At 38.1% G+C, this 72,089-nt stretch overlaps 3 protein-coding genes and 2 long non-coding RNA genes across 8 annotated transcripts; 2 read left to right on the forward strand and 3 right to left on the reverse strand.

Annotated features, from left to right (window-relative positions):
- The first annotated feature begins 16,410 nt into the window (after nucleotides 1–16,410).
- Nucleotides 16,411–23,118, forward strand: LOC122300107. Its single transcript, XM_043110516.1, has 7 exons — nucleotides 16,411–16,636; nucleotides 16,747–16,922; nucleotides 17,602–17,654; nucleotides 20,801–20,915; nucleotides 21,142–21,264; nucleotides 22,257–22,416; nucleotides 22,602–23,118. The coding sequence occupies exons 1-7, from the start codon at nucleotides 16,508–16,510 to the stop codon at nucleotides 22,785–22,787; spliced, it is 942 nt and encodes a 313-aa protein (XP_042966450.1). The 5' UTR covers nucleotides 16,411–16,507; the 3' UTR covers nucleotides 22,788–23,118.
- Nucleotides 23,119–36,635: 13,517 nt separating this feature from the next.
- On the reverse strand, nucleotides 36,636–38,029 carry LOC122300108. Its single transcript, XR_006239909.1, has 3 exons — nucleotides 38,004–38,029; nucleotides 37,576–37,611; nucleotides 36,636–36,768 (listed from the first exon to the last, which is right to left on the reverse strand). It is a non-coding gene; the product is annotated as an uncharacterized LOC122300108 (long non-coding RNA).
- A 3,815-nt stretch (nucleotides 38,030–41,844) lies between these two features.
- Nucleotides 41,845–43,027, reverse strand: LOC122301703. The gene is made up of 2 exons (XM_043113095.1): nucleotides 41,968–43,027; nucleotides 41,845–41,876 (listed from the first exon to the last, which is right to left on the reverse strand). Exons 1-2 carry the CDS (start codon nucleotides 43,025–43,027, stop codon nucleotides 41,845–41,847), a joined length of 1,092 nt encoding a protein of 363 aa, XP_042969029.1.
- Nucleotides 43,028–43,530: 503 nt separating this feature from the next.
- Nucleotides 43,531–44,965, reverse strand: LOC122294404. Its single transcript, XR_006237598.1, has 3 exons — nucleotides 44,940–44,965; nucleotides 44,512–44,547; nucleotides 43,531–43,704 (listed from the first exon to the last, which is right to left on the reverse strand). It is a non-coding gene; the product is annotated as an uncharacterized LOC122294404 (long non-coding RNA).
- Nucleotides 44,966–51,101: 6,136 nt separating this feature from the next.
- On the forward strand, nucleotides 51,102–56,911 carry LOC122300109 (RNA polymerase sigma factor sigB). Of its 4 annotated transcripts, none has more exons than XM_043110519.1 (8): nucleotides 51,102–51,456; nucleotides 53,459–53,649; nucleotides 54,270–54,420; nucleotides 54,517–54,878; nucleotides 55,209–55,439; nucleotides 55,759–55,899; nucleotides 56,094–56,294; nucleotides 56,440–56,911. In XM_043110519.1, exons 1-8 carry the CDS (start codon nucleotides 51,351–51,353, stop codon nucleotides 56,719–56,721), a joined length of 1,665 nt encoding a protein of 554 aa, XP_042966453.1. In that variant the 5' UTR covers nucleotides 51,102–51,350; the 3' UTR covers nucleotides 56,722–56,911. The 4 variants fall into 4 exon arrangements, with proteins under 4 accessions (XP_042966453.1, XP_042966454.1, XP_042966451.1 ...); XM_043110520.1 differs by adding an exon at nucleotides 52,964–53,062 and having other exon boundaries at nucleotides 51,103–51,456; nucleotides 54,270–54,878; XM_043110517.1 differs by having other exon boundaries at nucleotides 51,103–51,456; nucleotides 54,270–54,878.
- The last annotated feature ends 15,178 nt before the right edge of the window (nucleotides 56,912–72,089 follow it).

A 72,089-nucleotide genomic window follows, 5' to 3' on the forward strand; every position in this document is an offset into this window, starting at 1 on the left:
TTCTCTTCTTATTTTGGGGGTGTTTTGAGAAGAAAGAAAAGAAGCAAGTGTTCTGCACAAGTGTAACACCCCCCTCCCCAATAAAGTCATTTTTAAAATTTTCGAAAAACCGGTGTGGTTCTGAACTTGAACTTAAAAACTTCTTTTTCTTAACTCTTCTTAACGAAGTGCAAGATACGAAAGCCCATAAATAGATAAATTTAATCTTTATTAAATACTTAAAATCCAAAAGAGAGTTTACGGAAGCACTTATTTAAATTCAATAAAGTTTCATGTGCTTTTCAAAATAACTTATTAAACTTTAAATCATAAAACTGAGCATGACATAAGCTATCTAGGCCTCTACCTTGCTTCCCTAGGCCAAATCCTGTCTTACAGTCCCATCCACATAAATGTCATCACCTAGGGTGGTTTAAAAACATAAAAACATACAAAAATGAGTCGAATACTCAATAAAAAACAAATCATATAGTAAACATAATAAACATAAAGTTTCTTAAAAAATATGCATATTCATAAATACATATATAAATAACATGAATATGAACTTATCTTTCACTTGTTATATGTTGGTACCCACTGTTGACCCCCGTGAGTTAGGGTTAGCGAATTTAAGTAGATTCCAATTCTGCCTATGATCTCGGTTTATAGAATCCATACATAAGGAAGACACATTGGGGTGTACTGCCAGCATGTATAACCTTACAATGCAATATGCCCATAACATATGGTACCATTTTCATATCATAACATAGGCCATTACATATCTTATCAATCATACTTTATCATAAAATCATGACTTTTTGTAAATCTTTTGAAGTATAACTCCTTTCATAAATTCATGAATTTTCATAGTTAATTTAATGCATAATTCTTCACGTAAAATTGTGAATTTTCATAATTTTATCATAACTTAAGTACGTTAAAAGGGCATCCAATAGAGGGCACATGCATAATATTTTTATAAAAGGCATGTTGTTTACCATACATACATGTAAAGGTATGATCATGCTACTTATCTTGTAGTGTTGCTTCCTCAAATTTTCAACATAATCGATCACAGTGTTGGATTGGGAGGTTTATGTTTTTTTTTTTTTTTTGACATGGGGTAGGAAAATATTTATAGAGAGATTTATGAGATGGTGACGACTAGTTTGAGTTGGACTCAATTAAATAGTTTTAACTTGAAGATGACTTGTAAAGTTATATCTTTGTTGGAATAGGATGCTGACAAGTTTGAGTTAGACTCGATCACGATCATTCAAGAAAAGAGTTTAAACTTAAAAACATGATCTAGTAGTTCATTCAATCTAGAATTGGTAGTGACTGAAACTTTATAGGGAACTTCAATCAGTGAAGATTTTAAATTGAAATAAAGCTCATCTTTAAATTATAAAAGGAGTCTAACTCGTTTAATAACTAATAAATAGGATTTAACCTAGTTATTAAGCTTAATTAAAACTACTAATTAACCTCAATAATTTATCACTCATGGGCTTATTCAATATGTCCTATTAAATATAATTTAAGCCCAATAAAAATTATTAATATCTCGACCTTAGAATTATTGGACTGGGTCGTTACAACAAGTTTCAACATGAGATGCATACATTAAAGGCAAGAGGTAGTTTTTGTTTTTTCATATTAACGAACAAAGCAGCAGTTTTTGCTTTAATTCCACACATGGAAAGATGCAACAAAAGAAAAGAAAATGAGCAGCACACTCAGTTGGAGGGAATTGAGTTTATTCCTTTTTAAGCAAGCTAGAATAATTCTTTTTTTGGAGACAGCATGGGATAAAGCAATACTCTCTCAGTTTTATACAAAAGATAAAGAAAAAGTCTGACTTGGTTGTAGATACACAGGAAGACAGCAAGACACGGAGGAGCAAGACATGACTCTATTTTACAAAGAAAACAGCAACGAGATCGACGAGCTGGAATGCATTTTCTCTTGCTTTTGGATGCACAAAATGCCTACAAAAGGGAGAGGTTTTCTATGCCTTCGGGTGATTAGAATAGGAGTAGGAGTAGAGTAATTTAGTTTTACTCTCATTTTCTTCTTCTTTAATTTTTGGAGAGAACTTAGGCGAGGAGAGGGACCACGGCTGTGTAGTTACAGTGCCTGTGGCGCAGCTGTTGCTACCTAGCTTTCATCCTCCTCCTGCAACCTCCCTCTCCTGCTTCTTTTTATTCAATTGAAGTTTATGATGTATTATTGTGATTTTTGGCTTTTTAATTCATGCTTGTTTAATTTAATGTCATTTACTTTTTTTGCTCCTTTAAGCTTTCATTTTAACTCCTGCTTGTTTAAATTGATGTCATTTACTTTTCTTGCTACTTCAAGCTTCATTGAACATGTATTAATTTCGGTTAATTTCAGTAAATTTAGTTTACTATTTTGTATCTCAGTCTTATACTTTTCCTCGCTATACTAAAAAAAATCCAAAAATCTGAATATAGTTCAAGATCAATGCTCTTTTCATTTCTGTTACACTCTTTCATTCATTGTATATATCCCCGCTTTTTATTTTCTCTTTGTAATTATCTTCACCATTTTTTATGAGTTTGATTTTAAAACAACTTTCCTCGAGGAGACAATTTAGGAATTTTATTCTTAATTATTACGCGATACCCTCTTATGCTTAGGATAGTTTTTGTGTTGCTCATTTTTGAGTGGGTCAGTAAGGTGCGAGTACGTAGTTAAGCTTGGTGATATAAGTAGGATATAGTTTTGAATGCATAAGGTGCAAGCAAGAAGTTCCAAGGTAGGTGATTGGCTCGACTGCGTAAGGCTCGAGCGTGAAGCTTTGCTGCCGGGAGATAGGCTCGACCGCTTAAGGTGCAAGCGCAAAGCTCCTCTAAGGTGGGAGATGGGCTCGACCGTATAGGGTGCTTACAAAGATGGTCAAACAGTCAAGTGACTTGCCTGCCTATTTGGGCACCTAGGAGGTCGGGCGGTCCTTGACATTTCCCGTGTAGGGTGCGAGCATGAAACTCAGCTACAGCAAGAGCTGTACTCTACCAAGCAAGGTGCTAGTCGGATATGGCGGGAGAAGTACTCTATTGTGTAAAGTGCATATGAAGATGGCTGAGTAGTCAAGTGACTTGCGTGCCTATTTGGGCACCTGGGTGGTCAAGCAGTCCCTGACCTTTCCTAACCAGGGTGCAAGCGTGAAACTTGGCTATAGTAGGAGGTGGACTCTACTACACAAGGTGTGAGCGTGAAGCTCATATACAGTGGGAGATGTACTCTACTGCGTAAAGTGAGTACAAAGATGGCCGAACAATCAAGTGACTTGCCCACATATTCAGGCACCTAGGAGGTAGGGCGATCCTTGATCTTTCCCGCCTATTGACTTCTTCAGAGGAGGTTGAATAGTGCGTTCAAGCTAGACTCGCCTCATTGGCCCTTGTGCTTGGCAAGAGAGGCCGAGTTGCATGTTAAGGCTGAACTCACCTTGAGTCTTCATAGGAGGTCAAGCAATGCGTTAAGGCTAGGCTTGCCTTGTTGACCTTCACACTTGGCCAGATGGGTCGAGCAGCATGTAAAGGGCTAGCCCTAATGCTTTGGTGAAGGTCAAGCAGCACGTTAAAGTTAAACTCACCTCGTTGACCTTCGCGCTTAGCTACAGGGGTCAAGTGGCAAGTAAAAACCGAGCTCACCTTGATATTTTGTTGAGAGGTTGGGTAGTACGTTAAGGCTTAACTCGCCTCATTGACCATTTGGTTTGGCAAGAAAGGCCAAGCTGCATGTAAAGGCTAAGCTCACCCTAATGCTTTGGCAGAGGTCGAGCAGCACGTTAAGGTTGAACTTACATTGTTGACCCTCTCACTTGGCGAGAGGGGCCGAGCAACATGTAAAGGCTGGGTAAGCCTTGATATTTGGCAAAGGTTGAATAGTACGTTAAGACTGAACTTGCCTCGTTAACCATCGCATTTGGTGAGAGGGACCAAGCAGCATGTAAAGGTCGGGCTCGCCCTAATTCTTTGGCAGAAGTTGAGTAGCATGTTAAAGCTGAACTAGCCTCGTTGACCCTCAATGGGAAGGCATGTAGAAGATGTTTGTCCATGCTACAAAAGTCAAACTAGTTAGTGTAAATAATCACTGAAATTTGCAAACCTGAGCTATTTGGCTAATGTGTGGTGAAGGTTTGAGGTAGGGCTGAGCACCGATGTAACCGGAGTCGGATTTGGCCTCCTCTGACTCTGACTCAGACTTTGTCGGAGGCTGAATCCGACCTCTGACTCTGACTCTGCTTGCACCCCACTCCGCTCCGACTCCGATTCCAACTTGTCGGAGTAGAGTTGGAGCGGAGTTGGAGTTGGGTTTTTTGTTGGGTTTTTTTATTGGGCTTTTTTTAGACTTTTTTCCTTGACTCAATTAACATTTCAATTTTACAATTTGCAACTCTAATCGGATTTGGGCTTCTATATCAATTTTTTTTTGAAAATATAATTTGAGATTTCTAATTTATCTAACCAAAATTATCACATTAGAAAATGAAACTAAATTCAAAACCCATCACTATAAAAAATAAAACTAAATTCAAATGTGCAACCAAAATTAAAAACTAAATTAAAACTAAATACACAAATTAAAATTACATAACCAAAATTACAACCTAAAATTAAAAATACATAACCAAAATTAAAACCTAAAATTAAAAATACATAACCAAAGGTCCAAAATTACAACCTAAAATCATTCATTCAAAATTACAAGTTAAAAAAACACAACCAAATCTAGCATCCCCGTGTTATTGTCATTTCAACAACAACAACAACAACAAACAAAATAACATAGAGCCAAAAACACCAATCATCTAACCCATCCAGATTCCATCATCTATCCTCCCAAATTATCCAATCAACTCATGTCTCATCATCCAACAACAAGTTCTAATTCCAACATCAATAAGTTACAATTTACAACTTGCAATAATAGAACCAATACAAATTACAAAAAATGTTATTTTTCAACTTGTGCCTAAAAAAGAAGAACAAAATTAGTAAGGAAATAAGATACCATATAAATTTATAAAAATAAAGAAAGAAAAATTGAAATAAGATACCAGAAATAAGATTGTCAATCCTCTTCACGAAGTATGTTGGCCATAGAACTGGATTAAGATGTTAAAGTATAAGAAATTAGTATTAGAAAATGTTAAAATCAACTCATATAACAACTTAAAAAAATCTCTAAATAAATTACCTGAGTCTAGCTTATAGCTCTCTGCATCATCAATGGCTTCCAATCACCAATTCATTATTAAAGTGACTATTTTTTTAACTGGATTTAGACTTTTAACCTAATTTATGGTTATTAAAATAGCATCATAAGAGGCAAATTAGATCATGATGGAAAATGAATTTCATCACATTGTGTTGAAAACATTAAGAGGTAGAGAGTACTGTCATGCTATGTTTTCAAAAAAATGTGATGCTTTTCTTGAGTTTTCTCTAATTCTAGTATTGTTTAATTATGTGGTTGAGAGTTTGGTTAAGTAAAAGATGTTTAAAGGGATGAATGTGCTTAGGGCCTAAGGCTACAAACTATCTATAGGGGTGCCGAAAAAAGAGTAATGCCCTGTTTTGAAGCTTAAAACAATTCGCTATATTTCCTTTAATCCCTTGCATCATTTCCTCAACTTTGATTGTTTGTATGAAAAACCATTGAAAACAAGGGATAAAAAGAAACCATTTTTTAGCCTAAGCCCTTTGTTTAAAATGGCTCCCCATATGATTTAAAATCTATCAAATACTTTCTTTATTAAAATTTCCAGATTTGTAGTATTTCTTTGTTATCTTCCATACTTCAATAAATTCCTACCATTTGTACACTTAAACCCATGATCCCCATCCATCTCTCATGAAGAAAACCCGTATCTCACCATTTGCAAAGGGACCCGTATCTCACCATATAACACAACCACCATACAACAATCCTAAAATCCACAACTATCTAGCGATTCCAGCACATAAACAAGCATAATATCCACAACTATCAAGAAAATGAACAAAAATAATGCAAAAATAATTAAGATATAAAAATTATAGAGAGAGAAAAAGAGAGAGAGGCACCTCGATTTTGCAAATAATGCGCTTTCAAAGGGGCGACGGAGGTCGGAGGGGCAACGGCACGGAAATGGTTCACGGGTTCAGATGAGAGGTGAGGGTTCTGAAGAGTGAAGACTCAGATGAGAGATGAGGGAGAAAGTGATTCAGCGACGGGGGAGGGGAGGGAATCGGGGGGGAGGGGGGGAATCTAATAAGATGCACTGAAAAGGCGCCGTTTGGGATGAAAAGGCGCCATTAAATCCCAAACGGCGCCTTTTCAGTGACAGATATTGGGAAAAAAAAAGACCGTTTGGGGTTTTTTCTTCTTCTACATTTTACTAATCTACTTCTAAACAATAAAAATAAATTAATAAACAAGTAAAAATATATTTAAGTTAGTAAAAATATATTTAAGTAAGTAAAGATATATTTAAGTTAGTAAAAATATATTTAAATTAGTAAAAATATATCCTATTATATATATTATATATTAGTAATACACTAATACTAATACTATTAGTCTATTAATATATAGTAAATTAGTAATATTTATTAACTTAATACATATAACTAATAGTATACTATTAAATATATTATATATTAGTAATACACTAATACTAATACTATTGGTCTATTAATATATAGTAAATTAGTAATATTTATTAACTTATTTACTATAGTCTAATAACTAGATAGTCTAGATGTAATAACTAGTAACTAATAATATGTCTATAACACTAGTTACACTAGTACTAATAGATAATAACTTAAAGATATATATTTAATATATATGTAACTAATAGTATACTATTGAACTATATTAGTAATTTACTATATACTAATAGTCTAATACTATTAGTCTATTAATAATTTAGTATATAGTATAATAGTAAATTAGTAATATTTATTAACTTATTTACTATAGTCTATAACAAATATTAAATAACTAGATGTAATAACTATTAACTAGTAACTAATTATATGTAATAACACTAGTTACACTAGTACTAATAGATAATAACTTAAAAGATATTAATTTAATATATATTAACTAATAGTATACTATTATATATATATATATTATATTAGTAATACACTAATACTAATACTATTAGTCTATTAATATATAGTAATATTTACTAACTTATTTACTATAGTCTAATAACTTATAACTAGATAGTCTAGATGTAATAACCAGTAACTAATAATATGTGATAACACTACACTAGTACTAAATTACTAATAGATAATAATTTAAAGATATTAATTTAATATATATATAACTAATAGTATACTATTATATATATTAGTAATTTACTATATACTAATAGTCTAATACTATTAGTCTATTAGTATATAGTAAATTAGTAATATTTATTAACTTATTTACTATAAGTTTATAACTAATAACTAGTGCTAATTGCTAGTATATTATTGAATTTAACTAATGATGTTACTATATAAGATATAGTTATATAAAATCTATATAATCAATTTTAATTTTTATGCATTAGTATTACAATGTTACATGTTATTAAGCATTTTAGTATTTATACATTAATATTACATGTTATTATATTTATATTTATATGATTACTATATAGAAAAACACATATATTTTTTATAAAATTTGTACATTAGCGGAGCGGAGTCGAATGCAGAGTCGGAGTCGGAGGCGGATGATTGGAGTCGAATCGGAGCGGAGTCGGAGTTGGATCCGCCTGGACTCCGACTCCGACTCTAACTCTGACTTTCCACCAGAAAAAAAAAACTCCAACAAGTCGGAGTCGGAGCAGAGCAGGAGCGGAGTTGGGGCTGGAGTCGGATTTTCAGATTTCTGCTCAGCCCTAGTTTGAGGCATTATCCATTACAGAAGATGGCGTCCTCTGAGTAGGGCTGGACCCGCACTCTACTGAGGGAGGGGTAGGGGTGCCTCAAACCTCGCCCTCCCCTTTGGGTCTCACAGGGAGGTAATTAGCCCTTTGCCATAACGGGGGATGTGGTAAGTTGTTCGGGCAACCGTAGGGCTGGACCTGCTCTTCTCCGCTGGAGAGGTCGGGTTAGCGCAAGGGCTAGTCCCACCCTCTTAAGACTTTTTTGCATCACACATTCATCATTTTAAAATTCAGTATTTAAAATGCTTGTTGAAATTCTGTGGTGTATTTTCATGTGTCAATATTTTGCATAATACGTGTATTATTTTCATATATGTACTCATGTGTCAATATTTTGCATAATACGTGTATTATTTTCATATATGTACTCATTCTCATTCACAACCATTTTTGTGAATTCACCAAACCCACCTCATTTTTTGCTAAAACATTCACAGAGCCCTTAATGCATTCATCCAAGTTTTGTAGTAATATGATAGTTTGACACATGTAGTTAGGGAACTCTTTTTATTCTTTGATTACGCCCAACGAATAACGCGGTAGTTGTAGTACAGCTTTGAGATGTCGATTCCACAGAGAGAGAAATTAAAAAAAATAGCAGAAGGAACAAAGAAACTAAAATTTAAGAAAACAAAAATCAAAATAGCAATGTAAGACAAATCCTTTTTGGAAAGAAATAAACTGAAGAGCCAAAATGTAATAATGAAAAGGTTTGACCAAAATTAATAGCAATGAAGCATCAGGAATCCCTTACGTAAACTTGATAATTCTATCCATTTCATATTCATTAGATACTCAATTAGAGATCATAGCACCAGACTCTCTAATTGAAAAATATATCTTTATAACCAATCTAATTGGTTTTCCACCAAGATAAAGATAATTTTCTCTTGGCCATCCCAATTAGTTTTGTAGCCTCATAGTCGACCTCTAGCACTAAATGGCACATGTTGAATCCATTCCAGAGTTCATTGTCTCAGCCACTGTGAATGAATTGATTTGCACACAAAATTGGATCAAAAGGATGCTAATTCATATCTAGATGTGGGATACTTTGTGATGGTAGACAAGGAGGAGGGTGGTGATCAACCTGAATACGATAATCACTCTTAATTCATTGATTTTTTTAATTTATTTTTTATATTCATTTAACTGGTATTAATTTCAAATTTAATTATTGTAAGGTCAACTGTGATCCATAAGGGTAGTTCTACATATGGGTGTAACCAGTCTGATTTGATCTAGTTTTGGACAAATTTTGGAACCAAACCGATATATATATATATATATCGATTTTAGAAATTTAAGAACCGATGCAAAACTAATTCATCATCAAAACCAAAACTTATGGTTTTAGTCCGATTTATCGATTCATAATACTACCATAGAATTAATTAAATAAAAAATATTGAGAAATATATATAATCAAATGTGTAAAAATGTATTTATAAAAATGAATATATATAATAAGTTATTATGTCAAAAATGTATTTATCCTTGATATATATATATATATAAAGTAAGCTTATATTAATAACTTAATATTAATTATATTAGTTTTATGTTATAAGATTGAAATTGAAATGTTATATCAAAGTAGAGCTCTCTTAAAAGGAGAGGAGAAGAACAAATTATGCTTTCATTTCCTCCGTATGGAGCACAAAGTTATGTACATTATAGTCTTCAACAAGCCAGCTGCACTCTAGGTAGTATCAGACCGGACCGGTTATGAACCAAACCTAACTGGTCTGGTCAGGTTTGACCAAATTATCAATGTTTTTTTTTTTTTTAACACCCTTAGTTTTAAGTTAGTTGCTATATGACTCCATGTGTTTGGACCCACCATTTCCATTTGTTTGTATAGTTTCTTTGTTAATTATTTTTTGTATTTATATAATGTTTGTAACTCTAATTCACTTTCCTAATAATCTTTCAAGTTTTATAATCTCTTATCACATCTCACACACTTTTCAATTCCCACCACTGTGACCACCCCAAATGACAAGAAAATAGTCAACTATAATCTTGTTACAATTTGTCATTTAATTTTGTTGTTATTATTCATTTAAATTATATGAAAACTTGTAATATTATTTAGATTAATTTGTATTATTGTAATAGTCTAGGATGATTAATTACAACTTAGTAGTTAGTAGTATACAAGTTTTTAACGTGTATTATTGTAATATCTTATATTAATTTTTTTAAAGTTTAATCATGAATGCATGAGTGTAAGAAATTAACAATGATATTTTTGGGCCAGTGGGTTGGACCAATATTTTGTGGTAGGGTAGGGATGGATGGATAAGCTGTTTGCCCCCAGGTCCTCGCCCTTGGCACTCGAACTGTTAGGGACCCCGGTTTTGTCCCTAACACTAAAGACCACGAGCTTGCCTTGGTGAGGATGATGACCAAGTGACCTTGCCAACTTGCTTGGCCTTCCACAAAGGATTGGTGTTTGGGTGATGAAATGATGAAGATGATGATGATGAAATAGTAGGGTAATCTAAGTGGTGATTTGGTGCATTTGATGCAATGTGGAATGACTTGATGGTTGCTCTTGATGTTGGCACCACTTGGATGATGCTTAGGTTTGGTATGGTGAAGTGTAGCTAGGGTTTTGGATTGTGGCTAAGGGGGATTACGAAATTGGGAAGTGATGAATTAGGGTTGAAGTGTAGGATAGATTGTTCCTTGACATTAGGGATTGGCTTAGGTAAGATGAAGAATGTAGGATTTGGATATGGTAAGAGGATGAGATTGGATGGTATTTGAATGAGTCTAGAGTTGTTCCTAGAGTTTAGGGATTTGGAGATGATAGGATTTGAATATGGCAAGCGGATGAGGATCTTTGGTAGGATTTGAAAAGATGGAGATGATTGAGGGAGAATTCCTAAGTTGTAGGAATCTATCAAGGAAAGATAGGGTTTCGATTTTGGCAAGTGGCAAGGGTTTTGGTCGACTTGAGTAATTTTAGGAATTGAGTGAGTTTAGAGATTGGATTTCCTAAAATGTTGGGATTGGAATTTGAGTTTGAATTTGGGAAAGTGGTTGGCTGAAGATGGAGATGAAGGGATAGGATGGGATTTGGAAGATGAGATGATGATTTCTAAAATGTAGGAATTACGTTGTGGGAATTAAGGTGGTTTCGGCTAGGGTTTGTCAGACTAGATGAATGGTGGTTAGAGTTGCCAACTAAGGTAAGAGATGTGCATGGAATGATGGGAAGAATTTATAGAAAGTAGCAAACACTTTAATGGTCGAGAATGAGGATATGGAAGGATCAAATGAGCAATGGAAGAATGAACACCAAGAACAAAATGATGAATACTCAAGAACAAAGTAAAATACTTAAGAACTTGAATGGACAAACGGTAACAAATCAACTAATGATTCACGGATTGCACAATAATTGAAATAAATCTTATGAATTGATAACTTGATCAAAACAAGGATAACAACTTGGATTCACGAATTGCACTAAGTTGTAAGATCAAGATAAATGAATCACACCTATTTACGAATTGCAAGGTATGATTTTCAATTTGGGATTCATGAGTTGCATCCAAAAAGCCCAAGTGCCTAGCACCGATTGTTGATTTCCTAAACAAAATAATCCTCCTCTAGGGAATTTGTCAAAAGATGTAAATGCAAAGACTAAAGGTCCTATTTATAAGGATTACAACTTGAAAATCTCAATAGGTCCATTGGAAAATAAATAATTAAATTAAAATAAACAATAAACAATAACATAGTTGGCATGGGCCAAGTTGACCCATAGCATGCATGAGCCCATGGGTTGGCTAGGTTGGCCCTTCTCTTCATGGGGTCCTACCATTCCCCCTCTCTTCAAGAACATCCTTGCGCCAAGAATTAAATTTCAGAATGTCCATGCCCTCTCCTCATTCTCTTCCGTAGCCATCTACATGGCAACTCCTTTGCCCAACTTTTCTAATATTGAGACCTCACCCGACTTGGCCTCCTTGGATGCAAAAGTTACCCATATATTCTTCTTGGACCCTAACTTGAATTCAATGGTCCTTTTGTTGTAGTCAAGCACTACCCTTCCAAAGCCCTTGAGCCATGGATTGCCCAATACAATCTCAAGCTCTACCAAAGGAAGTATATGTAAATTCGCCACTACTCTCACTCATTGCACATTCATTTTTACTTCTTTTACTAGCCCTTCACATTTCATCTTGTCCCCACTAGCTATCTTTATCTCGAATGGCTCTATAGCAATCGAATTCAACCCAACTTTGGCAACAAGGATGGAGTTGATGAAGTTGTGTGTGGAGCCACAATCTACCAACAAAGAAACTTCAATTTTTCCTATCCATGTCATTACCCTCATGGAAGTATGTTTTTGGGTCCCCATCAAGGTATTAAGGGACAACTCAGCCTCCTCATAATTTTTTTATTCACTTTGGTCTCATCTTGGTTGTACTCTTGGCTAGAGGATTCCACAAAATAACCATCATCTTCTTCCTCACTTCTTTCATCAACCAACATGTACACTTGTCTTGTTCTACATTTGTGCCCTATACCCCATTTTTCTCCACACCTAAAACAAAGACCATTTTTTATTCTATCTTAGACCTTTTCTTTTGAAAGCTTCTTCACTTCAAGTAGCTTAGATTTAGAAGCACTCCCCCTTTCCTCCTTACCTTTCCAAAGAACATTGGTTTGCAAGGGTGTAGTAACCTCACTCCCTATTTCCTTAGATTGACATTTCTCCATATTAGTGCTCTCTTCTAGGATCTCCTCCATCCTCATAGCTTCTTGAATCTTAGAGGGTTATTTCAACTTAATTTCCTTGGCTATCCCAGGCTTCAACCCATCCACAAACGTGCCCACAAAGGCCTCCTCAGACTACCCTCTCACAAGAGTTTATAGTTGCCTAAATTCTTCAATGTAACTATGCACTTTGCCTTCTTGCCTTAACTTGGCAAGTTGGCCATGGTGGTTAATAATAGGGATGACCCAAATTGCATGAGGAACTCTTTATCAAAAGTCGTCCAACCCAATCTTCTTCTTTCCTTCTCATATTGGTTTCGGATCCACCTCCACCACTTACTTGCTTTCCCTTAAAAAAGAAAAACACGTCGTCGACACCCTCTCATGTCTAGGCACCTCATACGCATGAAAGTAGTGGTCAACCTTGTCAAACCATTAATTTGGTCTCTTATTTCCCCGGTCATAAGCTTGGTTTCCCCTTTTATCTTTATGGTGGTCAACATCATACCCTCTCTCATGATGGTATCTTTTTCTCTCATAATGGCCTCCACGACCATAAGGCCTCTCATAACCATGCTCTCAAACTTGCCCTCAAAAACGTCTTCTGTTGGTGGCCTCTCAAGCCTTACATCTTGATACTCTTCTCTCATACTATGAGTTCTAGTTGGTTGGTCAACATTGGGGATCCATCTCTCAACAACAACTCGATTGTTTTCAATTCTAACACCCCTTCTAAACTTATTTTGTGGTAGCTCATGAAAGGACCCTGTGACAGTTGTCTCGGCCCCATCCACAAGGACCTCATGCCCTTGCCTATTCAGACTTGGTGGTGGTCTTTGCCCATTAGTTTCTACCATTCTCCTCTCAAGGCTTGCATTGGTCTCCCTCTTTAAGGTCTCCATGTTCCTTCTACTCTCCTCAATCGCACGGTTGGTAGCATTCAAGGACATTGTAAATTCAGCCAAGGTAGTCTTGACCTCATTGATGAGGTTGTCAAGCCTTAAGCCTTGCCTTTCTATGGCCTCTCTTTGTTCCCAGTTGGAACCACATGACTCATGGCTAGCAATTTGGTGGGTGGGGTTTGCTCTTAGTTCACAAGTCCAACCTTGGGTCCTCCACCTTCAATGGTGGTCGACCCCTCTTGCACAAAAGGTCCAACACTGGGTTAATACAATCAACTTGTGTGGTTGACTCCTACAATCACACTATTCCTTTCTCCTCTGCAATCCCCAAACTTTGTGCAATTAACAATTCAATCAATAAAAATTTTGAGATCTACGAAGGTCTCCCTCCACCAATTCACAAAGTTTGGGTTAATACGTCGTTTACCTCTTTAGAGAAATGTGAGCTTCTCAAAATCTCCAAGCAAGGTAGCCCTCTCAATGAAAGCACCAATGAATGTTAGGGACCCCGGTCTTGTTCTTAACACTAAGGATCATGAGCTTGCCTTTGTGAGGATGATGACCGAGCCAACTTGCTTGGCCTTCCACAAAGGGTTGGTGTTTGGGTGATGAAATGACGAAGATGATGATGATGAAATAGTAGGGTAATCTAAGTGATGATTTGGTGCATTTGATGCAATGTGGAACAACTTGATGGTTGCCCTTGATATTTGCGCCACTTGGATGATGCTTAGGGTGGATATGGTGAAGTGTAACTAGGGTTTTGGGTGGTGGCTAAGGGGGATTACGAAATTGGGAAGTGATGGATTAGGGTTAGAGTGTAGGATAGATTGCTCCTTGACTTTAGGGATTGGCTAAGGTAAAATGAGGAATGTAGGATTTGGATATGGTAAGAGAATAAAGTTGGATGGTGTTTGAATGAGTCTAGAGTTGTTCCTAGAGTTTAGGAATTTGGAGATGATAGGATTTGAATATGGCAAGCGGATGAGGATCTTTGGTAGGATTTGAAAAGATGGAGATGATTGATGGAGAATTTCTAAGTTGTAGGAATCTATTAAGAAAAGATAGGGTTTTGGTTTTAGCAAGTGGAAAGGGTCTTGGTCGACTTGAGCGGTTTCGGTTTTAGCAAGTGGAAAGGGTCTTGGCCGACTTGAGCAATTCTAGGAATTGAGTGAGCTTAGAGATTAGATTTCTTAAAATGTTGGGATTGGAATTTGAATTTGGGAAAGTGGTTGGTCGAAGATGGAGATGAAGGGATATGATGAGATTTGGAAGATGAGATGAGGATTCTTAAATGTAGGAATTACTTTGTGAGAATCTAGGCAGTTTTAGCTAGAGTTTGTGAGACTAGATGAAGGGTGACTAGAGTTGCCAACTAAGGCAAAAGATGTGTATGGAATGATGGGAAGAATTTAGGAAAAGTGGAAAACACTTTAATGGTCGAGAATGAGGATATGAAAGGATCAAATGAGTAATAGAAGAATGACACCAAGAATAAAATGATGAACACTCAAGAATAAATCTCATGAATTGATAGCTTAATAAAAACAAGGATAACAACTTAGATTTACGAATTGTACCAAGTTGGAAGATCAAGATAAATGAATCACACTTATTTACGAATTGTAAGGTGTGATCCTCTCTTTGGGATTTACGAGTTGCACCCAAAAAGCCCAAGTGCCTAGCACTGATTGTTGATCTCGTAAACAAAATAATCATCCTCTAGAAAATTTGTCAAAAGATGTAAATGCAAAAACTAAGGGTCCTATTTATAGGGATTACAACTTGGAAACCTCCAATAGGTCCCTTGAAAAATAAACAATTAAATTAAAATAATCAATAAACAATAACATAGTTGGCATAGGTCAAGTTGACCTATAGCATGCATGAGCTCATGAGTGGGCTAGGTTGACCATTCTCTTCATGGAGTCCTACCAAGGGGTTCCAGGTCTCGTTGTGCTAGGATGGGTCCGGGAAGATGATCTCCCTCCTTATGGATGTATGTAGCACTCCTAATTTGAATAATGATTAGATAAAATAAAAAAATTAAAAATTGAAATAGAAATTTATTTATTTTTAAGTAATGTTGGAAAAATGAAGTTATTAGAAATTTTGGAAATATTGAAAATTTTGTGCTTTGCCAAACATACCCTGATTTTAATGCGATGAAAATTGATGTAAACTTTTACAAACGAGTGAAAGCCCTGGTAATATTTTGTAATTTACCTGTGTAATAGCTATACGGAGGTGGTAAATATTAAAGTGGGCTTATGGTGGGCACAATCTAGGCCATTAGGATCTCTTGGGACGAGCAATTTCTAGGAATTTTTGAAATAAGAGAATTTTTTCTTGAATCAGTCACAGAAGATAAAATAAAAAGTTTTTTTTGTTATACAATTAAGAAGTTATGTTACGTATAATTATTTATATATATACTTTTTACATATTATATTAATATAATTGATTAAATTAATTATTTTATACTAAAAAAAAATATCATAATGATATAAATAAATATATATATAAAAATAACTCCACGTATATATTTACCCTTAAAGTGTGACAAAAATAAAAGAATTTTACTATTCATAAGCCCCTCTATCACACTTCATATAATTTTTATTATTTTTATTTTTTTAAATTTTTTTAATTTTAAAATAATTAAATTATTTTACTAATCATCTATTATCACACATTTGATAATAAAAACAATTTAAAATAATTTTTCAAAACAAAATCGTGGAACACTTTCTCCCACAAATCCTCCATCGAAACACACGGTTATGAGTTTTATATAATTTAATATAAAGTTTTGGACCCTCCTGGCCTCCTCCCGCCATTGACACTGTCACCGTATGAAAGAATCTCTCATCCTTTTTTCTGTGGGCTCTGTGTTTGTGGTGTGAAATTAGTAATGGCTTGGGCTCTGCCATTGCCGCCCTTGAAATTAGCAGCAGCATCATCATCTCAAGAGTCATCCTCTTCCTCTTCCTCTTCCTCTTCTCCTTCTTCCTTTAGCTACAGACCTGCTGTTATTCTTCCAGTTTAGTTTCCCTCTCTCTCTCTCTCTCTCTCTCTCTCTCTTGTCTCCTTGAATACTTATATATAGCGCCAAAAGGAAGGGTGGTTTTGAGTGTCTCTGTGTCCATGCAGGGCTTGGGGAACAACTCTAGTGACTACAACAAGTTGGAGGTTACTTTGAAAGAGCAGTACGGCGTGCCCACCCTGGTTGCCAAGGTCTCAAGGCTTGATTGGCTCAGGAATGCCGCCGGTTTGGTAGACCCCAACTACTGGCGTGGAACTCTCCGTCCTCGCCCTGTCCTGGATTGGTACGTTGTTAATTCCCTTTTCCTTTCTGGTTTTCTGCACAGAGCCGGAGCAATCCGGTGGTTCAACCGGAAATACTCTAAAAACGGCAGGGTTTTTTTAGTTCAGTATTGTCCGCCTTACACATTACAACTCCCGTCACCGTTGAGCCAGAAACACCCAAACTGAGCTTTAAGAACTATTTTGATTAGTCATGCTGTTTTTATTATACTTGATTATTTTATTATTCTTTACATATATTGATGATAATCTATTAAAAAAGAGCAACCGGTGCAATGCTGATTAAAACAATGAAAAAGGAGCAATCGGTTCAATCGGTGCTGGTTTTTCCCTGTTGATGTTTGGTGGGATTCTCTTATCAAAAATGTTTGGTGGGATTCTTTCTGTTAACTGTTGTTTAGTACTAGAATAAGCAAACACCAATTCGACTAAGTATGGTAGCAGGTACTTACACTAACACAAAAACACCAAATGTTTTGTATGAATACTACGACTACTCGACTTTTGCAAGTCATTATCTCGACAAAATATTTATTTCAAATGAAATCTAGAGGGACAATCGGTTCAATCAGTTTCATACTGAGAAGCGACTTTTCTCTATGTTCATGTTGGGCGGGATTCTGATAAATGTGATTTGGTACTAAAATAAGCATACATTAATACGACTAAATATGGTAGCAGGTACCTGAAGAGGATTGAAGAGGCTGTTCTGGAGGCTAAGGAGTTGGCTCAAGGTTTATTCGTATCTATCCTATAGTTTGTACCTGTAAATGTTTTGCATCGATATCCATCTATCTTATTCTTCTCAGTTTTAGATGAACAATGTCAATATATGAATTTGTGTAGGACGTGAATCACTCATTTCATTCTGCATTCTTTCTATTTCAGAATTTTTCATGTGCTTTGCCATAGGAATTAGGTTAAAATAAAACGAAAGGATCTCTGGAACTGTTACTAGATTTGGGACATGTGAGAGACCAATAGAGAATGTCAGTTAGGTGTGTCCCCTCTTGGCAGAGATTGGCACATCCTCATTTGCCATCTGCAACACCACTTTCCTTTTTCTCTCTCAGGGCTCTCTCCCTCCCTCTCATTTGCTAGATGCTTCGCATTGGTTTCGTTGCCAACTCATTGCAGGAACCGGCTCTTCTTCTCTCACAGGTTTCTTTATTTCTCTCACCTACGCACACCCTTACTCCTAGATGCGTAATTATAATATTATTTTCTAGCTTGTAAGCCTAAGGACAACTGATCTTAGCAGCAATATTTGTTTAGCGCCCCAGAATCCATGCACATCATCCTCCATTAGCTATCATGGATTTTCACTAACAAAAGGCACACACTCCAACTGTTGGCTAAAAAAAATAAAAAATAAAAAATTGTTCCTCTCATATTATTCATTTGATAAACTCAGATACATTTATTACTGTACATTGTTTTTCAACAACAGATTTCATGTTTGAAACTAAACTGCTACAGATTTAAGATAACAAATTCCAAAATCTAAAATTCTTGGTTATTGGTTTGGCTTGGATAGTATCTCATCCTTGTCTACACTTGGCTTCTTATCCTGTAGGCTTTGAGTTTGAACTTATACATTTTTTTTTTTTTTTTTTTTTGATGAGTTTGAACTTATACATTGTCCCTTTATTTTGAAACTTCTGTATTATTTGCCTCAATATGCCCCCAAAAACCTAGCTGTAAATTATGGATGTTGAGTTGGTCCCGCAGAAGGTGAAATATGAAGGAGCTAAGTGTTACAGTTAAGACATCGGCCAGTTGATACTTGGTAAAAATGAAGTAGACATCCAAAGTATGTCTGGCAACCTGGTCTCAAGCAAAATGAAAATGTATATCGATATGCATGAAGGGCTAGGTTGGAGGTGAGATAGTGACCCCAATATTATCATCCCATGTGATTGGTGGCCGCGAAAGAAAACTACCAAGCCAACAAAAAAAAAAAAAAAACACATACACAAAAATAAATGATGGTTTTATATGCATGGTACATTTGTTATCTTCTTTCTAGTTTGGCATATCCTTTTGTATACTTCCTGTGTACTAGGGTTGTACCCCTCTGCACATTTTAATAATATTGCACTACTTATATAAAAAAAAAAAAAAAAAAAAAAAAAAATCTAAAAACCTCTAATACTCCTATCCCACCCAATTTTTATTTGTTCACTTCGATCCTGACCCAAACAGATAACAACAACAGCTCTCTACTTAGCAATAGCTGTTGGAAACAATAAACGGCTGGAATTAGTAAACAACTAACTAACTTGTTACTTCTAACCCGAATATGATTGTAAAACCAACTCATTGGTGCTTATGGGGTGGCTGGACAGCCAAACTTGAGAGTTTGCTTATCGGATTATTGAATGACTAGCAGCAGCTGAAAAAGTTGGCTTTATTTCTCTCGAAAAGTAAACCCAGAGGTCCTCATTATCTATGTGAATTGGCAACAAGAAACCCGTCTTTTATTTCATTCTTCCAATTGAAGCCCACATACACCATACCATTGGTTTCCCTCAAGCCCAAGAAGTCCCACACGCCCCTAAGGTTTCCCATCTAGCCATGGCTAAGCTTTTAGCTTGAGTTAGGGCACTAATCGACTTACACATGATAAGTCATCTCCCATGTTTTGAGCTTAATTTCCTTTTTAATTCTTTCTAACCTTTTTGATATGGACCTTATTACTTTTATTGTTGTTTTTATCATTCTTAGATTGAATTAGAAGATTAGGCTTTATCCAACACTTATCAATAGAAGCAAAGCCTTGTCAATGCCCAAATCAGTTTATTTTGGGATGTCCAAGTGTCTGGGAAGGTCTAGGTTGAATCTTTCTTTTGAGCTAAATACCTTTGAATGGGAGAGTGACATTTTGATGTATTTGGGAGTGATCCATTTGTACCAAAACTGAATATAAGTGTGGTATATTGATAAAGTTTCGTCTCCATTTATTTTTTGATCCAATACCTTTTTCCGACCCAAATACCTTAAAGGAGCACCCTTTTAACTTCTTTTATTGATTCTTTCTGCCCAAGATCAAGAAAATGCTCTAAAAAAGAAAACACGGTTGATAGAATCAAACATGTGAGGATTATAAGATATGATTTGTTGGCCAACAAGATGACTAGTTTCAGTTTCATCTCCATTTTATTCATCATGCTTTCAAGTTGTATTAATTAACTTTATTTCAACTTTGGCTCTTGCTCTCATTTTGGCTGAAGCTTTGCCCCATCCTTTGTCATGTATTTGCTTTAAGAATCTGTTTAGTATTGTTGAATGTTCGTTTACTTTCAGTTGTTGCATAAGGGTGTCCATGGTATAGGTTACAGAAATATTTCCTCGCACTAGAGATAATCTGATGTTGTATACTGGCATACTGCAACCTTTTATGTTCCTTTTTTTGTTCTGTTAGGGAACGCTCTTTGGATGAACTTAGATATTTTTTTTCGACACCTTATTTCTATCGGCTTATGCAATTGTACTCAATGGGGCTAGTTTTCATTATTTTCTTGTATCCTTTTCTAGCTCCTAACTTGTAACTAGGTGTTCTCTTTCATATACTTCCTGCCAATTTGGGCTATGCCTATTTACTTGATTTGATTAAACTTCACTACTTATAGAAAATGTTCATTTTTTTGTGAAAAAGAAGTCTGTCGGTATAATGTGTGTGTGTGTGTGTGATATGATTGCCTACACTCTTTAGGACGAGAATAAATAACTGAAAAATTGGAGATGTGGGCCAAGAGGCCACTGGAAATTGTTTTCTAGCCTTTAGATATAATTCTGTCATGAAGACACAACCAATGCACCATAAAAAGATGTGCTTACAATGGCCGTTTCTGAATTTCTGGAAAATATCTTATTCTAGGTGGGACTTTATCCTTGATTGGACACTCAGCTGGAGGATGGCTTGCTCGTGTTTACATGCAGGAATTTGGACTGTCTGATATCTCCTTGTTATTGACTCTTGGAACCCCCCACCTGTAGGTTACCAAATTTTAATTGTGCTTTCTTGCTGATAACTATTTAATCTTTTCAATTTTAGCTATACAATGTCCATTTTTCTGCCTTTTAGAATTGGGTTTATGGAACGTGCAAGTAATTATAGTTGCTCTATCTGATGAGCATAGTTTAACTTTAATCATGAAAACGACCATCAGCTATGTTTTCATTATTTTTTTCTTTTTCTTTCCATTGCTGTTTTCCCAGTCCACCTCCCAAAGGTCTGCCAGGGGTTATTGATCAAACAAGGGGTCTTCTGGACTATGTTGACAAACATTGCTCTAAAGCCGTGTACAATCATCATTTGAAATATGTATGTATTGCTGGGAGGTAAACTCAATACAGGACCCTGCTTTTGTTTTTGCATCTAATTTGCTTTTGGTTTGTTTATCCGGCAATCATCTTGCTATTTCATATTATTCAATTCTTTAGGCGCTTCATGTCTACCAATTTATTTGACCTAAGAGAGCCATTGATGAAGCAATTTTACCCTTTTCTTGCTTATTTGGAGATTTCCTATATTTCAAGATCAATAAAGATAATTATTTTATAGATAGCTAATTAGCTTGGACATCAGAAAATTTTGATTGCATACAACCAAATAGGAAACTACCTGAAATGGTCTAAATCAGCCAATTGGTGTGGGGAATGGCGAGTACACTTCCCTGAGGTATTTAATAACCTTGCTTCTGCTTGCTGCTGCTCTTGTTCATATTTTTGCCCACTTGGTGTGTTACTCTACTAGCAGGTGTTTGTTTGTTTCTTTTTATTTATTTATTTATTTTTTATAAACGGGAAAACTCTGCAAATGATTAATTTTGAAGGAAATTTGACTGCTGAAAGCCCACAACTGTAACCTATTGCCTCAGTATTAACCTGGCTAGAGTTCATAAATTTCATCATGACTTTTCAAGCAGTCTGTTTTCAACTGCTGATGAGCTTTAGTAGCAGTTCACTGATGCTTGGAGACATGAGCTAAGGAATTTTGCTGCCATTTTTGTATGTTTGGATTTTACCAGGAACCATCCACTTGCAAGAGTTAAACAGTTGGTTAAACTGTCTCATTTTGTACCTAATAAGAATTCAAAATGCTAATGATTTTAGTCTAGAGGTTTTCATTGTAGCATGATATTAGCACAATGTTGTAAAACAAGATGTTCGTGGATGAATGAGGTTAAACAGTATACTTGCACATTAGATGTTCATGAGTGAAGTAGTCTTTAATTTATAAGAAGTGGTGATTGTCTCTATGATCTCTTTGTTTTTGTTATTTCATATTTAATTATGGATTCTTGAATTTAAGTGGATGTCTTAAACTGCAGGTATATTCAGGGGGCTCCATTTTTTGGCAGTTCAATTGCAAATGTTGAGTCTGTGATTCCTAATGACAATGCTGAGGTTGCTGTTGTTAATGATGTGGGCACATCAGCATCAAATGCGACAACCTTGCGTGCTCGCCTTGTTGGCCAAGGTTACAAGCAGGTAAAGTCAGTTGTGCTAGCAGTTCATTATGTAGTTTAGTCCTGAAATTATAAGTGTCGTCATCTCAGACCTCAAGTTCTGTGTTATCTTCTTTTTGCGTAAGTCATATTGCTATCCCTGGGGGTAATCGGCGTCTCATGTTTGAAGTGCCAACAGACTAACAATGAGGTATATAATATTCCCAGGTTTGTGGAAAGGCAGATATATGGGGTGATGGGGTTGTGCCGGAAGTGTCAGCGCATCTGGAAGGTGCGTATAACATCACCCTGGATGGAGTTTACCACTCACCAGTTGGTTCAGATGATGCATCAACACCATGGTACGGTTCTCCTGTCATTGTTGAAAAATGGATACACCACCTCCTCAACTAATGATGGATGTGAAAGCTACTGAATGGGGAGACCACGATTATTCTTTCTTGATCTATGGAAGATGCTCCTGCTTTTAGTGGCTTTGAACTCACTAAGAAGCATATGTTGCAATATTCATTTTACATCTGGAAAATCTTCTTCGTGTTCAGTTCATTACAAAGTCATGTTTTTGCTTTCTACAGTATTCTTTGTGTGATTCATTTCCTTCCATGTGAAGGGGAAGCATAAAAGCCATTTACTTTGTCTTGTGCCTCGTAAGCTTAACAAATCCATCCTTAGAACTCAGAATATAGTTGTGCAGCAAGTGAGAATGTACTTCCAAGTTGCTCTATATTGTATTGCGTGGCATCATCATTATGTGTCTATCCGTTAGGTTTGTCAGTTATTTGCATTTGAATGTGTCAATATTTCAGTTAGAATAATTTGTGCAGTTATAACTTGTTAGTAGCAGTTATTAGTAGCCGTGTTGGATTAAATAATCCACGTATGTTTTAGAAGCAATATGTAGAAGAAAGTTATGACTTTATGTACTTGGGAGAGTGACTTCTCGAACAACTGATTTTGTTGAATTTTAGAATGTTTATGAAGATAATCTTGTGTTGATTAGTTTGTTACCTTACACACTTGTTATGGTTGCACTTGCATGTATTAATGATTCAACACCTCTTTCCTACCTCCATCTTCACTCAACTTCAATGAAATTTAATCAAACATTATCTTTATATATATATATATATATTGCTTCACAAACTAAATATTTGCAGTTAATTTTGCTTGTCTATAACCGCACAGTACCCTACAGCGCAGAGGTGATGGCTGCACTGTTCTTGCCAAAATTCAAGGTCCCGCGAATGGAGCTGTATGACAGTTCTTGAGATCCAGTTGACCACCTGGAAAATTTTAAAGCACACATGACCCTTCACTGGTTGCCTGGAGAGATAGCATGTCAAGTTTTCCCTTTGAAGTTTAAAGGCATGACAAGAGGCTGGTTCCTAGCGTTGCGGCCAGGGTTGATTAACAGTTTTGAAAAATTGGCTAAGCTGTTCTTGACGCAATTCATGACTAGCTAGAGGCATAGACAACCAGTAGCTTACCTCCTAACCATCAAACAAAAGAAAGAAGAGAGCCTGAAGGCATACTTCACCTGGTTCAATAAAGAGCGATTAACCATCGATGATTAAGATAAGAAGATCACATTGGCAGCCTTTATGAGAAGAATTGGCCTCAGAGCCCATTTATGGTGAAGTTGGCATGGAGGACTCCGTCGACACTGAGAGAGTTTGTGGACATGGTCGACAACTTTTTTGAATGTCGAATACACGCTTCAGGCATTAATCACTCCATGGAGAATAGAGATAGAGGAGGCAGGTAAAGATCCTTAGAGGTCAAGTGAAAAAGAACCTCAGAGAACATAGGCGAAACCAACACAATAAAAAACGAGAAGGACGAGCACCTCCTCAGGAATGTAGTATAAGATTCATTTGCAACAATCTAAATGTACAATTAGAAGAATAGTCATGGGTCTAGGGGAAAACGACTAGGCGAGCAGAGGATGGCGTTTTTATACCTATCATTAGTCGGACAATTACTGGATGGAGAACTACTACACAATAAAAAGAAGACCCTTAGAGTTGAGAGGAAGCGAAGAGTTGGAGCGGCTGATTGGAGAACACTCAAAATCCCCGAAGATTTTGGGGAGAAGAACAAAGTGAGATCGGGGTGCCTATTGAGGCAAAGTCCTAAAAGGCAGCTAGCAATGGGGGGAGACGACCGAGATGCCCCTCATCAAAATCCAAATCGCAGCAACGCACCCTTGGGCGAGATTCACATGCTAATAGGAGGATTCACCAGAGGAGGGGCCTCTGTATCCCATATAAAAGTGCACGCTTGCAGAGTAAAATATGATTAAGTGTACCTGTGACGCCCCCAAATCCCCACGCACGGACACGGGGAAATCGAGACGTCTGGATGATGACATCACGGGTCACCACCCTATCGACGTGTGCCAAGTGTGTGTATAAGCAACGATTGTGCACGAGAAACACGTAGTAGATAGCAAAGTCATATAATTAAGTACCAGAATTTTTCTTAATTTAATACAAAACTGTTTAAAACATACATAAATAAAAATTACAAAGCACAAATATAGTTTTAAACCAAACAACAAAGCTTAAACTTTAACTCAGAACTCCGGCGGAACCGCATCCTCGGGCTCAGCCTCCTCCTCTTCCTCGAACCCTGCACCAAAATCTACGGAACCAAAAATAGTGCTGCAGGTAAATAAAATCTAAACACCACTATATAAAAACATATAAAACTCAAACAATATGCATGAAAGAAAAACTAATGCACATGTCCCGTAAAACCATATTTTTCCACGCACGCCAAAGACATATCGCTTAAAACCAAGTCTCGCCATTATCCCAGATAATGGCCTAAACCACCATTTTCCCAGAAAATGGATCAAAGCCTCAACACATCCTCGCCATTTTTCCAGAAAATGACCCGTATCCGAAAACCATAAAAACGATCCATTTATGCATGTACCATGATCTCCCCTAGGGATCATCTGCACACCCTGGCTCTGTGCCACATCGCAGGTAACGACTACGCATGTGACACCTAAATGAACGATGCCCAGACTCATGCCCATTGCGTATCTGGCCAAGCCATCCTCTAGTCCCCGCCACTCTAGGGACCACAGAGTCGACACGACAGCATTACCGTATCGTGCGATCCGGTCATCGCCCTGCGACAACCCAGGGGACGTCACTCAGTATTATCCACTTCTGAGTGACCAGAGGAGCTCCATCGAGATAATAACCCATCCCGGCTTGGGCTCGTGAGACACACGCACTCGAAAACTATTTACGCCAACAAAACATGATTTTCTCACTTAAAATAAAATGCACATGTATGCAATATGTAATGCACGCCTCATGGCTCATATAATCAAGCAATCACAAACAACTGAAATCAAGCACTCCGTCCTCAATTCATTCGACCCCCGAACTCCTCGAACTCAGTCCGGAATCAGCCAACCAACAGCAAATATTTATTGTATGAGCAAAATATATTTAAATCTAAAAGTAGAGTTTAGAAAATACTTACAGCGTTATATGATATTTTTTGAAAGCTCGCAGCGTTGCAAACGGCGGAAGAAAAGTAACGTAACAGTGAAATTTCACTGTGGCCGTGGGTTGTAAAATACCCACTTTTGAACGGGGACAAACCAAAACTCGGGATTGATAGGGAATGGTCTAGGGATGTTTATGAAGCTAAGGGAAGTGGAGTTTGGCCGTGGGTGGCGGCAAAAACAGCGGAGGAAGGGCTTAAATGCCCAAATCGGAAACTAGCTCGTGGGAACTGTTCCAGCGACGGATCGAGGCCAGAAATGGGTGGGTTAGGATGGCAATGAGTCGGTGATGAAGTGGTGAAGAGGTGGTGGCCGGAGGTGGATCGACGGCGGCAAAACGGAGCAAAAGCCGTTCGGCTTGAAGATGGTTTTCCGGCTAAATGGCGGCTCCGTTGGCGGTGGAAATTTGTGGGGTGGTTTACCGGAGGGAGGGGAAGAGATTGGTGGTGGTGGTGTGCCGCACGGTGGCCGGCGGCGGTAGGTCTGGGTGGCTGGAGCTTTCGGCGTGAAGGAGAGGAGAGAGAGAGAAAAACGCACGGGGGAGGGGAAAAATGCAAGGGAAAGAAAAAAGGAGGGAAAAAGAAAGAAAAAGAAAAAGAAAAAGAAAGAAAAGAGAAAAAGAGAAAAGGAAAAAGAAAAAAGAAAAGATGGAGGAAAGAAATGAGGTCCAGTCCTCACTCCGGAAACCAAAACAGATCCGCCGAAAACGATATTAAAAACCGTAAAACGACTAAATAAATAAAACACAACATCAAATAAATTAAAAATAAAAGCGGGTCATCACATCCTTCAGTGAAAACAAATAAAACACTATATTAATTAAATTAAAAACAACCCTTCAGTGAAAATACACGTAAAAGCGGGTCATCACATCCTTCCCCCTTAAAAACAAATTTCGTCCTCGAAATTTGTAAGATCAAACACCAACTTGAAACAAGCCACATAATATCACATAAACCACCTGTGATCAAGATTAAGAAACGTACCGTCATTACTCAAACAAGTATGGGTACTGCTCCTTCATATCCGCTACTCGCTCCCAAGAGAAATCTTGAACTAACGGATCTCCCCATGCCACCTTAACCAAAGGTATCGTCTTGGATCTCAACTGTTGCTCCTTCCAATCCATGATCTGCGACGGAACAACCTCATAAGTAAGATCCGGTTGCAACTGAATACTCTCTGGGTCGATAAAGCGTGACTCTTGTTGTCCAAAGCTCTTCTTCAAGGATGATACACGGAAGACATCATAAATATCCCTAAAATATTCTGGCAAAGCAACTCTATAGGCGACGGAACCTACCTTCTCCAAGATCTAAAAAGGGCCGACATACCTCGGATCCAGTTTCCTCTTTTTACCAAAACGCTTAACTCCTCTCATGGGAAAGACTTTGAGATAAACCCAATCACCTTCTTCAAAAGATAACTCTCTCCTCCTGGTATCAGCGTAGCTTTTCTGGCGACTCTGAGCTGCCGCCATTTTATCCCTGATGATCCGAACTTGACTTTGCATTTCTTGAATTATTTCGGGTCCAATTATCTTACTCTCCCCGACTTTATCCCAACACAAGGGCGATCTGCACTTCCTCCCGTAGAGAGCTTCATAAGGAGCCATCTGAATAGTCGCATGGAAGCTATTATTATACGCAAACTCTATGAGAGGCAAGTGGTTTTCCCAACTCTCTTGAAATTCCATGACACATGCTCGCAACATGTCTTCAATGGTCTGAATGGTGCGCTCTGATTGGCCGTCTGTCTGCGGGTGATATGCAATACTGAACTTCAACTTAGTACCCAATGCTGCCTGCAAACTCTTCCAGAACTGAGACGTGAACCTTGAGTCTTGATCCGACACTATACTCTTCGGTATATCGTGCAACCGCACTATCTCCTTGACGTACAAGCGGGTCAACTTACCCAATGAATTGGTGTTATTAACAGGCAAGAAATGAGCACTCTTCGTTAACCGATCAACAATCACCCAAACAGAATTTTTCCCACTAGGCGTCCTCGGCAAGCCCACAACAAAGTCCATCGTGATGTCATCCCACTTCCACTCAGGAATAGGGAGGGGTTGGAGCATACTTGCGGGTCTTTGATGCTCGGCCTTGACTTGACGGCATGTGTGGCATTTCTCAACATACAAGACAATATCCCTCTTCATTCCATCCCACCAATAATTTTTCTTCAAGTCCCGGTACATCTTTGTACTGCCGGGATGAACTGAATAAGGAGCCGTATGAGCTTCTGCCATGATTTGCTCCTTGAATTCTGAATCTTTGGGGACCACCCTACGATCTCGGAACCGAAGAATTCCATCTTTATCCATACTATAGTGCAACGGCCCTCGAGATTTTCCGACTCTTTTCTGATATACAGCAGCATCGGATCCTTCCTTTGAAGAGTCTTCAATTCTTCAAAATCAGTTACCCGAATATCAAGAACTGAAGATAAAATCTCTTCTTACTGTGAACTTTCAATAAGGAGCCTTCTCATCCCACAAAGCAAAGAATCCAATTCTGACGGCTCGGCTTCATCTTCCAAGTGCGATTTTCGGCTCAAAGCATCAGCAACTATATTTGCCTTCCCCGGATGATACTTGATCTCGCACTGGTAGTCACTGATTAACTTCAGCCATCGTCTCTGCCTTATGTTCAAATTCTTCTGGGAAAACAAGTGCTTCAAGCTCTTGTGATCAATGTATACTTCGCAAGCTTCCCCATACAAAAAGTGCCGCCAGATCTTAAGAGCAAAAACTATCGCAGCCAATTCCAAATCGTGCTTCGGATAATTCTTCTCATGATCCTTTAGCTGACGAGATGCATAAGCAACAACCCGTCCTTCCTGCATAAGGACACAACCCAATCCGAATTTAGACGCATCGCTGAAGACTACGAATGGCTTATGCGGTTCTGGAAGCGCTAACACTGGTGCCGTCGTCAACCTGTTCTTCAATTCTTGGAAGCTTCTCTCACACTTATCTGACCAAACAAATTCTGCATTCTTCTGAGTCAAAGCTGTGAGAGGTCCAGATAGGCGAGCAAATCCTTCCACAAATCTTCGGTAATATCCGGCAAGTCCCAAAAAACTCCGGATCTCGCGTACTGTAGTCGGACGCTGCCATGACAAAATGGCTTCCACCTTACTAGGATCAATAGCCACTCCATCTCGGGAAATCACATGCCCAAGAAATCTGACTTCCTCCAACTAGAATTCACACTTGCTAAGCTTGGCATACAACTGGTGTTCTCTCAATTTCCCAAGAACTAGACGAAGATGATACACATGCTCTTCAACATCTCGAGAATAAATCAGAACATCATTAATGAATACTACCACAAAGGAATCCAGATAAGGTCAAAATACCCGATTCATTAAATCCATGAAAGCAGCAGGGGCATTGGCTAATCCAAACGGCATCACCTTAAACTCATAATGCCCATATCTCGACCTGAAAGCAGTTTTGGGTACATCCTTGTCTCTTATCCTCAACTGGTAGTATCCCGACCTCAGATCAATCTTCGAGAACACAACTGCTCCTTGAAGCTGATCAAATAAATCATCTATCCATGGGAGAGGATATTTATTTTTGATGGCCACCTTATTTAATTCCCGATAATCAATGCACATACGGAGGGTTCAATCTTTCTTTTTAACAAACAGCACTGGCGCACCCCACAGCGAAGTACTAGGCTGAATGAACCCCTTATCTACCAGCTCTTGCAACTGAGTCTTCAACTCTTTTAATTCAGCCGGTGCCATGTAATAAGGAGCTTTATGTACAGGAGCCGCTCCAGGTTCCAAGTCTATAACAAACTCCATTTCTCGAACAGTGGGTAGCCCAGGCAAGTTATCCACAAACACGTCCGGAAATTCTTCCACAACGGGAATGTCTACCAAAGACTTCTTCTCAGACGGCGTAGACACCATCTGAACTAAGAAGGCTTCCACTCCTCATGCAATCTCTCTTTTTGCTTGAATTGCCGATGCAATTATCGGCTTTTCTTTTAGCTTACTTCTCGTAAATTCCAGACAATCACCATCTGGAAGTTGAAAGCTAATTACCCTACTTCTGCAATTAATACTCGCAGAATATTGGTATAACCAATCCATCCCAAAGATGATATCAAAACCCAATAGCTTGAATACCACCAAATCAGCATCCAAGAACCTTCCATCAAAATTTAATGGGCATCCCAAAGCAACCTTGGAACACCACACCATTTCACCATTGGGTAGAGCCACTACCAATGACTTTGGCAAAGGTTCCGTGACCAAATTACACATCCGAGCAAACGTGGAAGATACAAATGACTGTGAAGCACCCAAATCAAACAAAGTGCAAGCATAAAACTCATATAAACGGATTCTCCCTGAACCAAACACATAAACCCATGAAATCCAAATACACAAAGAAATCAAAGCACACCAAAAATCAAATCCAACATAAAGTTAAATTAAATCCATACCTGTAATTACTCCAGCATCATGGATCGCTGGTGCCTCATCATCCACATCTTTGGGTGTGACAGCATAAACCCGGGCTTGCATTGCTTGTCTTGGATTTGTTCTTCCACCGCGTCTACCTCCACAGCTTCCTTGAACTGGTCTCGGACACTCACGAGCAAAGTGACCCTGCTAGCCACAATTATAGCATCGAGCCCCACCAGAAGGGCACTCACCCACATGGGCTCTATTACAAACTCCGCAAACTGGCACACGTCCTCCCATACGAACACCTGAGGATGCTTGCGGTCGAGTTCCCGTCCACTGAAAAAATTTCTGAGGCGAACCCGAGTTGCTTCCTTCATCAGAAAAACTCTGCCTCTTATGTCCTGGAGGGGAGCCCATACTCAGATTATTCTCTCGCTCCACAAGGGTGGCCACATCCACTAAGTCCTGAAAAGTGGATATCTAGCGACTGACCATCATACGGTGTATATCAGGGCATAGTCCCTCCTGAAAACGCTCAGCTCGCATTTCCTCTGTGGCGATGAGGTGGGGAGCAAATCGCCCAAGTTCTATAAATCTTCAGGCGTATTGTTCCACTGTCATGCTCCCTTGGACCAAACTTGAGAACTCTCTTGCCTTTTGCTTCCTTATAGAAGCGGGAAAGAAGCGATCATTAAACTCTTTCTTGAAGCGCTACCAGGTCACAGCGGCGAAAGATCCCAATTCTGATTCCAGCATTACCCTCTTGGTATCCCACCAATCAGAAGCGGTGCCTTACAACAGATAGCTGGCATAGAGCACTTGTTGCGCTTCGGTGCAACCACACACCTCAAAAGTTCTTTCCAAGTCTTTGATCCACTTTCCAGCTTGAAGTGGATTCTCTTCTCCAATGAAGTGTGGAGTTCTATGCGCCAGAAAGCGCTCATAAGTGCATCTAGCTTGCACCATGCCACTAGGCCCTCCTGGGTATAGCCAAGACCCTTCCTAATGTGGCCAAGGACCTCCTGGTTGAGGCCAAAGTCCTCCTTGTTGTGGACAAGGCCCCCCTTGTTGTGGCCAGGGACCCCCTTGTTGTGGCCACGGTCCTCCTTGTTGTGGCCAAGGCCATGCCTGCTGTGACCTAAAATTTTGCAGCATGAACTCCGTCATCTGCCGTATTGCTTGGGCTATGGAGTCATTTCTCGATGTATCGTCTCATGGTTCCTGAGTAGATTTCCTTGGTCTCACCATTTTTCCTGCCACAACACAACTTTTGACCCCCTTTAAGAAAACAAATAAAACCAACACAAAACCAAAAACTAAAACCAACACCACATGGCAAGAAACAAAAGAAAACAGTATGCAATAACATAACTAAGTAAATAAAAACAAGCAAACAAGTTCAAACAAATAAAACAAATAAAACAAATCAAATAGCAACTTTACTTAACATAATTTTTAAAACACAAATTTAAAAACATTCCGGTACTACCTAAGAGACATGTGGTTTTACCCAGAGCCAAACCGCTCTATACCACCTGTGACGCCCCCAAATCCCCACGCACGGACACAGGAAAATCGAGACGTCCGGATGATGATATCACGGGTCACCACCCTATCGACGTGTGCCAAGTGTGTGTATAAGCAACGATTGTGCACGAGAAACACGCAGTGGATAGCAAAGTCATATAACTAAGTACCAGAATTTTTCTTAATTTAATACAAAACTGTTTAAAACATACATAAATAAATATTACAAAGCACAAATATAGTTTTAAACCAAACAACGAAGCTTAAACTTTAACTCAGAACTCCGGCGGAGCCGCATCCTCGGGCTCAGCCTCCTCCTCTTCCTCGAACCCTACACCAAAATCTACGGAACCAAAAATGGTGCCGCAGGTAAGTAAAATCTAAACACTACTAGATAAAAACATATAAAACTCAAACAATATGCATGAAAGAAAAACTAATGCACATGTCCCGTAAAACCATATTTTTCCACGCACGCCAAAAACTCATTTGGCCTAAAAACATATCGCTTAAAACCAAGTCTCGCTATTATCCCAGATAATGGCCCAAACCACCATTTTCCCAGAAAATGGATCAAAGCCTCAACACATCCTCGCCATTTTCCCAGAAAATGGCCCGTATCCGAAAACCATAAAAACGATCCATTTATGCATGCACCATGATCTCCCATAGGGATCATCCGCACACCTTGGCTCTGTGCCACATCGCAGGTAACGACTACGCATGTGACACCTAAACGAGCGATGCCCAGACTTGCGCCTAGCGCGTATTTGGCCAGGCCATCCTCTAGTCCTCGCCACTCTAGGGACCACGGATTCGACACGACAGCGTTACCGTATTATGCAATCCAATCGTCGCTCTGCGAAAATCCAGGAGACGTCACTCAGTATTATCCACTCCCGAGTGACCAGAGGAGCTCCACCGAGATAATAACCCATCCCGGCTTGGGCTCGTGAGACACACGCATCCGAAAACCATTTATGCCAACAAAACATGATTTTCTCACTTAAAATAAAATGCACATGTATGCAATATGTAACGCACGCCTCATGGCTCAAATAATCAAGCAATCACAAACAACCAAAACCAAGCACTCCGTCCTCAATCCATCCGACCCCCAAACTCCTCGGACTCAGTCCGGAATCAGCCAACCAACAGTAAATAGTGATTGTATGAGAAAAATATATTTAAATCTAAAAGTAGAGTTTAGAAAATACTTACAGCGCTATATGGTATTTTTGAAAGCTCGCGGCGTTGCAAACGGCGGAAGAAAAACAACGTAACAGTGAAATTTCACTGTGGTCGTGGGTTGTAAAATACCCACTTTTGAATGGGGACAAACCAAAGCTCGGGATTGATAGGGAATGGTCTATTGATGTTTATGAAGCTAAGGGAAGTGGAGTTTGGCCGTGGGTGGCGGCGAAAATGGCGGAGGAAGGGCTTAAACGCCCAAATCGGAAACTAGATCGTGGGAACTATTCCGGCGACGGATCGAGGCCGGAAATGGGTGGGTTAGGACGGTAAGGAGTCGGTGATGAAGTGGTGAATAGGTAGTGGCCGGAGGTGGAGCGATGGTGGCAAAACGGAGCAAAAGCCGTTCGGCTTGAAGATGGTTTTCTGGCTAAACGGCGGCTCCGTTGGCGGTGGAAATTTGTGGGGTGGTTCACCGGAGGGAGGGGAAGAGATTGGTGGTGGTGGTGTGCCACACGGTGGCCGGCGACGGTGGGTCTGGGTGGCTGGAGCTTTCGGCGTGAAGGAGAGGAGAGAGAGAAAAACGCACGGGGGAGGGGAAAAACGTACGGGAAAGAAAAAAGGAGGGAAAAAGAAAGAAAAAGAAAAAGAAAAGGAAAGAAAAGAGAAAAAGAAAAAAGGAAAAAGAAAAAAGAAAAGATGGAGGAAAGAAATGAGGTCCAGTCCTCACTCCGGAAACCAAAACAGATCGCCGAAAACGATATTAAAAACCGTAAAACGACTAAATAAATAAAACACAACATCAAATAAATTAAAAACCAATTTAGAATGTAATAATTTAAAATAAATAAACCACTATATTAATTAAATTAAAAACAATCATTCAGTGAAAATACACGTAAAAGCGGGTCATCACAGTGTAGACAACCGAGAGACCCCCCAAATAGCCAAGGCATAGGAACCTAGTGAGCGTCTCCTCTGGGGAGGAAGATTGTGAAGGGGTTTTATATTTGCATGACAATGCACTAATAATAACATTGCTAGTCTCAAACTACACTACTAGAAGGATTTTGATTGACAATGTGAACTGGGCTAATATCCTCTTTTAGGACGCATTTGGCAAACGAGCATTGATCCTAGTAAGCCGTGACCACCACCCACCCACACCACTATAGGCAAATGAGCATAACTGTGCCAGTCACAATTTGGAAAGGAGCACACACCACCATGACAATGACTGACTGACTTCCTAGTGACTAGAGCCCCCTCGTCTTACAATGCCATATTGGAGTGCCCAACCTTGACTAGCATCAAAGCTGTCACTTCAATCTATTACTTAAAGATGAAGTTCTTGACAAAGGCAATAGAAGGAGAAGTACAGGCTGAGTAGGCCCTAGTATGGGAGTGTTACTTACAAGAGCTCAAAACATAGGGAATGGATCTACATATGTTGGAAAATCAGAGGCAAAGCGAGGCTCTGCCCCATCGCCAGTCCTTCTCAACCATGATGTAGAAGCACGGGATGAAGAAAACTTGCAACAAGTAGAGGCAAATATATGTTTCCTTCTATCCCGATCTTTTACTTAGACTACACTCTCACCTTCTATCCCAATCTTTTATATTATCCTTATCACGTTTCCTTTTTCTAGGACCCACTTGGGTCAACTTTTTCAAACCCAGCGTTCTACATGGAGGTCTTATCCTTTAAAGTGAACCTCCATGATTCACCTTAAAGATAAGACACTAGTACCTTTATCGTACTCTTTCTATCAACTAAATCCAGATGCATAACTTGATTGACCAAGTCATGCATCCCAATCCTAGTTCATACACACGTTACTTCCTTCCTGCATCCTAGCCCACATTTCATCTTCATTCCTATCCATGCATGCTACACAACTTTAAGCCGACTTTGAAGTTTAAACATCGTGTACCCATGCTCAGACAGATTATCCATTACATATGGTAAATTTATCCAGCATAAGTGTCTAACTAGATTACACATGTACCCCACTTCCTTTTATCACTTAAGTTCAACATATAATCCGTTGAATGCCCGCTTGTGTAAACAAACTCCATATTTTGATACCAACCTTCTACTCAAACCCGACTAGCATGACTCTTCATGCTACTCACCATACATGACAGTTCATCCTAACACTTAATACAACATGACACTATGAACAGCTATACCTCCCATCACATGACGTCGAAACTACATCTAAGCTATACCATGACCTTGTCACGACACATGGCATCTCGTTACTTCACACACAGAATACACTCCACGTGTACTCCCTTCTCTTCACACTACACTTCTTACAGCACAGTCTACAATAGGACACATCACATTTCATAATTGCACCCATCACTTCATTACACAGTAAACTCCTCAATTATCAACAGCACAATCCACAATCAAATTCACAATAAATCTAATGAGGGAAATGAAAAGAGAGTTATACAATCATTGGGATAACCCGTGCGTTGCTTGCTGTCCGGCACAACCAGTGGCATCAGAAGCCACTACCTTGGGTGTAATCGCTCTGTTGGTCACTTTCATGACCTTGGAACGAGGCTACTTCGGAAGGCCGGATCTAGGGTTTCTGGACTAGATCTAGGCTTTGGCAAGTGGATCTAGGCTATGTGAGGTGGCCAAGGTCATGGGGTGGCTAAGGCCATGGGTGGAGGTGGAAGGCCATGCATAGTGGCGGCTATTTGGGCATGCAATAGGTGGATCTGGAAGGAGTGGCCATGGGGAGGCTCATGGTGGCCTCGTGGTGGTGGTGAGGGGCAGAACATGTCAAATCTAGCCATGTGTAGTGAATCCGAGATAGGGAGAGGGCGTGAGAGGTAAAGGGAAGAGTTGTGGAAGGTACGGTGGAGCTGGTGGTGGCGATGGAGTAGAGGTACGGTGGCCCTACAACGATGGATCTCGGATCCCGTGAAAAGAGAGGCTGCATGAGGTCGAAAGAGAAGCTGCGTGAGGGGGAGGCCAGATTGGGGGCATGGGTAGTTGAGGGGCGAAGAGGATGGTCCAGTGACAATGTTTGGTGGTCGTTGGAGGTTGCAGAGTTGGTGGTTTGGCTGTGTGACGTGAGGAACCCTTGTGAGAAAGGGTGACTCGATTTCAAGATGGAGGAGAGGGGAAGGAGCTGTAGCATGGGTTGGGTCTTAGAGGGGTGGTTGCCGGTGGAAAGTGGAGCTCGTGCGATGGTGTCACAACCCCACCCTAACAAGAGCGAGACCGTGATCCCGTACTTGTTCTTTTTTTTTTCCTATTATAACAGTAAATTTAGTTCTAAATGAATGCCCATATTGTTATTATTATTATTATTATTATTATTATTTATTATTATTTTTTTTAAAGATAATGCGTGACGATTCGAACGCATCACGCATAAATTCTAATTTCTAACTGAAATAAACATCTAATAGACATACCTTTACATTCCTTTACAAAGGACTCTCAGAGTCCGTCATCCATTTATTTAAGATAACTACTTTTAAACAAAAAGGGACTCAGTCCCTTTAGTCATTACAAAAGAAAACTAACTTAAAGCAGGAGGGTTTCCATTATTGAAACATAAGAAACATATATCATCATAGAAGAAACCAAACTACCCAGGGACTACTAAACATCGGCCTCTCCCTCCTCAGTAATACTCAGCTCCTCAGTAGATTCGTCTGTACCTGGACGTTTAAAACATAAACACAAAGTGAGTCTAATACTCAGTAAGTAGTACACCATGCTGTTAACTTAAAAAGCATATAGTACTTTCTTTTGAAAACATGCATCCATAAACCAATACTAATTCTGACAATACTTCCATGCATATACTTACTTCATACTTTCATGCAAAAATCTTTATTTCTTATTTTCATACATACTTATATATCATATCTTCATGCATACACTTCATTTAATCTTTCACTTTCTTGTGGCCAACACACTATTACGCCCCGTGTGTTGGGGTTAGCGGTCCTGTTGGACCTGGATTCCACCCGTGGCCACAGGTTAGGAACCCCTTTCTGTCAGGGAGCAGCACTGGGTGCACTACCAGTACTACTTACCCAGCATTGCAATCTGCCCATTTCTTTGATATCATTTCCTTTCATGTGGCCATTACATACTTTCATACATTAATTCATTCCTTTTCTTTCTTTGAAATCAACATTTTCCATATCTTTCTTAGTCCGATGAATATGCTTTTATTTTGGAAAATAACATTTTATGTCATGCTTACATATAAATAAAATCTTAGTTATTTCAAGACGCATGTATAAAAAAAATTTCATGACTTAGGATCTACATGCATGCATTACCATATACACATACAATCAATTATAATCGATAGGATACTTAACAGGGGCTATCAAGAAAGGCTTGTACATAATATAAACTCATTTATTCTTTAATTAGAAGAACATTTGGAAAGAGATAGAGATATATTCTTCCACAAGAGAACTTGACGTGGACGCATGGTCATAGCTACTTACCTCGATCCGCTGAAATTCCTTTAACTTCAGAAAATCCTAATCCAATAAATAACAAGTGTGTTAAAACTCATCCAACATCCTTTAGATCCCCTTTTTAACGATGGCTAAAATATTATAAATCTAACGTCGTTTTCTACCCTTAATGTTACTTCAAATAACTACCATCTCAATAAATCCTTACAAGAGTAACATAAGAAGATAGTTAATTTAGTTAACATAACATCAAAACAGCCCTATATATATAATTAATCCCTTAAAACAGAACATATATGTAGATATACGAAACATAACATCAAAACATCCCCATATAAATACTTAATCCCTTAAAACAGAGTATATATGTATATATATAAAATATAACATCAAAACATAAACTAAACAATTTAGTTAGCTTCGAAAATCACATAAAATCATCTTAAACAATTTACCTTAAGCTCTTAGATTCTTTCAAGAGGTCAAGTGAAGGTCCAAAGCTTGAAGAAAGTGAGAGGGTTGATTTCTTGAAGAGGAGAAGAAAAGAGAGAAGTGGAGTTGGCTAGTATGGAAGAGAGATGAAGAAGACTTGTTCTTCATTTGTTAGGTGTAGACCGATGGGTTTGAAATGAATTTCTTCATCTATTAGGTGTAGACCGATGGGTTTGAAAATGAATTTCTTCATCTATTAGGTGTAGACCGATGGGTTTGAAGATGAATTTCTTCATCTATTAGGTGTAGACCGATGGGTTTGAAAATGAATTTCTTCATTTATTAGGTGTAGACCGATGGGTTTGAAGATGAATTTCTTCATCTATTAGACCTTAAAAATCATGTACTTAATTTATTTTAACAACCCACATAAAATTAAAAATAAAAACAAAAACACACCCATCTAAAATGAAATAATAAAAATCTTTACATGAACATATTTAACTTAAGAAATAAAATAAAATGACGTAAAGACTCACATAGTAAGACTAGGGTATTACAACTCTCCCCACCTTAAAATAATCTCGTCCTCGAGATTGAACGTACCTCAAAGAAAAAGAGTGGGATATTTAATCCTCATGTCGTCCTCATGTTCCCAGGTTGCCTCTTGCTCAGTGTGGTGGTTCCAAAGTACTTTGACCATCGGAATGGTTTTATTGCGAAGTACTCGAACCTCCCGATCTAAGATTCGGACTGGTGCTTCCTCGTATGAGAAATCTTTATGCACTTGGAGAGGTGCATAATCCAACACATGTGTAGGGTCATGCACATATTTTCGAAGCATTGAAACATGGAAAACATTATGCATGACTGAAAATTCTGGGGGTAGTGCGAGTCGATATGCAACTGCTCCTATCTTTTCAAGAATCTCAAATGGGCCAATGTATCTTGGGGTTAATTTGCCTTTCTTGCCGAATCTCATAACTCCTTTCATTGGAGCTACCCGAAGGAATACTTTGTCTCCTACCTCAAAGTGCAGCTCCCTTCTTCTATGATCGGCGTATTTCTTTTGCCTCTCTTGAGCTAGGGCAAGCCTCTTTCTGATGATAGCTACTTTTTCTTGCATATTTTGAACTAAGTCAGGGCCCAACATCTTTTTCTCACCAACCTCGTCCCAATAAAGGGGCGATCTACATTTGTGCCCATACAAAACTTCATATGGTGCCGCATTGATACTCTCTTGGTGACTATTATTGTAGGCAAATTCAACTAATGGTAAGTATTTTATCCAACTTTCCTTGAAATCCAAGACACATGCCCGTAACATATCTTCAAGAATTTGAATTGTTCTCTCAGACTGCCCATCTGTCTGAGGGTGGAAAGCAGTGCTATAAGTCAATTCTGTCCCCAAGTTCCTTTGTACGCTCCTCCAAAATGCTGAAGTAAACCGTGAGTCCCTATCCGATACTATCTTGGACGGAACTCCGTGCAACCTAACTATCTCTTTGACATATATCTCTGCCAACTTACTCATCGAGTAAGTCATCTGAATTGGTATGAAGTGGGCTGATTTCGATAATCTGTCGACAATCACCCACACAGAATCTTGTCCTCCTTGGGCTTTAGGAAATCCAGTTACAAAATCCATGCTGATTTCATCCCATGTCCAAACTGGTATTGGTAGTGGCTGTAGTGCTCCCGAGGGTCTTTGATGCTCAGCCTTAACTTGCTGGCATGTCAGGCATTGAGCTACAAAGTTAGCCACGTCTCGTTTCATTCCGCTCCACCAGTAGTGTTGTCTCAGGTTTCGATACATTTTGGTACTACCTGGATGCACTGTGTATAGAGACCGATGTGCTTCCCTCAATATTAGATCCCTTAGTTCCTTTTTAGCTGGTACACACAATCTTCCTTTAAACCGCAATGATTCATCACCAGAAATCACAAAATCAGGTTGTTTTCCTTCTAAAATATCCACTTTGATCTTCTGGAGGTTAAGGTCTTCACTTTGAGCAGCTTTAATTTGGTCCAATATTTTTGGGCCAAGAACTAGGCTATTCAGCCTTGCTTGTACATCCATCACCATTTCCACTCCCAGCTTCTCCATATCTAGAAGAACAAATTTCTGGGGAGTATACATACTCCTGAGAGTGCCAGAAGAAGACTTCCGACTAAGGGCGTCGGCAACTACATTAGCTTTGCCGGGGTGGTAGTTGATATTACAATCATAATCTTTCAATAGCTCCAACCATCTACGCTGCCTCATATTTAACTCCTTTTGAGTGAAGAAATATTTTAGACTCTTGTGGTCCGTATAAATTTCACAATGTTCCCCATAAAGGTAATGTCGCCATATCTTTAAGGCAAATACCACAGCAGCCAATTCTAAATCATGGGTTGGGTAGTTGCGCTCATAATCCTTAAGTTGACGCGAAGCATACGCTACAACTTTTCCATGCTGCATAAGAACACACCCCAACCCTTTGTGTGAGGCATCGCTGTATATTACAAATCCTTCCGTACCCAAAGGTATAGTAAGAACAGGTGCCGTCACAAGTTTCTCCTTGAGCTCCTGAAAGCTTTTCTCACATTCTGTTGTCCATATGAATTCCTCACCCTTTCGGGTCAAGGTCGTTAAAGGAACTGGGATGCGAGAAAACCCTCTAACAAATCTTCGATAATACCCCGCCAGACCAAGGAAGCTTCTAATTTCTTGAATAGTTTTTGGTCTAGGCCATTCCACTATCGCCTCCACCTTTGCAGGATCTACGGAAATACCATCCTTTGAAATTATATGGCCAAGAAAAGAAATCTCTTGTAACCAAAACTCACACTTATTCAACTTAGCATATAATTTCTTCTCCCGCAAAACTTGAAGAACAACCTCCAAATGCTTCACATGTTCTTCCAGGGTTCTTGAGTAAATAAGAATGTCATCAATAAATATTATTACAAACTGATCAATATACTCCTTAAAGACACGATTCATCAAGTCCATGAAAGCCGCTGGGGCGTTGGTCAATCCAAAGGACATCACTAAAAATTCATAATGTCCATATCTCGTTCTGAAAGCAGTCTTTGGAATATCCTCCGCCTTAATCTTCAACTGATGGTACCCTGATCGGAGATCAATCTTTGAAAATACTTGGGATCCTTGAAGTTGATCAAATAAATCATCAATCCGTGGAAGAGGATACCGATTCTTAACAGTCACCCTATTAAGTTCTCTATAATCGATACAAAGTCGCAACGACCCATCCTTCTTTTTCACAAAGAGAACTGGTGCACCCCACGGTGATACACTAGGGCGAATAAAGCCTTTTTCCAACAATTCTTGCAATTGATCCTTAAGCTCCTTGAGCTCTACAGGTGCCATCTGGTATGGCGTTTTAGAGATAGGGGCCGTTCTCGGAATGATATCTATAGAGAACTCAATCTCCCTACCTGGAGGTAAGCCAGGTAGTTCGTCTGGAAAGACATCAGGAAAATCCTTCACCACCTCTATATTTTGCAACTTAGGCCCATTTGGTTGTGGCATCACCAAACTAGCAAGAAATCCTGCACAACCCTTCCTTAACATAGTGGTGGCCTTTAATGCAGAGATCACATTCGGCATAATACTCTTAGTCGCAGCACAGAAACGGAACTCTAACTCACCTGGTAGTCTAAAGATTACTTCCTTCTTGAAGCACTCCAAGCTAGCATGGTATTGAGACAACCAATCCATGCCCAAAATCACATCGAACTCCTCCATATCAAATAATATCAAATCAGCAAGGAGATGTCGATCTTGTATCTTTATCGCGCAACCCTTCAGCACAAACTGACAAATCATGGATTTCATGAGAGGTGAAGAAACAGACATCACTGGCTCAAGAGGTTCAGGTGCTCTCTCGCTCAGGCATGCATATTTACGGGATATAAATGAATGCGTAGCACCAGAATCAAATAGTACTAAAGCACGATGCGAAGACAGGGGAAGAATACCTGTTACCACATTAGGAGAAGTATCAGCATCATCAAATGTTAACGCGAAAACTCGAGCCGGTGCTGGATTCTTCTGCCCTTGATTCTGCACTTGAGTATTAGGGGCCACAAGCATTGTACACTCCCGTGCCAAATGACCTATCTTACCACATTTAAAGCAGATGTTAGTCCCCATAAGGCACTTCCCAGCATGACGTTTGCCACAATTTTGGCATGCGGGGTGAGGTGCTGTTGTACCACGTTGGGGAGGTTTGACCACTTGGATTGGCTTGGGCACCGGGCTGTACATAGGTCTCTTGCCCTTATTTTGCTCCATGGCATAAAATGGCCTCTTCCTTTGACTGAATTCCCCTGCCCGGACTCGTAAATTCTCCTCAAGTATCACTGCTCTATCTTCCAAGTCCGCGAACTTTCTAATCTTCAATGCAAGAAGGGAGTCCATAATTCTGGGGTTTAGGCCTCGCTCAAACTTCTCAGCCTTCAGTGCCTCGGTGTGGACCAAGTGTGGGGCAAATCTCGACAACTCCACAAATTTTGATGCATACTGTCTCACTGTCATTGTCCCTTGTTTCAAGTCAGCAAACTCTCGGGCCTTGGCCTCTCGAATGGATACAGGAAAGAACCGGTCATTAAATGCCTCTTTAAATTTATTCCATGATATAGGGATAGCTTCGCCCAATTCCTGCTGAATAAATCCGCGAGTGGCCTTCCACCACCCATTGGCCACATCAGCCAAGTTATATGCTGCAAATTCTACCTTTTGTTCCTCGGTACAGCTGATTACACTGAAAATTTTCTCCAAGCGCTCTAACCAATTATCTGCATCTAATTCCGTACCCTTGCCATCAAACAACGGAGGATGCTGTTTGCAGAAGCGATCAAAAGCAGTCAGATGTGGGACTTGTACTTGCATGGCGGTTTGCCCACTAGTGAAAACCTCTATAAGGCGAGTTGCCGCATCAACGAGGTTTTCTGAATCTCTAGGAGATTCTTGTTGATCTTCAGGATTACGGACACTGGGCCGCCCTCGACGTTTATTGTTATTGTGTTGTGTTGCCATACTAGAACATGGATAACAATAGCATTAGCAAAAACTCATACAAAGTAGCATACATAACTTGAAATCTCTTTACAAAATTCATATCATGCAATAAGAAATACCATTTGAACCTGCTGCGGAGCTTGGCATACTTTAGAGAGACGGCCTTAGCCTAGTTTACCCCTAAAGTCTACAGGACTTCTTAACCTTTGCTCTGATACCAAGATTTGTCACAACCCCACCCTAACAAGAGCGAGACCGTGATCCCGTACTTGTTCTTTTTTTTTTCCTATTATAACAGTAAATTTAGTTCTAAATGAATGCCCATATTGTTATTATTATTATTATTATTTATTATTATTATTTTTTTTAAAGATAATGCGTGACGATTCGAACGCATCACGCATAAATTCTAATTTCTAACTGAAATAAACATCTAATAGACATACATTTACATTCCTTTACAAAGGACTCTCAGAGTCCGTCATCCATTTATTTAAGATAACTACTTTTAAACAAAAAGGGACTCAGTCCCTTTAGTCATTACAAAAGAAAACTAACTTAAAGCAGGAGGGTTTCCATTATTGAAACATAAGAAACATATATCATCATAGAAGAAACCAAACTACCCAGGGACTACTAAACATCGGCCTCTCCCTCCTCAGTAATACTCAGCTCCTCAGTAGATTCGTCTGTACCTGGACGTTTAAAACATAAACACAAAGTGAGTCTAATACTCAGTAAGTAGTACACCATGCTGTTAACTTAAAAAGCATATAGTACTTTCTTTTGAAAACATGCATCCATAAACCAATACTAATTCTGACAATACTTCCATGCATATACTTACTTCATACTTTCATGCAAAAATCTTTATTTCTTATTTTCATACATACTTATATATCATATCTTCATGCATACACTTCATTTAATCTTTCACTTTCTTGTGGCCAACACACTATTACGCCCCGTGTGTTGGGGTTAGCGGTCCTGTTGGACCTGGATTCCACCCGTGGCTATAGGTTAGGAACCCCTTTCTGTCAGGGAGCAGCACTGGGTGCACTACCAGTACTACTTACCCAGCATTGCAATCTGCCCATTTCTTTGATATCATTTCCTTTCATGTGGCCATTACATACTTTCATACATTAATTCATTCCTTTTCTTTCTTTGAAATCAACATTTTCCATATCTTTCTTAGTCCGATGAATATGCTTTTATTTTGGAAAATAACATTTTATGTCATGCTTACATATAAATAAAATCTTAGTTATTTCAAGACGCATGTATAAAAAAAATTTCATGACTTAGGATCTACATGCATGCATTACCATATACACATACAATCAATTATAATCGATAGGATACTTAACAGGGGCTATCAAGAAAGGCTTGTACATAATATAAACTCATTTATTCTTTAATTAGAAGAACATTTGGAAAGAGATAGAGATATATTCTTCCACAAGAGAACTTGACGTGGACGCATGGTCATAGCTACTTACCTCGATCCGCTGAAATTCCTTTAACTTCAGAAAATCCTAATCCAATAAATAACAAGTGTGTTAAAACTCATCCAACATCCTTTAGATCCCCCTTTTAACGATGGCTAAAATATTATAAATCTAACGTCGTTTTCTACCCTTAATATTACTTCAAATAACTACCATCTCAACAAATCCTTACAAGAGTAACATAAGAAGATAGTTAATTTAGTTAACATAACATCAAAACAGCCCTATATATATAATTAATCCCTTAAAACAGAACATATATGTAGATATACAAAACATAACATCAAAACATCCCCATATAAATACTTAATCCCTTAAAACAGAGTATATATGTATATATATAAAATATAACATCAAAACATAAACTAAACAATTTAGTTAGCTTCGAAAATCACATAAAATCATCTTAAACAATTTACCTTAAGCTCTTAGATTCTTTCAAGAGGTCAAGTGAAGGTCCAAAGCTTGAAGAAAGTGAGAGGGTTGATTTCTTGAAGAGGAGAAGAAAAGAGAGAAGTGGAGTTGGCTAGTATGGAAGAGAGATGAAGAAGACTTGTTCTTCATTTGTTAGGTGTAGACCGATGGGTTTGAAAATGAATTTCTTCATCTATTAGGTGTAGACCGATGGGTTTGAAAATGAATTTCTTCATCTATTAGGTGTAGACCGATGGGTTTGAAGATGAATTTCTTCATCTATTAGGTGTAGACCGATGGGTTTGAAAATGAATTTCTTCATTTATTAGGTGTAGACCGATGGGTTTGAAGATGAATTTCTTCATCTATTAGGCCTTAAAAATCATGTACTTAATTTATTTTAACAACCCACATAAAAAAAAAAATTAAAACAAAAACACACCCATCTAAAATGAAATAATAAAAATCTTTACATGAACATATTTAACTTAAGAAATAAAATAAAATGACGTAAAGACTCACGTAGTAAGACTAGGGTATTACAGATGGTGGCCTGCTACGAGTTGTGTAGCATTGTTGTGGATCTAAGGAGTCGATGGAAAATGAGAGGGGAGAGAGGAGAGGGGCTGTTGGCTGGGGAAGGGGGAATAAGGGGCAGAGGGAAGGGGCTAGGGTTTTAATCCAAACTCTTCATCTTAGGGTCTTAGATCTGATCTAACTTTAAGAGTTTAAACATTGTAATAACTAAGTAAGATGAAGGGAATCAAGATAGAAATGCTATATCATTACTTCAAACTCAACTTTATTTTATAAAATAATATTATTTCATCATTAAATAAATGATAAAGTTTTACTAAATATCTTTAAGAGGATAAAACCATCTAACTAATTAGAGTTTTTTACATAATTCAAATCTTATAATATTTTTAAATAACTAAAATCATGTTGATAAAATGACTTCCTACAATTATAATATTTTTGGAGCTTTCGAAAATATTATAATTGTTTTACTTAAAATCAGACTTGTTTCAATAACAACGGAAACACCCCATGTAAAATACTTCTTGGACATTTAAAATATTCTAAGTCTAACACGTAGAATAAGACTCATGACCATTCGAGAGAGAAATGAGCGGGTAGTTACAATCAACGGCTCTGGTCAAAGAAGAAGAAGGGGCAGCTCAAAGGCTAGTATACTACATGAGTCATGCCCTATGAGGGGCGGAGTCGAGATACTCACGAATGGAAATGCTAGCTTTCGCACTAGTAACAACCACGAGGTGGTTGTTGCCATACTTCCAAGCTCATCCCATCAAGGTACTAATAGAGACTCCTCTAAAGAAGGTATTGTAAAGGCCAAATGCCTCTGAATGCTTCGTGAGCTGGCCAATCAAGCTAAGTGAGTTTGACATCAATTAACTACCAAGACACACAATGAAGGTCTCGACCCTAGCAGACTTTATTGCTGAATTTACCAGATTTCCTAAAGAAGTGTCATGCCCACTGGTCGGGAAGCCCTAGCAAGTCTTTGCTGTTGGCTCATCCTGGCACGTTGGCGGAGAAATATGAGTCCACACAATAAGCAGCTTCGGACAAGAATACCATTACATGGAAAAACTCACTTTTAAATCTACCAACAACGAAGTCGAGTACGAAGCGTTGGTAGTAGAACTTTCGATAATAAAGGCACTGGGAGCCTCTGAGGTTAAGGAAAGAGCTGACTCCTAGTTAAAATTTAACCAAGTTTTAGGAGAATACATAGCTAGAGGTGAAAATTTGAAAAAGTACTCGCAACTGGTGAGGGAGAAGCATGACCAATTTTTTTATTTTGGCATTGAGCAAATAGTAAGGAAGGATAATAGTATAGCAGAAAAATTAGTGCGGACAACCTCAATAATGGGGGAATCCACCCTACCATAGAAGTACTAAATAGAGTAATGGAAGTCCTAGCTGTCAGGGCCGAGGTTGCTATGAAGCGGGCTCAGGAGGCGGTAAGATACCTGGATACCAGAGAGCTCCCAACAAAGAAGGAAGAGGCAAGAAGGATCAAAAGAAAGGCTATGCAGTTCACCAAGATCAATGGGGTCTTCTATAAGTAGGGTTTCTCAATGTGATGGCTCCACTCACCGCATGACCCTTACCCACTGAGGTTGAGTCCTTAGGCTCGTGGTAATGATATCGATGCACAAGTCCTCAGACTACTCAACCCTTGCCGACCGAGGTTGAGTTCTTAGACTCTTGGTGATGATACGGGCACATGAGTCCTCAGATTACGTGGCATTCGCCTATTGAGGTTGAGTCCTTAGACTCAGGACAAACACAAGCATAAGAACAACTCAAAAAGAGACAATACATTGAGAAAATTGATTGTTCGAAATCTAAACTATCCAAAACACCAAGCAATAAAAGACAAAAAGAATTAAAGTGTATATCTAAGCTAGAGGAGTTGGAGGAGCCTATGGTGTTGGAAGAGCTGGAAGAGTCGAGGATGGGAACGCGTCATGCATCGGGTCCCTTCCTAAAGCATCAACAAATTGACGAGAAGCACGGTCAGGCTTGGAGGACATGAGGTTCAACGTCCTCAAATCGATCTGGTCACAAGCAAGAAGGCCCTTAGCCTTTCCAGGCCAACACCATAGCCATAGCCAAAGGTCTAGTTATGAACAGACCTGGCCACCAAGAGTTGAGGGGAAAGCCGAATACGTTTCTCGTTGGAAGCAGCCAACTCAAATTCCAAGTCTTTTAATCTGTTGATCGTCAGCTTTAACCCTCCTGTCGAGATGCAACATAGAATTTGTTAATTCACTTTGTCTCTTTTCTTGAGATCCTTCTTCATTGTCGAATGCCATCTGGAAAGCTCCTCCTATTCCACCCCCTTGTCAAGGTCAAACCCCAAATGCCGATGGGCCTCCTCGGCCTTCATTGCGATCTTAGCCAATTTGTGATAGCGCCTTTTATTCTCCTCCAATTCCTTCTCAAGGCAAGACAACTGTACCTATCTCGAAACCCTTTCTACTTGCAGCACCCTCATCTCAAAGTGGTCACATGTAGCTTCCCCCTTGCTCGATTAAGCTCGCTCTTGAGGTCGACTATGCGTTCATGAACACTAGCTAGGTCACCCTCTAGCAAGTATATATAGACGTCGGCTTGGTCGAGGATTACCTCCAATTCAGCCTTTTTAGACATTTGCAAGACCTACCTTTGCTCCTAAAAGGCGAGCATGCGCTTGGACTGAACTTCATCCTTCAAGTTGGCCCAATTGTTGACGATCTAGGTGGCCAATTGGTCCACATCTTGCCAAGTCACATGCAAAAATATGGGGATCCAATTTTGAGAAAGAAAAGTAAGAGCAAAATAGGCGACCGATCTACCAAAGAAAATAAGTCTCTCAACTTGTTCACCATATCATAAACATAATCATCCCTTGCTTGATTCCTTCTTGGAGAGCCCTATGAGTTTGAGGGCCGAGATAGACCTTGGCGACCTTTGCCCTGAGGAGGAGATATTGAGCCTGAAAAGATGAGAGAAGACAAGGATCAAAGGTAGCCACACACAGGGGCAAGGAGCCACCCTCAAGGGCGCATGCCTTTCATCAACGGTAGGCAGGGAGGAGGTTGCTATAGCAGGGTCGATCGATAGGGACTATCCCTCGACTACCCTTTCAGTGTGGAGGGAGTTCATTCCTTGCTTGTCTTCTCGAACAGGGAGGGATGACACCACCCCCTCAGTGATGATGCGTGAAAAAGGCCCCTCCTTGCCCCCCAAAGAGGCATTGAACGACAAAAAAGCAATCAAGACCTGACCCCCACTTGACTCTAGGTTGTAGGGAGCACAAGAGTTTCAGCACTAGAGATGGTTGAGGGAACAAAGCTCGGAGTCGGCTCCCTTTCCTTGCCTCTTCTTGAGAGGCAAATTCGGTTTGCAATTCCCCCTTGCCTAAATGCGTGCAAGTGGATCATCTACGGATGTGGGCACTTGCCCCTGCTAGGTGAAGGTCAGACTGTAGGTAAAATATGAGATAATTGAGGCTAAAATGAGAGAAAATAAATTAAAAACATCAGATTTACCAAAAGGAGACTCGAAAAAGGGTTATTTTTGCTACCATTGGGTCTACTATAAAACAAGAGGTGGCTGATGTGTTAGCATTCCATTGGTTGGTGTAAATGGACTATCAACATCACGTCTAACTTAAAGAGTTCCTCTTTGAGGATATCTTCAATTTCTTTTTCTTCTCAATTTTTTATATTTTGTTGATTAACGAGTTGCTAGAATAATCATAATTTTGTACCATGTCACCTAATTATCTCTACTCACTTAATTAAGAGTTTTATACTTGGTGTATTATAACTAATTTGTTAAAATAACAAACAACACTGACTATTTTAATATTTAACCTTTTTATATAGACAAATATTTATCAAACCCTTCTATCATCAATATATAATTATATTTTCTCTTATAGAGTTTTATTATATATAAGCTGGTGTGTTAATACATTATTTATAACAAGACTTACTATAATTTTATAAAAACTAAAATAACCATCGTTGTTAAACATAATTGATATAGAAAATTTTCACGTCAAACGATGTGATTAAGTGTGTTAAAAATAACATTTTTAGATAATTGTTCTTGAAATCTCAAACTTCGCTCGCACAATCGGCGTGGTAGGTAGAAAATGGGCTCATTACCCATTGGGCTTAGATGTGGTGCTCCATGTCCAGGCCTAGCACAAACCTTAAAAAACAATCAATGATTTCTGAATAATTATTTAATGACTATTTAACCTCTAAATATTAATGAAATGACCCAAATATATCATTCATCTATTCTAATAATTAAGTTTATTCTAAAATCCATATTATTGAAAAGTAAAAATCTCTTGATTGGGACCAATCTTTTGACTTTGATACTGCAAAAAATCTTAGATTGAAGATCTTTTAAAATCAAAACCTTTAAAATTGAAACTCTAAATAATTATAGAACCTCCATCTTGATTTTCTTATGAGTAAATTAATTAGTAATGACATTCATCATCCTCTTACTATCACTTGATATGATATTAAATGATTAAAAACTATTTATTATATTTTACTTGTGAGTTTATCATTTAATGCTACATCCTGAGATGATAAGAAGATGATGAGAAAAATAATAAATAAATTTAGGCTACATTTGGATGTTGAGTTGAGTTAAGTTATTTATCAATAATAGTGAATTAAATAGATGGAGTAAATTATATGAGCTCCATTTAAAATGAGTTTAAATTTGTTTAGATTTTAAGATGAATTTAATACTATTTATAAGAAATTGAAAAAGGTTATGGATCTCATGTATAAAGATGTGTTGAGTTAAAAAAAGTTGTGAGTCCCACGTTTAAGAAAGTTTTGAATTGAGATAAGTTTAATAATTTGAGAATTAGATGTTTGAATATTAGATTTAGTTTAAAATTAGACTAAACGAAATTAATTTAAGCTGTTGTAACCAAACAAGATTATTATTTCGTTATTGACTAGAAGAGGATGATCAAAGCCCACTTCGATTTGTTAATCTCCATCCATAAATATCTCAAGAGCTAATATTTTTCTTCCTTTTTTAGTTTTTGAGAAATATTCTGTGCTTTTTTTTTTATCCTCTTAAGTTTTTAAAATGCATGAATAGAAATAATCTAAATTCAACTAAATTATTTAAATTGAGTTAAGGTGTACTCTTAATAATCCAAATCCAATTAATTTAATAAAGATTCAAATGTAGGAGTGTCAAATTGTGTCATATCAAGATATGTATGTTATATTATATTGGTCAATTCGAACACGACCTGCTAAGTTTGTCTTGTTAAAATTTCAAATCCCAACACAATCATTAATAATGGATTGACATGATACGATCTGTTTTGACTTATTATTTAAATATTTATTATAAATTAAAACGTGTTACAGTAATGAACAGAAATTTTATAAATTTATAACAGAAATTTTATAAATATAAATTTATAAATCGAAAGTGATTTTATATAATATATTTATGAATTATGAAAACGAATCATCCAAACAAAAAAGGTACAGTAGCATGAAAATAGTAAATGGGCTTTTCTTACGAAAACCATGGGCCGCTTCTCTCTCCCATTTATGTTTTTATTTTTATTTATGTTTTTATTTTACTCGGGATGGCAGGAGGCCGGCTTTCTCCCTCGCCCTTATCCCTTTTTTTATCGCCGAAACAGCAATAAGCACACATCTCTTCTCCACCTCTATTCTCTCTTCCTGCCACTTTCTCCCATTAATGCAGTAATGCTCTCTCCCTCTCTCCCTCTTCCTCTCATTGAGCTATTTTTTTTTTCTTTTGCAATAATTATCTCGGAAGTTGAATAGAAAATCAGCAGCTGCAGCAGCAACAACGACAACAACAGGAGTAGGATGTCGTGTTTGCTGCCACAGTTCAAGTGCCATCCCGATACTTTCTCCATCCAATTCAGAACGCACCAGCACACTGTTAGTACCACCCATTCACACCCACAAAACGGTAACTCTCTCTCTCTCTCTCTCTCTCTCTCTCTCTCTCTCTCTCTCTCTCTCTCTCTCTATTGCTATAACCTCAGTCCTTTTCTTTTTCCCAGCAAGACCTTTAATGCGAATGGTCTGTTTTATGTTGTTCTTTTCGTTTCCGAGTTTTGAATGAAAATCTCATTGTTTTCCTACTTCTGCATTGTTTCTCACAGCATTAGTGTAGATTAAGATTTGTAGGGATGATAACTCAACAAGTTGTTTGTTTGGTAGCTCCACTGATGCTGCTGCTTTCTTGCCTGAGTCGATGTTTGTGTTTCTGGGCATTTCATAACGGGGTTTTTCACCACAAAGTCAAGAGTAGACTGCCAACTGATTTGGGCCTCTAGATGTCTATATTTTGGTTACGTGGCATTAGATACTCATTGGTAAATCTTCTGGTAACGCCTGAAACCTGAATAATTCACATATACATTAAATTCAAATCTTGCACCCTAGGGAATTTTCGAATTTGTATTGTTTTCTCATGCATGAGAAAGAAAGAAAAAAACACACATTTTCCCCTCTCAATATTCTATTCAAAGCAAAGTATTGCTAGAATGACTTGGTCCTCAGGAAAGACATAATTTACTTTTGTGGACTTAGTTACTCATTCAGAAACCTTGTGAGAATGCATGAACAAGGGTTCTATATTAATCTTTTTGAATAAAACCAAATGTTTTACAAGTTTGATTTCATTTGAGCACAACGTTTTGGAGCATTATTCTGAAACAGTCATATCATGCATTTAGTGATCCAATTTTTTTTACTCATTTTTTTGTCTCAGTTTTAAAAGTGAAAAGAGAAAGGAAAACATTTATTGTTAGAGTCTGCTTCTGGACTCAAATTGTGACATCTCTTGATGGAGCCAAAAAGGGCTTCAGAACAGACATTTGATTTTCTTTCCCTATGTTTGTCTACAAGTTCCTTATTTAGATCTTAGACCCTTAGGCCTTTTTAATATTGTTTTCCACCAGAGCTTTTTTCTCTTTATTCCCCAATAAAACCTTTTGTGGTAGTCTGTCTAAATGTATTACTAATTCATTAACTGGTATATAGTAAGTTGTACAAACCAATACTTAAGTACTGTTACAAAGCTATTATTGAGCTATGTTTATAAACATATAGTTGAGATGTTTAAAAATACTAGATTCTCATAATTCCTTATACAAAAAGAAACATCATATGATATTTAAATACACGAAAATTATTGATTTTGTCACCCTTGTACTGATGTTAGTGAGCATCCAGCAAAATGGCATTTGGACTTCACAGTTGCTTAGAATATAACCTTAATATGTATTGTTTTGGCAACTATGCTCTCACTTTGGATTAGTGCCTATACATGCCAGTGATCTTATTTGTCATTACACTCTTAATGATCTTTATCAATGATTGAAAAACTAGGCACATTCCAAGAACTAGTCATTGAAAATATCATGCCTTGCTATGTCCTCTCTGATTGGATTATGCTTGTAATTATGAAGGGCTCTATCTCAGGCGATGGGCTGTCAGGAAAATTACTTCTCTAGCTCATTTGCGATCCAATATTTAGCTTGATAGGCAATGTGCTGTTAAATAGTTAGGTATATTCCTGTCTCTATACTCATTGGTTTTGTCCAAGTGGTTTATTTGGTTTAGATATTAACTATATGCTGGACATTGGTTGATGTTCAAAATCAGTGACCAATCTATATGTTCTCAAGCATATTAACTTGAGATATACCCTTCCGTCTCTTGTAAGCTTTCTGTTGGATGATCTCTGAGGTACTTCAACATGGTTTACTGAGTTGCATTCAAATGTAATTTTTCGTCTTCATCGTGCACATTTATTAGCTTACATGCAGAGTTTTATTGGTTTGCAGAATTTTGTTATTTTTAGATGGCATGTAGACTCAGTAAATCTTATTGGCTTTATTTTGGTCATGATCAATGGGTGAAATATTTTTTTGATAAGTATGATCAATGGGTGAAATGTGCAGAAAAAAGTAGAGATCGTATTGATATCCGCGCACAATGCATTTTATCCACTGCATCATTTTCAACATCAATAGGAAGTACTACAGTGCTTAATATGGGAAAGCTGAGATTACCTTCTTTAGAAACTGATTCTGACCCATTCACCGCAAACAAACCATGGACATATATGGGGGCAGTTGGTCCACCCACAGAGGTTAGAATTGTTCTATTTGCTGTATAACGTTATTCAATAGTAAGATTTATGGGCTAAGTTGGAACTTTCTTGATTGCATATTGAATGTAACGTATCTCTAATTAATTGGTCTTTATTAGGGGATAAACTTGCTCAAGTTACCACATATTTCTGAATGCATCCATGCATACATTGTAGCTTATTTTATTTGTTTTCATTAAGTAGTGCATTGGGTCTTAGTGTAACTAAGTTGAGCATCACAAAGTCATCCCGTATTAGTATGAACCAATACTCCACTATCTATCTGCATTATCTTATCCTTTTTAGAAACAGACAGTTCCCATTGTGGTTATATTGGTTGAATTTTCAATTGATGTACAAATGGAAACTGTTATAAATTTTGTTAATTCATATGCTGGTTAGATATCATTCCATTTTGATATAATTTTTAGCATTTCATAACTAGCATCCCTGTCTAGTTAATCATATTTGAATTTTTATTTTATTTTTTACATAATGTGCTTGCCTATTTGTACAAACTATGCATTCAGGACTGCATATATTTTGTTGCTTGGCATGACTTCTTTAATGGGTTGGATGTTTCTTAGGTTACAAATCTAATTAGCTTTGCTGTTTATCAGCAGGCAAAATTTGAAGCAACATTAGCAACAGAAACATTTATTACGAGCGAAGAGGCCATGATAGCTGCTGCTGCTGCTGAAGCTGTTACTCTTGCAAAAGCAGCCGTCAAGTTTGCAAAGGATGCAGCCATGCTGGTTAACAATAACCACAGTGAAAAAGCAGATACTAAGTCATCAATTTCTTTCGAATCTGATGTTTTACATTTCAACTGGGTTCAGCCTGTGAAAACTGATCGAGCTGCTATAGTAGGAGATCCCAAGGGACCTGAAACTGGACTGTTGGAAAACCATTCACTGCAACATGCCACAAAAGAGACTGATGACTTGGAGCCAACAGATGAGGAACTTGACCTTGTGCAAGAACAACCTTCCAAGAGTGCAGCTGTAAGATCGAGGCGCCAAACAGAACGAAAGGCCAAAAGAGCCAAAGCAGCAGAGAAGGCTGCTGCTAGTTTTGTATCTGTGAAGCCTGGTTCTACCAGCCGGAAAAAGCGTGTTTCTTTACAAGATATAGACTTCTCTGATCCATTGCGTTACTTGAGAGCAACTACCAGCACATCTAGGCTTCTTACTGCAACTGAAGAACTGGAGTTGTCTGAAGGAATACAGGTGTGTTTCACTCCTGAGAGGTTTGGGTTTACTTTGTTGCTTAGCTCATTCAGTTTACACTTGTTTAGTTAATATCTATTCAATCCAAAAGAATGCAGCCTTAAACTTTTTGTCAATTATGGTGTTGGCAATATTGTTTAACAAAGTAAACCAACAAGCACATTGATTGAGTTTCCATTTCATCTTGGTTTGATAAATCTAAAAGCAACCAAGGGGAAATATTTATTTGGATGATTGACCTGAATTTTGGATATTATTTCTGACTCTTTTTTTTTTTTTTTTTTTAATGATTTTCTTTGGATGGCTCTCTGCCACATCAATATAATTCAGGACCTATTGAAATTGGAAAGGCTCCGTGAGGTGCTAGCCGAGCGATGTGGCAGTGAGCCTGCCTTTGCACAATGGGCTGCAGCTGCTGGAGTTGATCAGAAAACCCTGAGGACGCGCTTAAACTATGGAACTCTTTGCAAAGACAAAATGATTAAAAGTAACATACGGCTTGTTATATCAATTGCAAAGAATTATCAGGGGGCTGGGATGAATCTTGAAGATCTTGTTCAGGTATTAATAGTTCTATTGCATGCAGTCAAATGAATTCCTTGGGTGCAAACAATATCTAGGGGCTATTGAAACTAGGGAATTTCCTCTTGAATTACCCGAGATGCACTTGATGGAAACTCCTTGCCGAGGGCTTGTGCACTCCCGGGATTATGGGATTAGTCAGAACTTTGTTCCAGATACCCAGTGCCAATAAAAAAAAAAAAAAAGAATTGGTTTTTTAATCAAATATAAATTCCCAATGAAGAACAATATATGAATGTTTCATTCAATCCTGCAGCTTGATGCTTCTATTAGTGAACTCTTGGTCATTGACTTGCAGGAAGGATGCCGAGGTCTTGTAAGAGGTGCAGAGAAGTTTGATGCTTCAAAGGGTTTTAAGTTCTCAACCTATGCTCACTGGTGGATTAAACAGGCTGTTCGGAAGTCTCTTTCTGATCAGTCCAGGACGATTCGCTTACCTGTGAGTTTCCCTTCTGTATTCAATTTGTTTCCCTTCATGTATAGCATGAAAACCGTTTAAAATTTTATGAAGTGTAAGAACAGTAAATCATTAAAGAAACAATTTTAAATGCCTGTTTTTCTTACCTGCACAAACAAATACTGTTATTTTTAGAGTTTCATCCCCCATTTTTACAGTCTTTTTTTTCTAAACAGTTTCACATGGTGGAGGCAACTTACAGAGTGAAGGAGGCTAGAAAACAATTGTATAGTGAAAACGGAAGACAACCCGATGATGAAGAAATTGCAGAGGCAACAGGGCTGTCAATGAAGAGGCTTACAGCTGTATTAATGACTCCTAAAGCTCCTAGATCTCTGGAGCAGAAGATTGGCATCAACCAAAATCTTAAACCTTCGGTCCGTCATATTCCTCTACCATTTCACTCTTTGGGCTGTGATTTTTGTTCAAATTCTGTTACTTTAATGCACTACAGAGTTCCTGTTGCAAAACTGCTGCGTAGAGTATTTATTTTGTTGATTGGTTCATGTGCTTTTCCTCCAGGAAGTAATTGCTGATCCCGATGCAGAAACAGCAGAAGAGCTTCTGATGAAGCAATTCATGAAGCAGGACTTGGAGAATGTATTAGACACTCTCAATCCAAGGGAGAAGCAAGTCATCAGGTGGAGATTTGGAATGGAGGATGGAAGGATGAAGACATTGCAAGAGATAGGAGAGTCCATGGGTGTTAGTAGAGAGAGAATCAGGCAAATTGAGTCGTGTGCATTTCGTAAATTGAAGAACAAAAAGAGAACCAAACATTTGCAGCAGTATTTGCTTCCATAAGGCCCCATCGGATATAGGAATTAGATTGAAGAACGGAGATAATTTAGTTAGAGGTCTGAAACGGCTTCCCTGCTTTATGTCTATGCTTATAACTTATTTTTTCATCTTGCAGGACAGTAATGTAACTTATTTCAGAAAACTGGAAAAAGTTTATGTATAGACAAGCATTTGAAATTAAAGCATTTTCCTCGTAATTTGATGTGCCAAATGCAAGGTAGTTAGTTGCAATTTATAGGTCTGTGCAGAAATGTACCCAAACCGATCAGAGCGACCCAAATCAATCGTTTCCGACCAAAATTTTTAGGGTTAGCAGCTGAGAACAATCTCTCAAATACCGTTAAGATGTTGAGCCATTTTTCTTTTCTTTGCTGGTTCCTCTCTATTAAAATTGCCATGTTGCACTAAGTTACTTTTGAATGGTAAGCGTGCGGTCCGGGAATACTTTGGGGGTGAACACCCATGTGAACAAATAGGGTCAATAGTTCAGCATTTAGGCTGTAACATTTGGCACCATTTGAAAAACGAATGGGGTGGATTGGTTCTCCATTTTAGCAGGTCAATTCTCCAACCACAGGAACAATTATTGACGAGTTTCTAACTTTCTTGACATTTTGTTGGGTTACTGCAAGGAGCTTCGTACACCATACTTTGAGAGACCTTCTTGACTTCTTTGATCTTTAGGTATACATAGGATAAAGGGAAGGCACCCTCAGATGAGATGATTGCAATGCATGTGCTTCTCGATCAGTTAAGGGTCTATCAATGAGCTAAAATGCCCAAATCTATGAAGATGAGTTACTTGTGCTCAAAGGAAAAAAATCAATCTCCATTCTATATTGGTTATAGTTACTCACCTAGCCAAATAACCCTTCTCTTATATTGACCATGCCCTGCCTATCACCACTCTATTTATATTTGCATATAATTAAAACCCAAATCAATGAATCCATTAGAGGTTTCAGATTCCCAACTGAAGAAAATGCTAAAGATTTGTCCATACATTCATCAGCTGCTTCTGCTAAAGAGGAGAAATTCCCTATAAACCCGCCAGGTCCCGGAAAGAGGCATTAAAAATCTTGCACAACGAACTCCAAAAAGCCTCTTATCATGATTAAATTAGTCGGCTCATATATACAATTCAAGATCCATGATTGATTATAAGGCTCTGAATAACTTAAAAAAAGAAAAGAAAAGATTTATATATCATTACTAAAATAAAAATAAGCTCCTTGTCAAGATCTTATTTTCATACAAACACAAGTGCCCGTTTCAATCCTACCAAAGGGTTCTCTACACTGCATTTTATATATCAAGCCTACGTGTTGCACCTCCTTCTCTACTCTTTTCCATTTTGTTTAAGAAAGAAGAAGAAGACAATTTGGTAGGCATTTTCTTACAAGAGCCCATAGCGATCTTATTGTCATGAGTGGTCTCATTGCTGCTGCGGAGGTGGATTATGACTCGCTTCCTCTGCCTCAATAGGAATATTGCCAGATAACGTTGTTCTGTTACAAATAACCACTGTTCTTGCCCAATGCATCAGGGGTAGTCAGCCAATTCTTCCCCGGAAAAATCTATTATAAACTTGTTTATCGACAAACTCAATACACTATTGATGTGCAAGTCTGACATATAAATGAGCATAAAAAAGAACCAGTATTTTTATAACTATAATGGGCCTTATAATAAATTATGTATATACCCACCGTCTTGTAAGTAACAAAGCTCTACTTCCACATCTTATTGCCTAAAAAGGCATTTCTAAACCTTTAAACTCCATTTCATTTAGGCCAGCCTCAATGGTCTTAGAAACATGAGCCTGTATATTGGGATTTAGTAGAGTTACTTTTCAATCATCATCATATAATTTGCCTCACGTGTGATAATCTTATGGTCACCTGATAGCTCACCATCTATTGCAAGAACATTTTAGGATATATACTTGACGATTACCCAGCTATTGAAATATTTCCTTTTGTTCCACATGATTTAATGAAGGTAACTATACCGAGTCATGAAACATCCTTTCTTGTTGGCACAAATGTGAAGATTGTGCCAGACTGAGGGATGAGATCCATCCCCTCTCGCAGAGGACAATATAGGGTGATGAAGGATGGTTCGCTCGACACCAGGCGAGCAAATGATCTGTTGACTATACAAAGGTGGGGGGCAAGCTTGTTGCAGAGATGGGAGCTCTCTGAAATAAGATGAAGGTGCTCAGAGGGAGGCAAGTGTCGTACTCAGAGGCCCATACTCCACCAAAGATTTCATATCTAGAGTAAGCCTGGAGAAGACAAACTACGGACCTGCATGCCGTATCGCCTGATCTAAGATGTATGGTCTAGCACCATGTGGGGGACCCTTACTAGGGGAAGGACTACAGGATTAGACCCAAGGCTGCAAGAATGTGCATGCCCACTTCATTGAAAGGTGCGACACGTGTAGGTAAGTGAAAGCTGAACATCAAAGACCTATTGGGAGTTTACAACCCTTACATATTCCAGAGTAAAAATGGGATGATAAAAGGGGTATAATTGGTCCGATCTAGGGGTAGTCACGGACCAAAAACTTCGGCCCATCATTTTTGCCGGACTGGATTGGACCAGACCATTAGCTATCGGTTTTTTTTCATGGTGATTTCTTCGATGAAAATTACATAATAAACTTATACAACTATTATATAAAATAATATATTATATATATAATATTTAAAAATATATATATACATTTGGTCAATCTCGATCCAGTCCAGTCCAAAAAAACCACACTCTGAGACTAAACAATAAGACTGTCTGTTTGGTCTGGTCCAAATCAAACCATTTGGTTTTTTGGGTTCGATCTAGTCCTCTTACAGCCCTAGATGATATAGCCATGGACTTTGTGGTCAGGTTACTACTCCTAGCAGTAAGAATGTCATTCGAGTGATCATAGATAGACTAACCAAAAGTGCTCATTTTCTTCCAGTCACAACCATAAACACTCTAGGAAAGTTGACCCAACTGTATGTTAAGGAATAGTTAGGCTTCACGGTGTGCCTAAAACCATAGTGTTAGATTGGGACCCAAGATTTAATTCCCATTTCTAGAAAAGTTTGCAAGTGGCGATGGGCATAAAGTTAAGGTTTAATAGTGCATACCATCCATAAACTGAAGGATAGTCAGAAAGGACAGGATTTACTTCCCATTTCTAGAAAAGTTTGCAAGTGGCGATGGGCATAAAGTTAAGGTTTAATAGTGCATACCATCCATAAACTGAAGGATAGTCAGAAAGGACAATCCAAATACTAGAAGACATGTTAAGAGCTTGTGTGCTAGATTTCATGGGAGAACCATGTCCCTCTTACTTAATTTTCTTAGAATAATAACTACCAAGTGACTATCCAAATGGCCCCATATGAAGCCTTGTATGGGAGGAAATGTAGGTCATCTCTATGTTGAGATAAAGTTTGAGAGGGTAAACTCATTAGGTTGGAAATAATCCAAGAGATGAGATAACAAGTCAAGCCCATACGAGAGAGAATGATGACGACACAAAGTAGATAGAAGAGCTATGTTGATATAATATAGGAATTGATCTTTGAAGAAGGTGATCGAGTGTACCTTAAAGTGTCACCTATGAAGGGAGTAAAAAGGTTTGGGAGGAAAGGAAAATTAAGGGTAGGCCTATCAAATATGTTGGGCCCTATTAAATATAGGAAAGTGTAGGCCTAGTGGCATACATATTGGCATTACCAGGAGAATACAAAGGGTGCATGATGTGTTTCACATCTCCTAGTTAAGAAAGAGTTTTGGGAACCAGTAACCCTGAACAATTAGTGCAAATCAGGTTCAGCTGCAACCAAATCTCACCATTAGGAGAAACTGGTATAAATCATAGACTAAAAAGAACATAGGCTACGGTCCAGAACCGAACCCTTGGTGAAAGTTATTAGAGTCACGATAACTGATTTGGAATGCATTAAGGATAATTTTGCCATTGCAAAGGTAAGGATGAGGACTATCCATTCTAGTCACGACACTTAGAACTTCAAAACATTCATCATGGTGTGAGAGAAGAAGACTACACAAAAGATAGCCATACGTCCAATAATAATTCAACATTTATGGAGGAATGTCGACAGGACGAAGAGGATCACTAGAGGGCTAGGGCCCTAATCATAGAAATGTTGGAACATGTTGATCATTCCATGAGTCAAAATGGAGGGGAAAAGAATGATCCAAGAACATGGCTGTCAAGATGAGGACAAAGGTGAGGTCTCATTGACATCTCATGATGCCAAATCTAGCGAAGGAGCTAGAACACAAGAGAGCAACAGATGTAGAGACTACTGAAGAAGTCAATGAAGAATACAAGGGGAGGAAACCCTTGATCCAATGGCGGATGATGAGAGTCAAAGGGCGGATGATGAGAGTGAGAGGGTGGACGAAAGATTGAGTGTGCTACCACCCCGAATGGCGTCAACATAGAAGGATTAAGGATGCCCCACCTTGGGAATGTCCCTCGATATTCCACAATGAGGGATAGATCTCATGAAATTTCAAAAATTTCTAATTAAGGAGGGAAGGTTGTGAGGACAGTGCCGAACGGAGGGAAAAGATCCTATCCCCCAGGCAAAATACTGGTGATACAAAGGTAGTCGGAAGGCAATGTGAAGTCAGTTAAGGAGTAAGGTGAGTAACACATTGTAGAGAGCCTGACAAATGTGAGATAGCATAGGGCGACAAAAGATGGCTCGCCTGATACTAGGTGAGCAAATGATGTGCTGACCATACAAGGGTGAGCAACAGGTAAAGACAAGCTTGATGTAGAGACAGGGGCTCTCCAAGATAACAAGGAGGTGCTCAGAGGGCTGCAGGTGTCGCACTGTGATGCCACTAAACTCTACTTAGGATTTGACAAGCATAAACTGTTGGGACATGCAATACAAGATTACATACCCTTGTTCATAATAGTTGAGAATGCAATATATCTAGCATGCTTCTAACAATATGTAATAATCGCAACAGATAATTTTTTTGAACAATACTTAATGTATCAAAATGCTAATCCCAAAACATAATCATATACCATTCATACGCACAACTTCACAAGTAACATAACTAATCCAATCAGTCTGTAAATAGAATAACACAATACTAAAGTTGTAATTTGTTAGTCATAGATAAATGTAAAACTAATCTAAGCGCCAAGCCGCTCATGCAACTCAGCTATCAACTTCCCAAACTAACGTCCACAAATTGGAGGATTTACTCCATAAGCTCGCTGAGGCTCATCCTCGACCTACTCGACATCGTCCAGTCTGGTGTGTGTTATTCCTCCATTACTTGACACATCATCTACCATTTTGGGGGGATGGTAATTGAGATTATTATAGTGACATTTATAAGATCTCAACAAGTAAAGCTCTTAAGTTACCAACAGTATAAATGAGCATACATGATAATAAAAAGTGATATGTATGCTTCATGCATGGACTTGTACATGCATGACATGACTTGAAAATAACTTGACTTGATATGAAATTAACATGACTTGACATGAACATAGCATGTTTGCACGTGTAAAACTAATTCATGCATTCTGACTAAGAATATAAAGACACAGGTAGCTCACATGCCTTCAAACTAGGTACCATTTATGTTACGACAAATTGTACTCTATCACTGTAGTACCCGACAACACATATGCCTTCGCCATAGTATCAGGGAGATCATATACTCCTTGATCGTAATACAATTTAACTTGGTAAATGTTTCATGCTTGACTAAAAGTTATTACATGATAGACTCTTATATTTTATGACATGGTAATCGTGACATGTGATAGATATTTATGATCAATGCTTTTAATGACATGGCATGTAATCACATTATGAATATGACAATCATAACATTACTATAACATGACATGGCATAATATTGTAATTATAACACTCAGATAACTAAAATAATATGGCATGGTATAACATAGTAACCGTAATGGTCATCTAACTAAAACAACATGGCATGACATAAAATTGTAACCAAAACAATCATACCATTAAAAATAACATGGCATGGCATAATATTGTGATCATAATAATCATATCTAACATAACATGGCATGTAACAAATAATCTTATAACAGATAATCATTTAACAGTAATAGATGACATGGCATGGCACGTTATAAAAAATTAAAATAGGCATAAATGAACATGAATATAATCAGTGATACCACCATAAATACCAAAAGTAAGTTAGAAGCTAACTTAAAATTTCCATGGAAATGCAGGTGTAAAATAAAAAAGCATAAATTTAATGAGAAACATTCTAGGGTTAGAAAATCTCACTTAGTCTGGTTTGGATAGTGAGTTGAGATAAGATGAGTTGAGATGGTTTGTGAACACTTTGTCTTTTGTTTTGGGTGTGGAGAACGAAAATCCCCCTTAGTTCTTGCTCTTCTCTTCCTCCCCTCTCTTTTCATGTGCATACACAAAGCTCCAGCTCCCTCGCTCTCAAATTAAAATCAAATCACATAAAAATAGTGAGAACCAAGAGCTGTTGGTTAGAGTAGTGCAAATCGAGCCTTATCTTCATGGTTTTCAATTTGGTAAGTAGTATTCTTTGTATATTTTCTTAATAGATATTAGAAGGTTTAGTTAGTGTTCTAATGGTAGCATTTTGATTGGAAGAAAGTAATTGATTTATGGTGTTTGTGATGGTTATAAGTTTCAATTGGCAGCAATGTGTTTGGTGTTGTTAGTCGAGTTTAAGCTTGATGAAAGTTGGATTCTTATAACTTCAATGGTGTATTAAGATCTTTGTATAGGCTTGGAAATGGAGTGTTGTTTTGATTAAAGGTTCTTGCATAGGATTAAGGGCATTAGGGTTTATAATGCAATCTAAAGTCAATACATGTCTCGGTTAGTATCTTGGTAATTGAATATTGTTGATTTGAGGTTGATCTCCTAAATATTGAATTTTGATGGATGATATGATGCTTAAGTACTCATATTAGACTTGTAAATTATTTGCTTGGTTAATCTATGAGGAAATCAAGGTCTATAAATGTCATATGTTTAAAAGCATCAAGTGCATATCTCAAGTTAGCCTTAGAGTGTATGGTTCTCTCTCAAAATGTAATTTGGTTTATTTGGACTTGATATCCTTATGAAGTGATCTTGATCACGATTATGTTTAGAAAAATTAGATACCTTGATGTTCTAAGAATCATAAGTACAAGGAAGCAATGTGTATTAGATCAAGTCCTGGTTTTGAGGTTTGATGTTCTAACATGTGTTGGATTAGGCTCGCTCTTAGGTTTGGTCATTAGTGACGCAAATTAAAAAAAAAAGGACCAGATTTTTGGAGTTTTGTTCTAGAGTTAGATCAAGTACTTAATTTCAGGTAAGGTGATTTCAAGTGTGACAGTGCATTTAGTGAATGATTGAGATCAAAGATTTCTGAATGAGGAAACATATTTTGAGGTTGGACATGGATCTAGAATGGGGACCACATGAAGTTTGTTAAGCTTGAAGAAATTTACAGTCTGATTGAAATATTGAAAGTTTAGGACTTAAGGTCCAGTTTTTGAGAGCTATGAGGTTAAAGTGAATAGGTTTTAGAAGATGAAAATCTTGTAATCCCTTTTGTTTCAATTGAGGACTTTTCTAACATTAGTATACTCTTTATAAGCAAGGAAATTTTGTAAGTTATTCTCTAACTTACTCTTTGATAATATACTTATGTATTTGAGTAAACCATGCATATATATTATTTGTATTAATTGATGTATTGTTTGCTCCAATATAGCACATGATATGACCGGTTTCCACCCTTGTATGATTAATTCTTCATGATATGTCCACCCATGTATCAATGATATGTTCAACTAAGTGGATATTTTCAAAATTTAGGAGATGAAATATTATGTTTGGATAGCCAAAACTACTGTGTGATACAACTCCAGATGAGATATTTTCATTTGTATTGGCTAACCAAACTAGGCCTAAGGTATGATATCAAGTTATGAATGAAGTTGGTATATTAGTTTATTCTGATACAATATTTTACAAAATGACGTATTCCACTATGATTTATTCATACTGCTATAAACATGTTAGGTGTATTAAAAGTTAATTGTCATGAATAAGAGGTATGTAATCTAGTGTTACATGTCTCAACGCTTCAATTATAACCAAATCCCAAGCGGAAGTTGTGGGCATCATAGTGTTAGATCTTCTTTGAAGCTAAAATCTTCAAAGAAGGCAAGTGACTTCAAGAATATAACGAAAGAGGAAGAGCAATGCCACCGTAGTAATTTTACTACTGTGAGGTAGGTTGGCTTCTAAGATACTATTAAGAAATGTGGGGTAAATGTTGTGGGTATATCATATGATTTGCATTGCATATTTTGTAATCTTTCCCCTTTCTGATTATGAATAAATGAATATTTTACTTCATTATGCTTACAATCATTTTTACTTCAAGTTTGAATATCTTTTCTTCATTATTTTAAGATCTTAACATTTGAATGGTTCAGATTAATGATGGGATGAGAGAGAGAGAGAGAGAGAGAGAGAGAGAGAGTGTGTGTGTGTGTGTGTGTGTGTGTGTGTGTGTGTGAGTTTTACCATGTGTCAATCATCATGGAAGTGTAGACTTTCCTTGCACCATTCCTATGACATATCGCCACTAATGTCATATGGGAAGTAGAATGCCTCATGATGATTAGGTGGAACATTTTTTATTAGTCTCACTTGATAGAAAAGAAGGAGAATACCCCAATCATATCATGTGTGGTGTCATCGAGTTGGTTGTCCAACAGATGTGTCCATCGGTGCAACATGTTTATCTCTGTGTGAGATCTAGTGATTTGATATTCTTTGTGTGAGATCTGGTGATTTGAAACATTTTTGTGTGAGATCAAACGATTTGAAATATCTCTATGTGAGAATTGATAATTTGAAACATCTCTGTGGGAGATTGGATGATTCGAAACATCTTTATGTGAGATCAGGTGATTTAAAATATCTCTATGTGAGAACTAATAATTTGAAACGTCTGTGTATGAGATTGGATGATCTGAAACATTTTTGAGTGAGATTGGATGATTTGAAATGCCTCTATGTGAGATTGAAGGATTTTATGTGTTAAATTCTATATGTTGAAATAATGAGTTTTACATGCTTGAGAAGTGAGTGATTCCTCACCTCGGTGATGTGTGTGTGTGTGCGTGTACACTTGAGCTTTGCATAGAGGTAAATTCCCCAGAGGGTGATTCCTCCCCATGAATGCATGTGTTATGATTAGAGGGTGACTCCTTGTTATACGTAGTTTATGAGTTCACTATTGTTTTTACTTGAAATTTCATCACGTACATTGTCTTTGATTATCAGTTTTGTCATAACTGTTTAACCTACTTATGGTTTCATTTATTGAAATAATAGACCTTAATGTAGAGGTAGATCTAAAAGAGGTACTTGAGAAAGAAAGACCAATCTTGCCTAAGCAATAGAGATTTTGTTGTTCCTTTGGATTTGTATTACTTAGCATGGAGACAAACTATGTTCTGTTTGCTGTATTTTGGATTTATGGAACAAATAATTGAGTTTGTATATTATTTTGGGTATGAAGTGACATATGAGTATTTGGGTGTTTATCGAATGAATCTATTTACGATTTAAAATTTGGTACAAATAGCACCTAACCTTTACTAGCTATGGTTTAAATGACTATTCGCATAGACGTGCACTTTCTTGTGAACATCCATGCCTTTTCTCAACATAAATCTTGGCTGTTGCCGATCGACTGACACTCTTGGTACCACAAATCCTTTATTGAGGAATAAGGCTCCACAATCATAAGCTCATTAGTTACATCATAATATAATGAACCACAAAGTATTACAATAAACATCTTTGATTACAAAAACATAAAAACTAAATAGAGGCAGGCCTTCGCGACTACTCCTCAGGCTAGGCTAGTCTTTTTTCCTTAGGGTAACTCTCCTTAGCTTCATCTGTATCAAAGTCTACAATTTTGAGGAGCAAAATCACAGTGGGACTACCACAGTGAGATTTCAATGGAATCTCAATAAGTTAAAACCTATAATAATTCTAACAATGAGAGGTAATGGCAATGAATATACATGCACAAGTTCATGTAAATTAGGCTATGAGCACACATATTTTAGGCATGCCAAAGAATCATCCTCTGAGCGAAACACGTGTATCCGTAAGCATGAATCACCCTTTGAGAAAAACAAGTGTATCCGCAAGCATGACAAGAAATCACCCTCTGAGCAAAACACCTATATTCATAAGCTTAGCGAGGAATCGCCATTTGACTAAAACACATATTTCCATAAACCATCATAAGAATAATAGGTACAACCAATCACTTTATCCATTCGGCACAGGGAATCTCTGTACTCAACCAACACATGAAATACATTCACCAAAACATAATTGGGAATCACTACATCCATTTGAAATGGAGAATTTCTCTACCTGATCAATACGTGGAACACTTCCATCAAATCAGCATAGAGAACACTCCACTTGATCAACACGGAGACTCTCTCTACCCATGATATCATGTGAAGCCATGTGGAAATGCCCCACCCTAGTCATTAGTGGAATCCCAGTACCTCCGTGGTAACGTGCTACTATGAATGGTACAAGGAACTCTCAACCTAATGCCATGAGTATAGTGAAACCACATCACTTCAATTAAAGTAATCGACAAATATAGTGAGAAAAGTATGCACTTTCATGAGAGAAAGAGGAGAAGTAGAATATGAAAATCCTAAACATATCCACAAATATTTACCTCACATTTCTAGTAAAGTTGTAGGGGTGAACCTACTTGATAATATTCTAATACTATGGTTGCACTGGTGGTGGTGATTCATTGGTTTATGAAGGGTTTGAGCCACTTCCTTGAAGTCCTCAAATAGAAGAAAAAGAAAAAAGAAGCACTTTATGATCTCAAAAGTGAGATGTTGAATATTGTCCAATGTCTTACATACGACAAGTCTACCAATTACAGTCCTGACAGATCTTGATGTTTCTTTGTCCTCTTTCTTGCTTGAATGAGAGACATTAAACCTTGGCTATCCAATTGTCTTCTAGACTTGAAGAAAGTGAGAGAACAAATGACTGATGAGACTAGGCGTGCACGTATATATAGCTTGCATTGGGACCAAACCTACAATTAATCCTTGTCCTTGTAAGAGTCTCCCATGTGGCATTAGGCCATAATTCTAAGGTTAGGCAATATGGCATGCAGGTTCGTATTCCTTTCTCCTAGGTGTACTCCTATTGTGATGTCTTTGATGGAGCATGGGCCTTGGCTATGACACTCATTACCCTCCAAGCTCCTTTGTGTTATCTCGAAGTGCTCTCAGCTTTGCATTGGACTTGTCCTTGCAAGTGGCTTGCATTTAGTACGGTCAACACATCCTTTGTTCACTTGGTGTAGGGCAAACCTTCCTTCACCAACTTGTGCTATGCCGCATCTGCCAAGTTTTCTACAAGTGGTGTTCGCTTTACTTACACCCCGACTGCCTCCTTAACACTAGCATTTTGAACTCGTGAGGGTACTCCTTCCCTCACTTTGGCACAGTCCTTACATGAGGAGTAGTTAGGGGGGTCTGTCTCCATTTAGTTTAATATCTTTGTAAAATTTAAGATGTTTATTGTAACTAGGCGATGAACAATTTATGGAGTTATACATTTTGATGTGGGAGACGATCTAATGTTGATATATAATTAAATTTATGAAGAGGGAACAACGACTTACGAAAATTTCCATTAATGAATAAGTATTGTACAACTTCTCTAATGCTACTAGTATTAGTCTCTAACTATTCTCCTTTACTTATTCTACCACTTCATACATGTGTGTGCTTGGCGAATGATCACACAAGATTCTCACGATCGTAAGAGGTGTAGCCAACACACCTCAAGCACTATGATTCGAGTTTAGGGGCACCACAGATTTTAGAGGTGTAAGACTACAAGTCCGTACTGGGCTGATAATCTTATTGGTCAGTCTCGAGATGTATTTTTTTGTTCTAGACTGGACCGAGACTAATCGATTGTGTATATATATATATATACATTTTAAATATTTTTTTATATAAGATATATTAATTTATAAATTAGTTGTATAAATTAATTTTGTAATTCTCATTCAAGGGATCACCATTGACCATATATATAACAAAATTATTTAATATTCAGTAACCATATATAAAATGTTAAAGAAATCACTTAATTTTAATTTTACTAATTAATAAATTGTTTGGATTAATTTCTTTGTTTTAAAAAAAAGAAAAGAGAGAAAAAAGATGTTTATGGATCGATCAACCGATAGTTAACGGTCTAGTCAAGCAAAATTGATGGACTAAAATTTTTAGTCCTTGACCTCTCCAGGACTGAACGAGACTGATTACACGCCTAACAAATTTTCTGCTACCAACCACAGTCTTTAGACCATATCAAAACCACAATACATAGTCAGTAGGGGTAGATCTTGGAGTTAGATGAGAGGGCCTGCTAGTGAACTAAAAGTCCAAATGTTGATGTGGTGCACTCGACCCCCACAGGTGATTTGGTGGGAGTCGCAATGACGGGGTCCTAGCCACTTGGGTCACAGACCCCATGTGCAAAGTGGAAGCATGTGTGTGTGCAAGCATGCAAAGTATATGTGTGCAGTTAAAAACAAAGTGGAAAATAAAAAGTGTCGTTCGAAATATTGAAAGTACCAAAAATTAAAATTGCATCACCCATCAAAATAAACCATACTCACCCAAACTCCCAAACATTGACATAAAAGTTAATACAATACTCTGACTAAATAAAAGGAAAGATCAAATCACACTACAAAAGGAAAAAGGTCCTCACCCCTCAAGCAAAGCCAATCCACTAAGCTCATTACCATCCTCTATATCAAAGTTTATGATTCTGTGGAGTGGAACCGCATGTGGGGACACCATAATAAAATTGCACAATCTCAGTAAGAAAAGCCATAGAATAACTTCACAAAAATACAAACATGAAATAATGTCGACATATCACAACAATGGAAAAATTGAGATTTTCAGCATTACCAAAATTGTACAAAACCAATTTCCTTCTCAATATTTACAAAAAAGAAGAAGAAGAAGAAGAAGAAAAGCCATAGGCTCAAAATCACCATTTTTCTATATTTTGAAAATCATCATTTATTTAATTAAGGTATGCATTCTCCCTTAGGGACCATTCGCAAACTCTAGCAGCCTTCGTCACACCACAAATAATAACAATGCTTGTGACTTTGTTACTAGCGATGTCCAGCTTTGTGCCCAATGCGTACATGACCACGCTCCCCCTATCTTCTGCTAGCAGAGAGGCCACAAAATCAGCACGAGAGCATTATCATCTCGTCCAAGCCCGTTATCGCCTAATGACAATCCAGAGTGACTAGAGGAGCTCTCCACTGAGATAATGTCCAATCTCAGCTTGGGGTCATGATACACACACACACCCACAAAATCATATTTTTAATATTTTGACATCGAAGTCGCAGTTTTTCAAGTTTTCAGAACAAACATAAAACAAAGCGCAAATAATTCAATTTTAATGACAGGAAACAGATATAATGCAAATATGCAACAAATACTTATTGGATGACATGGCACACAATGAACAACAAATAACACAGCATAGCACACAATTTCTCACTTCCACAATTTTGCAACTACACGCGATTCCCAACACTTCGCCCAACCCTCAACTAACAAATCAACACTAACTACTATTATTATTCCAATGCTACACAGGACCCTTGGCTACTTTAAAATTCACAACCAAACTATAGCAGAAAGATAGTTGAATGATTTCTCCAATGTTAGTATTCCGAGGGTAAGTTCGAGGTTTTACTTAGCACGAAGAAGGGTAATTCTAGATGATCAAGTGCACTGACTTCAAGTGTCCCCCTCAGATTGAGAGAAAACAGTGAGTATGCTCATGTATGACACTGCACAAATAGAAAAAGCAGTTTGTCATATTTGAACGTGTCTAAAGGGGTGGAGCACAGCAATGGTAGTGGCAGGGCACAATGATAGGGATGAAGCTGGCAAAATAGGGGATTCTATGACTGGGAAAAATAATGGGTGGCAGATCTGACATAGACAAGGGGTAGAGGAGGGGAAGCTCACATGGATGGTGGTGGTAGGCAGTGTTGCAGAACCACAGAGAGAGAGAGAGAGAGAGAGAGAGAGAGATCTGGGCTTGGGTTGGGTGGATCTGAGAGGGAAAGAGGCCGAGTAAAGGGGAAAGGCTGTGGGGGTGGTCAGACGACCACTAGAGAGCTCATAAAGATGGTGGACCATAGAGGTGCACGATGAACCCTAGATAAAAATTCCTAAACTCACACGATGAGGTAATGGAAAGAGGGAGATTGGGAGATCTAGAGGTAGAAGATAGGACTGAGGAGAAAGAGAGGCTCGATGATGGTTTTTGAAGGAGGGAGGTCCAGCCTCTTTAAAGGTCATGGTGCTTGGGCATGGTTGATGCAAAGTCGGCTTCAATTTGAGGTGCAGGACAACGGGGGGCTGGCAAGCATCACACGCGTGGCGTGCAGCTACGTGCAGGCACACAACTGAATAGCTCACAAGGTGGCAAAGAAGGAGGCATAGATTGGGGGAAGGAGAGGGGATGGAAGATAGGGATGGTGGGGAGTGCGTAATGGACACGTGGTGGTGGCATGGACAGGGATGAGGTCACAAGCTGCAGTGGAGAGAGAGAGAGAGAGAGAGAGAGAGAGAGAGAGAGAGAGAGAGAGAGAGAGAGAGAGAGAGGGAACCTAAGGGGGTGTGGTGCTAGGGAAGAGAAGGGAGGGAGAGGATAAAAGAAGAAAGGGATTACGGTTTTCACCCCTCAAGGACAAAAATGACGTCGTTCTGAAATCACAAGGTCTGAGCTTGATCTTCAGTTGGGCATTTCATATAGGCTGGGCCCTTAACTCACATACACCCACACAAACCAAAAAAAAAAAGAAAAAAAAAACCACCAAAATCAAACTAGGCCCCTCTCACCAAAAGGGAAAAACACTTAAAGGAAAAAAAAAAATTACACTTGGGCTCTACATAGGGTGTGTCCAAATGAAAAGGCCTTGCTACTTAAAGATGAAATTATTTTTCTAAATTGAGAGGATGTATTGACTTCATATGATAATCACTTGATTTTGTGTGCTTACATGTACACACATTAAAAAAACTTAAACCCAGACAAAACAACTTCAAGATCATAAATCTTAAGCTTAGGAACATAGTATTACTTAAAGATCAATGAAATCCAAAAAATGAAAAAAAAAAAATTTGAAACCTAGCGAGGTTGA

Source organism: Carya illinoinensis, chromosome 2 (assembly GCF_018687715.1).
Source record: "Carya illinoinensis cultivar Pawnee chromosome 2, C.illinoinensisPawnee_v1, whole genome shotgun sequence".
Taxonomy (NCBI): domain Eukaryota; kingdom Viridiplantae; phylum Streptophyta; class Magnoliopsida; order Fagales; family Juglandaceae; genus Carya; species Carya illinoinensis.

Excerpts from the sequence above, each read along its gene's own strand:
- LOC122300107 (XM_043110516.1), top strand. The coding sequence starts at position 16,508 with ATGGCTTGGGCTCTGCCATTGCCGCCCTTGAAATTAGCAGCAGCATCA. Across the intron at positions 21,265-22,256 it reads TATGTATGTATTGCTGGGAG|GTATATTCAGGGGGCTCCAT; the intron begins GTAAACTCAATA and ends CTTAAACTGCAG. Across the intron at positions 22,417-22,601 it reads TTGGCCAAGGTTACAAGCAG|GTTTGTGGAAAGGCAGATAT; the intron begins GTAAAGTCAGTT and ends TAATATTCCCAG.
- LOC122301703 (XM_043113095.1), bottom strand. The coding sequence starts at position 43,027 with ATGGCAACACAACACAATAACAATAAACGTCGAGGGCGGCCCAGTGTC. Across the intron at positions 41,877-41,967 it reads TTCTCCTAATGTGGTAACAG|CGAGAGAGCACCTGAACCTC; the intron begins GTATTCTTCCCC and ends TGCATGCCTGAG.
- LOC122300109 (XM_043110517.1), top strand. The coding sequence starts at position 51,351 with ATGTCGTGTTTGCTGCCACAGTTCAAGTGCCATCCCGATACTTTCTCC. Across the intron at positions 55,900-56,093 it reads CCAGGACGATTCGCTTACCT|TTTCACATGGTGGAGGCAAC; the intron begins GTGAGTTTCCCT and ends TTTTCTAAACAG. Across the intron at positions 56,295-56,439 it reads ACCAAAATCTTAAACCTTCG|GAAGTAATTGCTGATCCCGA; the intron begins GTCCGTCATATT and ends CTTTTCCTCCAG.